Here is a 72,089-nt window from a genome sequence, read left to right as displayed (position 1 = left end):
AATTTGTACTTCTTAACTATACATTACATTTTTAAATGAGCTCCACAAATACAATACTTTTATGAAAAGAAAAATATACATATAACAAAATTGATCTTAAATATTTATCAATAAACCAAGATCTATACAATGCAAAGTTTCATCTATATAATAAATTTCCCACTGTCTCTTCTATCAAGTGCAGTATAACTGGGTTAATGTTGGAGTCTTTGATCTACTTGAATATGAGTATAGTACAGAGAAAAGATATGGCTCGATTTTCATTTTTCTACATGCTAACATCTAGTTATGTAAACATTGTTTGTTGAAGATTTCAAACATTTCAACTTTTTTTTAAACTTCAGATATTCGTAGGTGTGTGGATTTATAGCAGCGTCTTTGATTCGGTTCCATTAATGCACTTTCTGTTTTTATGCAGTACCATACTGTTTTTGTTATTGTATCTCTGTAGTAGAGTCTAAAGCCAGGGATGGTGAAGCTTCTTGAAATTCCTTTATTATACAGGATTACTTTAGCTGCCATGGGTTTTTGTTTTTCCCTGTAATGATGAGTATTGTTTCATCAAGATATGTAAAAGATTATTTTGGAATTTTGATAGGGATTGCATTGAACCTGTAGATTGCTTTAGGTATGATTGTCATTTTTCTCATGTTAATTTTACTGATCCATGAGTATGGGGGATCTTTCCATTTTCTGAAATCTTCTCCAGTGTCTTTCGATAACAAGTCTTTCCCTCATTATCTTGTATTACTGCAAGATATTTTGTATTGTTTGTGGCTATTTTAAAGGATCATTGTTCTCTGATTTATTTCTTACCCTACTATTCATTTGCATATACAAAAGCTACTGATTTATTTTAGTTAATTTTACATCCAGCCATGTTATTGAAGATGTTTATGGGATATAGGAGTTCTTTGAAAGAATATTTGGATTCACTTATGTATATGATATGATATATCATATCATCTTTGAGTAGTGAAAATTGAACTTCCACCTTCCCAATTTGTATCTCTTTAATCACCTTTTTTATTATATTAACTAGAACTTTGAGTATTATATTGAATAGATATTGAGAGAGTGGATTGCCAAGTTCTCTGGCAGAAAGAGCAGGGTCCATTGTCAGAACTGCCAGACTCTCCCGAGATGGTGAGTGTCTAACAATCCAGCCACCCTCCCCGCTTTGGTCACCAGGGACTGAGTAGAGGCAGGTCTAGGTAGGGGACCCAGAGACAGGTATCCAAACTCTAGATAGGCTCAGAAAGTTACACTAGGTCTCACACCAACTCATGTTAGGCTCAGGAAATTAAACTGGGCCTCACGGGGCCCAACAGTGAACAGCCATTACTTGTTCCTGATTTTAGTGGAATTGCTTTGAATTTCTCTCCATTTAATTTGATGTTGACTGTTGTCTTGATGTATATTGTTTTTGGTATACTTATGTATATTCATTGTATGGCTGAACTGTCCAAGACCTTTATCATGAAGAGGAATTGAATTTTGTTAAAGGATATTTCAGCATGTAATAAGATGATCACGTCATTTTTTCTTTCAATTTGTTAATATGATGGATTTCATTGACAGATTTTCATATGTTGAACTAGTCCTAGATTTCTGGGTTGAAACTTACTTGATTATAGTGGATGATTTTGTTTTGTGTTCTTGGATTTGGATTGTCAGTATTTTATTTAGTATTATTGCATAAATCTTCATGAGGAATATCGGTCTGTAATTCTATGTTTTTGCTTTACCTCATTGTGGTTTGGGTAACTTTAGCCTCATAAAAAGAAGTTGGCCATGTTCATTCTGTTTCTATTGTGTGGAACAACTGGAGAAGTATTGGTATTAGATTTTCTTTGGAATTCTCATAGAGTTCTTCACTGAAACCATCTGGCTATGAGCTTCTTTTGTCTGGGTGCCTTGACTGTTTCTATATCCTTAGGGCTTATAGGTCTATATAGATTGTTTATCTTGTTTTGATTTACTTTTGGTGTTTGGTAATTATCAAGGAAGTTGTCCATTCATTTTAGATTTTCCAATTTTGTGGAGTATAGGTTTTTGGTGTATGACCTAATGATTCTTTGTATTTTCACATTGTCTGTTGATAACTTCCCCTTTTCCATCCTGATTTTATTTTTATTTTTTTTTTTGGTTTTTTTCTTTCAGTTTATTTATATGCTGGATTACATTGATAGATTTTTGTATGTTTATTTTTATTTTTTTTATTTTTTTATATTTATTTATTAAGGATTTCTGCCTCGTCCCCACAACCGCTTCCCATTTCCCTCCCCCTCCCCCGATCAAGTCCCCCCCCCATCTGCTCGAAGAGCAATCAGGGTTTCCTGACCTGTGGGAAGCCCAAGGACTGCCCACCTCTATCCAGGTCTCGTAAGGTAATCATTCTAACTGCCTAGGCTCCCACAAAGCCAGTACGTGCAGTAGGATCAAAAACCCACTGCAATTGTTCTTGAATTCTCAGTATTCCTCATTGTCCGCTATGTTCAGCTAGTCCGGATTTATCCCATGCTTTTTCAGACCTAGGCCAGCTGGCCTTGGTGAGATCCCAATAGAACATCCCCATTGTCTTAGTGTGTGGGTGCACCCCTGGATCCAGCAATACCACTCTTGGGAATATACCCAAGAGAGGCCCTATCATACAACAAAAGTATATGCTCAACTATGTTCATGGCAGCATTGTTTGTAATAGCCAGAACCTGGAAACAACCTAGATGCCCTTCATCGGAAGAATGGATGAAGAAAGTATGGAATATATACATATTAGAGTATTACTCAGCAGTAAAAAACAAGGACTTCTTGAATTTTGCATACAAATGGATGGAAATAGAAAACACTATCCTGAGTGAGGTAAGCCAGACCCAAAAAGAGGAACATGGGATGTACTCACTCATATTTGGTTTCTAGCCATAAATAAAGGACATTGAGCCTATAATTCATGTTCCTAGAGAAGCTAAATAAGGTGAATCCAAAGACAAACACGTAGGCATCCTCAGGAATATTAACCTTCATCAGGCGATGAAAGGAGACAGAGACAGAGACCCACACGGGAGCACCGGACAGAAATCTCAAGGTCCAAATCAGGAGCAGAAGGAGACGGAGCACGAGCAAGGAACTCAGGACCATCCTGATTTTATTAATTTGGATATGCTCTCTCAGTCTTTCTCTTAGATTTGTCTATTTTGTTGATTTTCTCAAAGAACCCCCTCTTTGTTTCATTAATTCTAATTCTTAGCATTGTTCTCTTTGTTTCTTTTTTACTGATTTCTGTTCTGAGATTTATTATTTCCTGTCATTACTCTCATGGTTGAATTTGCTTCTCTTTGTTATAGAACTTTGAGGTTTGTGGTTATGTCATTAGAGATTTTTCCAAATTCCTTATGTAGACACTTAGTGCTATGAACTTTCATCTTAGCACTTCTTATATAATATTTCAAAAGTTTTGATATGATGTGGACTAATTTTCACTGAATCCTAGGAAGTTTTTAATTTCTTTCTTTATTTCTTCCTTGACCCAATGATAAGTCAATTAAGGTTTGTTCAGTTTTCATGAATTTGAAGGTTTTCTGTAGTTTGTGTTGTTATTGAATTGTTGTTGAAGCCTCACATTAACCCTTCATCATCTGATAAAATATGGTGGGGTATTACAAAAGTTTTGTATCTGTTGCAAATGTCTTTGTAATCAAGTGTGTGGTCAACTTTAGAGAAGGATTTATAAGGTGCTGAGAAGGTTTATTCTTTTGTGTTTGGGTAAAATATTCTACAGAATTCTATTGTCTATTTGAGTTATGTGTTAGTTTCCTTATTAATCTCTTAAGTTTTTGTCTGGCAAACCTGATTATTGGTAAGAGTGGGCAGTTGACATCTTTCACTATTACTGTGTGACTTAAGCTTTAGTAATATTTCTTTTAGTTATGTGTTTGTCCTTTTATTTGAGGCATAGATGTTCAGAATTGAGACTTCATCTTAATCAGTTTTTCCTTTGATGAATATGAAATGTCCTTTTCCATCTTTTTTGATGAATTTTTGTTTGAAATCTCTTTTGTAAGATATTAGAATAGCTACACCGGCTTGTTTCATATATCCATTTAGTTAGAAAATCTTTTCCCAATTCTTTACTCTGAGGTAATGCCTGTCTTTGAAGTTGAGGTGTGTTTACTATTTATTTATTTATTTATTTATTTATTTATAGTTTTTAGAGACAGGGCTTCTGTGTAGCTTTGGAGCCTGTCCTAGACCTAGCTCTTGTAGACTAGGTTAGCCTTGAACTTACAGAGATATACCTGTCTCTGCCTCCAGAATGCTGGGTTAAAGGTGGGCACCACCATTGCCTGGCTAGAAGAGAGCTTCTTGTATGCAACAGGAGGATGGATTCTGATTTTGTACCCATTCTGTTCTTCTGTCTTTTTATTGGCAAAATAAGTCCATTAATACTAATAGATATTAACGCCAGTGACTGTTAATGTATATTTTCTGCTTTGGCTGGTTATCGTGGTAGTATTTAAGTATGTATGTGCATGTATATGTGTGTGTGTGTGTGCATATGTGTGCATGTGCATGGTTGTGTGTGTGGTTTCTTTTCTTTGGGTTTTGCCTTTGTGCTGTTATCTATCATATGTGTTCATGGGTGCAGCTAACTTTTTTGTATTTGTGTTTTCCTTCTAGTACTTTTCATAGGGCTGATTTGTAGATAGGTAATTTTTAAATCTGGTTTTGTCTTGGAATATCTTGTTTTCTCCATCTATAATGACTGAAAATTTTGCTATGTATAGTAGTCTAGGCTGGCATCCATGATCTTTTAGTGTCTGCACATGTCTGTCTAGGAACGTCTAGATTCTAGATTCTCCATTGAGAAGTAGGGTATAATTCTGATAAGTCTGCCTTTATATGTGATTTGGCCTTTTTCCTTTGCTGTTTTTTTTTCTGTACCTTTAGTGTTTTGATTATTATGGTTTTTGTCCAGCCTTTTTTGTGTACTGTAAACTTCTTTATACATATGTCCTTCTTTAGGGAGGGAAAGTTTTCTTCCATAATTTTGTTAAATATATTTTCTGTGCCTTGGAGCTGGTATACTTCTACTTCTATCCCTATTATTCTTAAGTTTGTTCTTTTTATGGTGTTTCAGATGTTCTGGATGGTTTGTGTTAGTAATTAAATGGATTTCACATTTTCTTGGACCAATGAATCTATTTCCTCTATTGTATCTTCAATGACTGACATTCTTCTCTGGAGCCTCTACATTGTTTTGTAACCCTGCTCTCATTTGTCCCTTCTTACCCTCTTACTTCCTCTTCATTATACCAATATTCTATATTCCTTAATTTGAAATTTCCCCTGCTGTCACTGTACTAGTTACATGACTTCTATGGTTGCTATAAATTAAAGACATTTATCTAAAGATCAAAACTAACATCCATATATATGGTGCCTGTCTTTCTACTTCTGTGTCTACTCACTTGGAAGGATTATTTGAAGCTCTATTCTTCTCTATACAAATTCCATAATTTTGTATATCTTGCAGTTGTATAATATTCCATTATGTATATATATCACATTGTATTATCTACTCATCAGTTGATGGATATCTAGTATAATTTAATTTTCTGTCTATTGTGAGCAGAGTAAGAGTGAGTATGGAGAAGTGCTTATATCCATATTGTAATACGTAATCCTTTGGTTATATGCCAAGGAATGGCATAGCTGAGTCATAATAACTCTATTAGCACAGAGCTTTGTGAGGAAATTCCACACTGGTTTTCATAGTGCCTGAATAAGGCACATTCTCAGAGTGAGCAATTCTTTCCCTTTCTTCACATGCATAAATATCTCTAACAGCAGTATATCTTATTAGATAGCAATAAGAAAAATTGCAAATCACTAATTAGCATACTAAAATTGCAAATCATTAATTAATATACTAAAAACATATGAGGAGAACAAACAATACTTATAATTTAATAATATATCACTGAATGAATTAAATTATAAAATTTAAAAACAGGAAATTCTTATAATATTTGACAACAAAAAAACAACAGATATTCCTATTTAAGTTTGAGTTATAAAATTGTGAGTATTACTGATGCTCAGTTTAGCCAGAAGAAAAAGAGAAAATAACTTCACATTTTAATTGTCCTGAAACGTCACAGTAAAGCCATATCTTTGTCTCCTAGATTATCTCTAACCTCTTTTTCAACATTTTTTCTTATTTGAGCATTGGAAAATTAAAGTATACATTCCTACCTTTAGAAAGCAATCAAATCAGCCACTAGCCTCCTGATAATGGGCAGACTACTCAGAAAAATATGAGTCAACATCTTATGGAAAAATAAAAAGCCCAGTATATCTAAAACAATCCTATATAATAAAAGAATGTTTGAATATATCATCACCCCTGATTTAAAGCTGTAGTACAGAGCTGTAGTAAAAATACCCTGTGGTATGAGTGTACGACAGAAAAACTGATTATTAGAATCCAATTGAAAAACCAGAAAAGAATCCACCCAAATATGAACACTTACTTTTTGGTAAAGAATCTAGAAATGTACAATGGAAAAAGAAATCATCTTCAACAAATGGTGCTCTTATAATTGATTGTTGTCATGTAGAAAAATGCAAATCTAGCACCCTGGATAAAACTCAAGTCCAAGTGTTTCAAAGACTACAATGTACAATGAGATACACAGACCCTGATAGAAGAAACATTGGGGATAAGCTTTAAACACATTGACATAGGATACAACTTCATGTACATAACAGCAATAGTGTAGGCACTAACAACAACAACTAGTAAATGGGACCTCATGAAACTGAAAGTCTTCTGTAAGGCAAAAGACATTATCAATAGAACAAAATTGTAGCCTGAAGAATGAGAAAAGATATTACCCATCTCCAACAAAGGGCTCATTTCCAAAATATATAATGACTCAAAAAAGTAGACATCAACAACTAAATAATGTAATGAATATGGCATACAGATATCTTTATAGAGAAAACTCAAATGGCCAAGAAACACTTAAGGAATTCTTCAACATACTTAACTATCAGAGAAATGCAAATCAAATTGATTCTGGGATTTCATCTTATACTTGGCAGAATGACAAAGATCAAAAACACAAGTGACAGCTCAAGCTGACAAACATGTAGAGCAATTACATCTGAATTGCTAAAGGAAGTGCAAACTTATACAGCCACTTTGGAAATCAATATGGCAGTTTCTTAGAAAATTTAAGATCACTCTACCTCAGGCCATATCTATACCACTCCTGAGTATATAGCTAAAGGATTCTCAATCCTGTCACCAGGATTCTTGCTCCACTATGTTCATTACAGCTTTATTCTTAATAGCCAGAATCTGGAAATAAACTAGATATACCTCAATTGAAGAATGGATAAAGAAAATGTGGTATACAATGAACTGTTACTCAGCTGTTAAGAAACAAATGGATGAAACTAGAAAAAAATCATCCTGAGTGAGTACTATGGTTTGAAAGAAAATGCCCCCCCCCCCCCCAATGGAGTGTAACTATTAGTAAGTATGGCTTTGTTGGAGTAAGTATGGCCTTTTGGAGGAAGTGTCACTGTGGGTGTGGGCTTTGAGGTCTCCTATGCTCAAGTTACTCCCAGTGGCATAGATCTGTTCCTGATGCCTGTATAAGATGTAGAGCACTTAGTTCCTGGTTCAGTACCATGTCTCCCTATCTGATGGCATAGTGGTAATAAACTAATCTTCTGAAAAATAAGTGAGCTACCAAATAATGTTTTCCAGTCGCCATCATCATGGTGTCTTTTCACAGCAACTGAAAACGCAACTCAGACAGAGGGATTGGGGTACTGCTGTGATAGGCTGACCATATCTTTTTTCTTTTCTTTCTTTCTTTCTTTTTTTTTTTGAGGAATATGAACTTTGGTACTTTGGGTTAGGAAAGCAATGAAATGCTTTAAGTTCTGCTTAAAGAACCATCCAAGTAGGACCATTTGATAAACTGAAGAATATTGGCTCAAGAGGTTTCAATGGATAAGATATTAATAAGTAACCTAGAGATCATTTTTGTGATACTTTGGTGAAGAGTGTGGCTGCATTTTAACCTTGTTCAAAGAATCTGCCTGAGGCTAAAGTAAAGAGATTTGGATTAATTCCCTTGGCAGAGGAAATCTCAAAATTCTAGTACAGACTTGTTGTGTGGTTAGTTACAAGTGTTAATTTTAATAAAATATATAATGAAAAGGAGTAAAGTAAGTAAGGAGAAATATTTGAGAAGAAAATGAGCACTAAAGAGTAGAATGGAAAATGGTCCTATATTCAAGGAGAAGAACCGATTAAGAAATGGAATAAAGATAATTTCATAGCAAGATTCCACTCAGCTACATTTCCAACTTATGAATAGGTATTAAAGAAAGACTTAGAGCCACATGTGCACTTTTAATAACACTGAAAGAAGAGACTGGCAGATCTTTGAGATTGATGCCTGCCTTGTCCACACATTCAGTTTAAGATAAGCAGTGAACGGAAGCCTCAAAAACAGAAAGCTGGTGGCGGTGTAAATGAATGAGGGTCCATGTACCTGCTCCAGTAAACAGTATGTGTCATAGTTGACCCTGAATGGTGGTCTAGAAAGGCCACTGTCTAAAGCTCTGAAGTTGAAGCCTGAACTGCCTTGGAGATCACAAGATGTTGGAGATGCCAAAACCATGGCTTGTCTATCAAAGAAAGCTGATAACAGGGAGTGGAATCAACCTAAAAGAAAGAATTGAGCTGCAGTCAGCAAAGCTGAATGGAGTTGGAGAGCAACAGAGTGCTTTGACATTAGACATGGAAATGCAGAGCTTGGAGAGTGCCCAGCTGATTTTCAGACTTAATTTAGTCCAGTTTTTCCTCACTATGCTCCTTTACCTATGTTTTGGAATGTTAATATGTAAACTGTGCTATTTTGTGTTGGAAGTAGATCATCCGCTTTTTTATTTTAATTTTACACAATAAGAATTGCCATGAATCTCAGAAGAGACTTTGGACTTTGAAACAAGTTTGAGATTGTTGCATGGAGGCCACTTGTTGGTTTCCAGCTGCTCAGCACCGAAATATTCACACAGAAACTGCATTGTTTACATCACTGCTTGGCCCATTGGCACTAACTTCTTATTGTCTAACTCTTACATCACAATTTAAACCATTTCTAGTAATCTGTGCTACATCATGAGGTTGTGGCCTACCAGAAAATTTTCAGCTCCATCGTGTCTCTCCAACTCCGCCCTTCTTTCTCCCAACATGCAGCTTAGCTTTCTCCTGCTTACCTAACTTCTGCCTTGCTATAGGTACAAAGCAGTTGTTTTTTATTCATTAATGGTAATCACAACACACAGAAGGGACTCCCACATCATGAGACAGTTATAGACTATGGGTACTTTCGTAGTTCCACTGAGTATATTTTTTATTATGATATGGCTATAAATCTTTGGACACCAAAGAATATAATGTGGTTGTTTGAAAGAAAATGGCCTAAAAATGGAGTTGCACTGTTAGGACTTGTTACATTTTTGGAGTAGGTATGGTCTTATTGGAGGACGTATGCTACTTTGGGGTTGGGCTTTGAGGTCTCCTATGTTTGAGTTACTCCCCGTGTCACAAACCACTTCCTGTTGCCTCCTCAATATGTAGCACTCTCAGCTCCAGCTCCAGTAGCATGTCTCCCTTCATGTCACTATATCCCACTATGATAATGGACTGATCATCTGAAATGTAAGCGAGTCACCCAACTGGATGTTCTCCTTTATAAGTATTGCTGAGGCCATAGTGTCTCTTCATATCAATAGAAACCCTAACTATGACATCATGGGAGGTTACGCAGACATAGAAAAACAAAAATGGGATGTATACACTTATAAGTGGATATTAGCAGTAAAGTAAAAGGTAAGTAATAATGCTACTATTTACAGACCAGAGAGATAAGTAAGAAGGAGAGCTTGGAGAAGAGGCAAACATTTCCATGGGCAGGGGAAATAGAATTTATTTAACGGGTGGATAGGGGGTGGATGGGGTTGGGAACAGGAGGTATCAAGTGGCAGACAGGGAGACAATGCTGGGAGACACAACTGGAATGGGGGTTTATTTAGGGTTGAGGTGGAAACTACTTAGAAACTTTATAGGATCTATGAGCATAACCCTAGCAAAAACTCCTAGTAATGGGATACATGGAGCCTGAATTGGCCATCTTCTATAACCACATAAGGCCTCAAGTGGAGGTCTATAGACATCAACCCAGCCACAGAACTTTTGAGCATCAGTTTGTCCTGGTAGTAGAGCCCAAAAGAATCCTCATTTCAGTGACCAGAAACACTTCATGCAACAACAGATGGGAGCAGGTTCAGAGTCCCACAGAGAAACATTCCATGGAGCTCAGGGAGTGCTTCAGAGGAGCGGGAGGAAAGATCTGAAGTAACAGAGAGATCAGGGAGCACCAGCATAATGCTGTTCATAGAATCAATTGATTGGGACTCACAGGGTCTGACAGAGATCATGGAGCCTGTAGGGGTCTGAGCAAGGTCCTGTGTAATATATTATGGTTGAATAATGCAGTGACATTTTAATTGTATTTTAATAAATAAAGCTTGTCTGAAGATCAGAGAGTAAAACAGTCACACTAGTCAGCCTTACACCAGGCAATGTTAACACACACCTTAATCCCAGTGGTCCTATACATTTAATCCAAGTAGTGAATTCCTTTAATCCCAGCCCTAGAGAGGATTATAATATGGGAGGAGACAGCTCTCAGACACAGCCTCATTCTGAGATTCCTGGAGGCAGGATGACCATTTCAGACTGAGGAAGAGGTAAGAGCCAGTGCCTGGCTGCTTTGTTTTTCAGATATTTAGTTTGAACCCCAATGTCTCTGAGATTCTTATTAATTGTGCTTCAGAGTAACATGGTGTTCTTGTGGAATTTCAGAGTAACTTGGCCATTTTGCCCAATTATGGGATCCCTTTCCTTGTACTAGGTTGCCTCATGTAATATTATGTTGTTACATGAGTTCTGATTAGTTTTACTAACAAAAATCCAGAGCCAGATATTGGGATAAATGTTGAAATATCAGAGAGACTAAGGAGCAAGCCACTGCCAACTTTTTCCTTGCTAATTCCTCAGCCAAAAAAGGGTATTCTCTCTCTTCAAGTCCTCAGATTGAATTCTCTATTTATGAAACCTCAAACTGAATCCTGAGCTCCTGTCTTCTCCCTCCTTATGTTCCTGTACCTGCCCAGCTATATCACTGTCCATCTCTTCCACCAATAGTGCTAGAATTAAAGGTGTAAGCCACATCACTTGGCTCTGTTTCTCTTTTATACTGATTCATTCTCACGTAGCCCAGTATGGCTTTGAACTCACAGACATCTATCTGTCTCTGTCTCCCAAGTGTTAGGATAAAAGGGGTGTGCCACCATTGCCTGGTGTCTATGGTTAACTAGTGGCTAGTGCCACACTATGATCTTCAAGCAAACTTTATTTGTCAAAGCATGAACAAAATATTACCACAGTATATATCTGTTCTAATAGTAGCATATTATGCCCTATTTGGACAATGTCCCCGGGAGGCCTGATCTTTTCTAAGGGGAGATTAAGGAAGGGTGGATTTGGGAGAGAGTAGAGGTGAGGTGTAGGAGACTGTGGGGAGGAGAGAGAGGGGAAACAGTGGTTGGGATATAATACATGCAAGAACAAAAATAAATTTAAAAAAAAAACAAAACAAAAAGAAGCCAAAGGGGAAAATGTGTGTCAAGTAAATGTTAAATACATTCTTAGGCTATATGAGTTTGCATAAAGTCAGGTGAGCATAAGATAACCTGACCCCAGATTTTACTGTATTTCCCAATTTGTAATAGTTCCAAGATATCTGTTGATGCGTGACTTAAATGACTCAACTAATCTTAACCTGGATGACAGTCCCACATTTTCCCATTGAGTGAAAGGAAATGTCAAGATGATAAAACTGATCAAGTCTGCTTTACACCATTGAAATGTTAAAAATTCCATAAACCTAAAATTCAAAAAAAAAAAAACAGTAAGTGTCCTTACCAGGAGGACACCTAACACTGTCACTTTTACAGTTTTTCTGTCTCCTGAATAGTAATGATCTCATATCAGATGCCTATAATGATATAATTTTATTAGTTAGAAACAGGAAGACTGCCAAAAACCTATTAATAATTCAAATAACATTCATCACCAATAAACTTTTTCAAAAGCTGAACTTTCCATGCTAGTGAGTAGCCCCAATTATGAGTCTGAATGTCACACAATCACCAAACAGTTGAATGCAGTCAATATCCATAATTATTTCAGAAGTATATTGGACACCCATCACTAATTTAAATTTTTTCATTTACAAAGGGAAAATGTTTGTGAAGTTATTAGTCATTTGTGAGGCGGTAATGTCAGTTTTATGAAGCTTGAAATTTAAAGTAAGTCTGACTTGGCCATTCTTTCATTCTTTCAGTATGAGTAAAAATTAATCTTCAGGTACAAGAAGTCAGTCTATGGCAGTCTGTTATTTAAAGGCCTAGGTGGAACTATGTAAGTTGTGTATTTAATTATATTACTTTCCACTCAGAATTAAGAAAAACTGATTTAAAGAATTTTGATTTCAACTTCTTTGATTTTTGAGTTGAAGAAATATTGAGAAATATGTTTAATAAGCAAGCACAAGCATCTGGGCTAGTTTTCTAGAACTCATGTTCAAAAGCATCCAGCAGTATTCTAGAGCTGAGAGACATGGAAGACACTGCATGTTGCTTGCCATCCAGACTAATATACTTAGCCAGTTCCAGGACAGTAAGAAACTAAATTTCAAAAGATAAAATAAAATAAAAAGTTGGGAGCACAAACAGATCAACAATAACCCCTATCCTATGGCCTCTACATATGTATGCAATCATATACATTCACATACAGACATTAACTTGCACATATATCAACAGATACATGAAGCCTTACATATTATTGTTTCCTTTATTGTTTTATATATGACTATAGCAAATTAAAACTTTATACATGACTACATGATGAGAATAAGTAACACTTTATTGCATATTTGGATAGAAACATCATAAAACAGAGCTGAAAAGTACTGAGTCCATCAAAAGTTGTATAATAAAAGGGGCAGCCACAGTTTTCTTAGGAAGGAAATAGGAACAAAAATTTTTAAAAAAAAATTCAAAATTTTACCCAATAGTGTTTCAATATACTTACACACCCTCATATCTTTAACTCACAATTTTGATAACAATTGTTTCTTAATAAAACCACAAACTCATCTGTTGGTATACATGGTCTGATCATATGAGAGGTTTGTTATTTGATCATTTTCATTGATTTAGGAGGTGATATTTATTCCAGAAGGAAGTCATGGAGAGATTACATGTCTCTGACTCATGTTCTAAATACAATCATTTTATGAAAAATAAAAAATGGTAATATAAGAAAAAAAAAAGAAAATTAATACTAATTAATAGTTTTCCACCTCACGAACACCACTCTACTATGGAATCATCTTTAAAAACATCAAGACAAATTTTCTAAGATAAAAAATAAAAATATTGTAAATCCTTGTTTCTATGGAATATTGATGATAGACAGATGGATAGATGTAAATTATTAGAGTAACTTATGTGCTGTGGTCCAGCTGAACCAACAATGGTGTCCACCAATGGATGGTACAGGAATTCAATAATTGTTCATTTCTCAAGGTTAAATGTAGTTGGAATTTCTCTCCCATCTAATAGCTCCAATAATCACACGAAGGCTTAATATTACTTATAAACGCTTGGGAAAAAGTTTAGGCTTATTAGTAGTTATCTCTTCCACTTAAATTGACCCATAATTCTTATCTATGCTTTGCGACATGGTTCTAAGTTGGTTACCTCATTTTCTGTACACCCTTCTTCCTTGGCAGTTTGCTGCCATCTCTCTGATTTGGACTTTTTTTTTTTCAGGTCCTCAGTGTCTGGCTATCCTCCCTATTCTTCCTGCCTTGCTAACAGAAATCAGCATTTTGTTAATCAGTGTGAGTAGTATATATTCACAGTGTAAAGAGAGATTATTCCACGGCATTTTCCCTTTTTGATGAATAAAAAATGGAAGGCTTTTTTTTTTTAACGTAGTGAAACTATATAGAACAGTTATTAAGTATTACCATCATAAGATCCAGGAAATTTGTATTTTACAAAATTAGAGACTTTAATATTTGTCTTATTTTATTCTAAAGTTTTATACCTAAGTTATTTTCTATCATAACTAAAGAAAATTATAAGTTTAACTTTTTAGTCTTTAACTCTGTCAAAGGCCCCAGAATGAAGAAATATTACCTAATAACTGGGACATCATCTGTCTGGCAGTCCCCAAAGTTTCCCTGTAAGTTTGGGGCATCCATCTTTGGTCTACATGCCTTGTATATCTTACAGTCATTCCTGTGAAGCAGGGAATTTTCAGGACTATCGTACTTTATCTTGAAAAAGTTTGACAGTCATATCTCTTTTGTCTTACTGATCTATTCTGGACATTAACGATAAAAATAAAAGAGTAGATTATTGAATCTATTTTTTAAAAGCAACTATTAGTTTTAAATATTTTACATTGACTTTAATTTTGTATATTGTATACAAATTTGGTATATTGATAAATATTTGATATTAATTTTGTTAAAACATACTGTACATACATTTCTAATCCTGTATTATCCCAATAAAGTTCATTTAATAATGTAATGAAAATTTCTAGTCCTTGAAAATTATTATTACCAACTGTTTAGGATAATATAGAAATATAGGTTAGTAGTTAATTACCTACTACAGTAAAACTTTTAGTCACATTAGGCATGTTTTCAAGGTCAAACAAAGATAAAATTTAGATAGATAGGTCAACTTCCAACACTTCAGAGTCTACAGAATATGACATTTAAAATGTTTTAATAACCTAGTTTCTCAGTTTTATGACAATGATTCATGTTTTCTCCTGGCAGCAGCAATCTACTTCAGAGTAGCTAATGAGCACTGAAAAATCTTTTTTTTTCTTTTTGTTTTTTATTGAGAAAAGGAGAAAAAGAAAAAAAAAAAAACAAACAAGTTTCCACCTCCTCCCAGCCTCCCATTTCCCTCCTCCTCCTTCCACCCTTCTCCCCCTCCTCCCACCGTTCTCCCCCTCCCCCCACTCCTTTCCCCCTCCCTCTCCAGTCCAAAGAGCCATCAGGGTTTTCTGCCCTGTGATAAGTCCTAGGTCCTCCCACCTCCGTCCATATCTAGGAAGGTGAACATCCAAACTGGCTATGATCCCACAAAGCCAGCACATTAAGCAGGATCAAAACCCCGTGCCATTGTCCTTTGCGTCTCATCAGCCCTCATTGTTCGCCATGTTCAGAGAGTCCAGTTTTATCCCATGCTTTTTCAGTCACAGTCCAGCTGGCCTTGGTGAGCTCCCAATAGATCAGCTCCACTGTCTCAGTGGGTGAGTGCACCCCTCGTGGTCCCGACTTCTTTGCTCATGTTCTCCCTCCTTCTGCTCCTCATTGGGACCTTGGGAGCTCAGTCCAGTGCTCCAGTGTGGGTCTCTGTCTCTATCTCCATCCATCACCAGATGAAGGTTCTATGATGATATGCAAGATATTCGTCATTATTGCTATAGGATAGGGTCATTTCAGGTTCCCTATCCTCAGCTGTCCAAGGAACTAACTGGGGACGTCGGCTTGGGCACCTGGGAGCCCCTCTAGGGTCAGGTTTCTTGCCAACCCTAAAGTGGCTCTCTTAACTAAGAATTCTGGTTCCGTGCTCCCCTGTCCAACCTTCCTGTTTCCCAATCCTCCTGTTTCCCCAAGGCTCCCCCTCTCCTTCCCTTCTAACTTTTCTCTCCCCATCTCCTCTCACCCCCATCCCACCCCACCCCCAACATCCCAATTTTCTCCCCGGCAATTTTGTCTTCTTCCCTTAGCCAAGAGGATAACTATATGTTTTTCCTTGGGTTCACGTTCTTACTTAGCTTCTTTAGATTCACCTATTGTAGACTCCATGACCGTATTTATGGCTAGAAACCAATTATGAGTGAGTACATCCCATATTCATCTTTTTGGGTCTGGGATACCTCACTCAGGATAGTGTTTTCTATTTCCATCCATTTCCATGCAAAATTCGAGAAGTCATTTTTTTACCGCAGCGTAGTACTCTAATGTGTATATATTCCATACTTTCTTCATCCATTCTTCCATTGAAGGGCATATAGGTTGTTTCCAGGTTCTGGCTATTACAAATAATACTGCTATGAACATAGTTGAACAAATGCTTTTGTCATATGATAGGGCATCTCTTGGGTATATTCCCAAGCGTGGTATTGCTGGGTCCAGGGATAGGTTGATCCCGAATTTCCTGAGAAACCGAAACACTGATTTCCACAGTGGTTGCACAAGATTGCATTCCCACCAGCAATGGATGAGGGTACCCCTTCCTCCACAGCCTCTACAGCAAAGGCTATCCTTGGTGTTTTTGACTTTAGCCATTCTGACACGTGTAAGATGATATCTCAAAGTTGTTTTGATTTGCATTTCCCTGATTGCTAAGGAAGTTGAGCACGACCTTAAGTGTCTTTTTGGTCATTTGAACTTCTCCTGTTGAGAATTCTCTGTTCAGTTCAGTGCCCCATTTTTTATTGGGTTAATGAGCATTTTAAAGTCTAGTTTCTTGAGTTCTTTATATATTTTGGAGATCAGACCTTTGTCTGTTGCGGGGTTAGTGAAGATCTTCTCCCAGTCAGTAGGTTGCCTTTGTGTCTTAGTGACAGTGTCCTTTGCTTTCCAGAAGCTTCTAAGTTTTAGTAGGTCCCATTTATTCAATGTTGCCCTTAATGTCTGTGCTTCTGGGGTTATACATAGGAAGCGATCTCCTGTGCCCATCTGTTGTAGGGTATTTCCCACTTTCTCTTCTATCATTTTCAGTGTGTTTGGGCTGATATTGAGGTCTTTAATCCATTTGGACTTGAGTTTTGTGCACAGTGATAGATATGGGTCTATTTTCATTCTTCTACAGGTTGACATCCAGTTGTGCCAGCACCATTTGTTGAAGATGCTTTCTTTCTTCCATTGTATACTTTTAGCTCCTTTATCAAAAATGAGGTGTTCATAGGTTTGTGTGTTAAAATCTGGGTCTTCTATATGATTCCATTGGTCGACTTCTCTGTTTTTATGCCAGTACCACACTGTTGTCATTACTGTAGCTCTGTAATAGAGTTTGAAGTCAGGGATGGTAATGCCTCCAGAAGATCCTTTATTGTATAGGATTGTTTTGGCTATCCTGGGTTTTTTTTTTTTTTGTTTTTCCATATAAAGTTGATTATTGTCCTCTCCAGTTCTGTGAAGAATTTTGATGGTATCTTGATGGGGATTGCATTGAATCTATAAATTGCCTTTGGTAGAATTGCCATTTTTACTATGTTGATCCTCCCAATCCAACAGCAAGGGAGGTCCATCCATTTTTTGGTATCCTCTTCAATTTCTTTCTTCAATGCCTTAAAGTTCTTGTCAAATAGATCTTTCACTTCCTTGGTTAGATTTACCCCAAGATATTTTATGCTGTTATGGAGTTTACTTTATTTTTGACAAAAGTAAGCCATGAGACAAGAGAATGCTCCTGCGTTGACTGCTGGCATTATGCTGTCCTAATTAAACAAGCAGGACACAAAATATCCTACTTCACAAAACAATATGTTAAACATGCTAGGCCTGTAGGCCAAAGATGGATTCTCCAATGTTGCAGCTGAACTTTGGGTGACTGTCCAGGCAGCCAGCTGTGTCTGTCATTATATTTTTGAAAGTTGCTTGCTTGCACTTCCTGATTACTCAGTTAATATTGTTTCCTTTTTGGGTTTCTGAGGGAGTTGAAGATTATATAGCTATTGTTATAGTTAACCAGATAAAGAAAGCAAGTGGTGATAAAATATAAATTAGGTATAAAACTTTGGATTCACCAAGATAAGACAGATATGTAACATTTTCTCTTAATTTGTCAAATGCAAATGGACTAGACATTTTTGATGTATTTATTTTCTGTATATATTATATAAAGTCATTGTACTTATCATATATAGATTTTTATATTAGTTATAGCCTTCTCTCTTATTTTATATAAAAAGTGAACATGTAGTGACATTTCAACTGTATTTTAATAAATACAGACTGCCTGAAGATCTGAGATTAAAAGTCTCACTGGTCAGCCTTATAAACCAGGCAATGGTAACAAACACCTTTAATCCCAGTAGTCACAATGACAAGCATCTTTAATCTCAGTAGCCACACTAGTTGCCATAGAAACCAGGTGGTGCATGCCTTAAATCATGTCACATCTTTAATCCCAGCCCTAGAGAGGATTAAAAATAGGAGGAACTAGCTTTCAACATACAGTCTCGTCCTGACATTCCTGGAGGCAGGATCACCATTTCAGACTGAGATTGCATAAGAGCCAGTGGCTGGCTGTTTTATTTATTAAAGTAGAAGGGAAATGCTACTACAATAACTGTCTGTTATTGGGGCAAGGGGAGAATCAGTTTCTTTGTCCACGTGGTTAGCTTTTGCCATAAAGTAAACAAACTCCATACAGAGATTTTTTGATACCCATCATCTTTTCTGAAGTAGATTGGTGATGTCAGAAGCAGATGTATCTCACTGTGATTAAAAGATTAAGGTTACTAAACATATTAAATTTTGTTATCTGTAGGTCTTTGAAGAATCATATATCTATTTAAATATGTCTCTGTAAGACCTTGAAAACATACCTAATATAACTATCGGTTTGACTACTTAGATGAGTATTAAATTGTATTTCTTAATTATACATTACATTTTTAAATGAGCTGCAAAAACATAATAGCCCAACAAGAGTAAAAACATACATACAGTATAACAAAATTAAATTTGTATCAATATATGAAAATCCATACCAATATAAATATTTTGAGATTAACAGTTGTTTTGGGGATCAAAGTGGATTAAAAAATCTATCATTTTATCCTGTCATTTCTATCCCCCCATTTTCTTTATAGACCAAGATCCTTGGATATAATCTCTTTTGTTCAGTTGTTTTCCTAATCATTACCAATAACAACCGTTATTCAACCATCTTAAAAACATGCATAAACCATTTAATGTGAATATTGTTATAGTTCTCTAAGCTACTTTCTGTTGATTAGGGACACTGATAATCTTTCAAGGAAACTTAAGAAAATGGGGATAATTGTTAAGTCTTGGCTGTAATAGTCTATGAGACTGGATCATCTTAATCAACATCCTAAAATCTGGCATGTTCAATCATTTTTATTGGTGTTGATTCCCTTGTTCTGAAAAGTATATAAACTTTAAATGTGACATGTATATCATTACTAGTACAAGTATAGATTGTGGATTGCACACAAGTCTATTAAAAATGACATTCTGTTATGTGATTAAGCAGGTAAAATATACAAATGTGTCTTGTAGTTCTTCTGGTTATTATTATTATTTTTTAAATATTTATTCATCCATTATGTATACAATATTCATTATTATTTTTTTAATGCTTGTAGTCAGGATTTTCAAGAGGTCTTCCTTGACCAAACCTGATTTTTCTTTACCTCTCATTTCCTATGGGAAAAAAAAAATGCATAACCTCTAGTCCACCTTGCTGCCATCTACTCACATGTCACCCTCTGTTTATAAATGACATAAAAGTCTTATGTAGTAGGGACTTTTTCTGGGGTGACATTCAAGATGGTGTTTCTCAGTAGCTATGGATCCAGTCCTGGAATGCTCTCTGTACACCAGGCCATCCTTGAACTCACAGAGATCCACCTGACTCTGCCTCCCAATTGTTTGGATTTTATCTCCTGAATTCTAGGAATAAAGGTATGTGCCAGCACTAAGATTTGCCCAGTTTTGCTACTAGTACTGAGTCAGAATGACAGCTACTAATGGAACTGCATGTCTGATTGCTGCCACAGAACACAGCCCACCCAAAAGATGCAACTACCAAGAAGCTGGGCTTGCCTCCATTTTTGTGTATCTAGAAGCCTTTTTTTAAAGCTTTGTCATGATTTATGTGGAAATTTCAGCCCCACATTGGAACACCATATGTAGCTGGATGTTTATCTCCCACTTGCCAGTTCCCAAATAACAGAATCACAAGCCTAACCATTTTTATAAATGCTCAGCCTATAACTCAGGCTTGTTGCTTGATGGGGGAGAGTCTTCTGTTTTGTGTTGATTTCATTGGTTAAATAAAGAAAATTCCTTGGCCCTTTAATAGGACAGAAAATTAGGTAGGTGGAGTAGACTGAACAAGATTCTGGGATAAAGAAAGCTGAGTCAGGCAGTCACCATGATTCTCTTCTGATTCTCTTCTCTGAGGCAGACAAAGGTTAAGAATCTCCCTGGTAAGCCACCAGCTTGTGGTGCTAAACAGATTATTAGATATGGGTTAATCAAGATGTGAGAATTAGCCAATAAGAGGCTAGAACTATTGGGCCAGACAGTGTTTAAAAGAATACAGTTTCTGTGTAATTATTTCAGGTAACGCTAGCTGTGTGGAGCTGGGCAGGAAAGCAGTCCACTGCAGCTCCTTACTACAGTTGCTATCTAAACCTTACACTTAAATTTACCCATATTCCTTATCTATGCTTCATGGTATGGCTCATGTATTTTTTTATCATCTTCTTTATGTCCTACTTCCTTGGCAGGTAGCTGTAATTTCTCCTGACTCTGTCCATCATCATCCCAGAGTCCTCTTTGTCTGGCTCTCACATCTATACTGCCTGACCAGCCTCTGAACTCTCAGCTCTTTATTAACCAATGAGAGTAATACACACTCAAAATGGACAGAATGATTATTCCACAACAGCTGGATGTCACAGTTAGTCTTTCGTATAAACTGGAATTTTAAAGAAGACTTTAATGACCATGAAATAATGAACTTCTGAGAGAGAGAGAGAGAGAGAGAGAGAGAGAGAGAGAAAGAGAGAGAGATCAAGCCTGCAAAGAGACAGTGTCCTTCTCCCATGTTCTTTCTATAGGCTTCCAGCAGAAGGGAAGACATTGTCAAGAAGGGGACATCTTCCTACCTCAAAAGATCTGGATCATAAGTGGGTCACTTAGATGATGTAAGATAAGGCTCCCCTACAGATGTATGCAGACAATGGGGTTTTAATTAAGTTGAGAACAAAGAATAGCCATCACAATTGCATATAGATATGTGAAATTTCTAGAATGTATGCAGATGACTGAGAGAATGAAGATCTGTATTACAGAACTCACCATTCTTTCAGTGTTTCTGCTGATTTTAAGATTCAATCAATTAAGGTGCATGTAGAAAAACAAAACAAGTTGATTTGAAGAAATGTGTATTTCTAGACAAGAATATAGCTTTTGACAATGACATTACTGAACATGCTTCAGGAAACAGATCAAAATATATTCCTCATTTTTACAATTTAATGTAAAATCATCGACTTCACTAGAAATATTGCAATTATAATTTTAGCTCTGCAATACTGCACTTGAAGATATAAATTCAGCTCTTTGTACCAATGGTGAATCATAACATCCTGTAGTTCCATTTCCAATAATAACTGAACCCTCTGCTCTCTGTGATCGCCTACACTCACAGAGGCATACATATACATGCATCTGCATACAAACACACAAATAAAAAAAAGGAAAATAAATCATAAGTAATGAAATTTACCACTAAATAATAACAATATATTATCAAAATATTTTTGAGATGATTACAGTGTAATTTTTAGCTCAAAGAGTCATCCCCAAAACCAGAACAGCAAACATCAGTAACTGCCCTTCCATGATATAATAAATGCAACCCAGTGAGTACTTGATAATTAGTAGTTAGAAACCTGAATGAATTGCCATTGATTGGAAACTATTATGGAAATCTTCATTCAAGAAAATATTCACAATGTACTTGTCTGATCCATGGTGTCATGCTGTGTTGCTTGATTTTATGCCCTCAGTGACTTTTCTACTATTTTGACTCAGCTCATCTTGATAAAAACAAGTTTCTCTGGTCCAATTTTCTGACAGGATCATATGCTCTCTGCGTTCTAACATCACACTTTGCTTATGTCTGCCATTTAATTTTTAATGCCAAATTCATTATCTTTTGATATTTACCATATAAACAAGTCTTATGAATGCTCTTAGAATATATCTCCTTTGGCCTGCATATTTATTCTCTGTATTTTTCTGATATTACAATAAATTATATTGAAGCAGAAGTTAAAAAAAAGACAGAACTTCATTGTAACCCCAATGCTGTTTGATTTTATTTCAGGAAAAATTTTATCATATATCTGAATTACAGATTGTTTGTGTTAATAAAAATAATTAAATATAAGTTAATAAAAACCAGTAGGATAAAGCTAAGACTTTGTCCTGTGTAGTCTGGCAAAGTACAAAGGTCAATTAACATATAACTTCATCACTTATCAAAAATATTTTTACCCTTAGTCTTAATTTCTGGAATCTTGGTTCTTAATATTTATACTCACTTGTAAAAGGAAAATGACTCTAAACTATTATGTACCATTGTATAACTTAAGTGATAATCAAAAGGTTAAATTAGCATTAATTTTATTCTCCCTTTAAATCATGCTTAATTTCTTTGTTTTATTTGTTTTCTTTTTATTTTTGTTGTTTCTTAAATGAATGAATTATCTACATTTTAATGTCCTATTGAGAATAATTACTAAGAAATTACTTAAGAGTATTAATAGACTTCATTAGGAGATGTTCTTCATGCTGAGTCTCTCTTCTGCCTTCGTAACACCAAATTTAAACACCATGCTCTCTTAAAGCTTTCACCGACATATTTAATAACATATGCTCTGTCAGGTAGTCAGTTTTCCCTATGCTAAACTTTCTTACATGTTTAGTGTTTTATTTCTTATGCTTATTTTACTTTTTCTAAAAAAAGGATTTTCAAAATACAATTTTAATTAATATTATTGGTTTATTAAAATTTGATGATACAATATTTGTCAAACCATTAATAATTTTCCAAGTTAATTTATAGATACAATGCATTTGATTATATTCACTATTTACTTCTCCCTTTAAATTTTCCAAGATACATCCCCAAATCCTCACACCTTATTTTTTAGTATATCTCATAAATGTGAAGCTATTCATAATTAACAAGCTACTGGCAACATATAGAAGAATAGAAAATAGATTAATTTAAGTTATAAGTGACAAGCTTAAGCTATAGGCCAAGTTTTTATAACTAATAATAAATCTCTGTGTGGTTATATAGATGCTAGAAGGTGATAGAAAAAGTCAAGATAATATGCAACCCAGTATCAGGCATGTACATCAACATAAGGCCTGAAAAAGCTTTAAAAAGGTTCCAAACACTGAGTTAAAGGCAGTTTCTTGGTGTCTGTGATTTCTCAAGTATACTTGGTTGCATATAGAGATGTGGCTACCAGCCACTGCTTGTAGGCTGGATCAGTCATCAGTGCAATGCATCAGCACCATGTGCTAAGCTGAGCCACATGTGGCTGTTGTGGCATTTTATGATTTGTCTCATTTGTTCAGAAATTGCTACAGGTGCTCAGTAAAGACATATTCAGTTTGAATAAACCCTCTAAACAGGTTACAATGTGTTTAAAAATGTGTGTAAGCTTTAAAAAGAAAAGAAAATGGCTACAAACAGTCATAGAAAAATAAGTAGCTTATAATTATTAAAATATAGACTTTAAATAGAGAAGAAAGCAATATAAAAACGGTAAGACACATGAACATGAAAAATACTCAGGAAGTCTGAATCCTAAATAGTGCTGTGTTCACTTTGGATTTTTGAATGATAATGAGCATATGGCAGCTGCTGAGAGATATGGAATTTTCAAAGGGACTGCTGAATTAACCCAGCTTAGATACTTTAGGAATGTCTTAACATAAAATGGGGTTCAAAAATTGCATGGTAATGATGAAGAAGTTGTTTTTGTTGTTGTTGTTGTTGTTGTTTCCACAGGAAAAGAAAGGCCATGGATTCATTCACGGTTAGAAAGTATCAGGTACAATTGGCAGAGACCTTCTGAAAATCTTGAGTACAGATATAAGCAAATAAACTACAAGACAAGTGACATATATTTTATTTGCTTAAACATAAAACAAAAAACCCATATTTGGTGACTTATGTACAACGCACAATCCATATTTGTGCTAATAAGGTTATGTATGTTACCTTCAAAACTTTGTGTGTTTTCAGAACAAGAGGACAAGGCATTAATGAAAATAAGGCCAGGCAGTGGTGGCACACGCCTTTAATCCCAGCACTTGGGAGGCAGAGGCAGGTGGATCTCTGTGAGTTGGAGGCCAGCCTGGTCTAGAAGAGATAGTTCCAGGACAGGCACCAAAAATTACAGAGAATCTTTGTCTCAAAAATCCAAAAAAGAAAAAAGAAAATGAGGGGCCCAGGAGATCTAGCCTCTGAGTGCTTCTGCTACAGTTTACTCAGTGTTCTATATTCAGAACAGCTTCCACACTGCTTCCTGAGATGGTGCAGCCTCATAGTCTCTTCTAGCCTGCATTTCAGATAAACCTTGAACTTTCCCACTACAAAGAGTATGGACAACAAATATTTTGACTAGTTTTTCCAGTAGTTGACCATTATCTGAGATTTTTCAGGATTCCTTACAGATTCCATCACCCCCAAACAATAGGAAACAATCTAGAAAACATGACACCCACATTATCAATATGTGTGGTGGGTGATTTTTGATCATTCATTAGGTTATGGATGTTTTTCATCATTTATGGGGATTGACTACAAATATTTACCGGTCATAGTCAGGGAAACGTTAAGAAGGAATAGATCCAGGGATTGCATTCGGGGAGGGGAGGGTTATAGTATAGAAATGGGCTTAAAAAAAGAATTGTTGAGTCCACTTTTGAACAAACACTAGTCTCAATGAACCTTACATAGGTATGGACTTTTGTATATCGATACAAATTTAAGGTCATTTTCGTAATACCATATATATGTTTCTACTCTTGTTTAAGGTATTATACCTATGCCGCATGTTTAAACATGTAATATAAGGTTTTGGTCCTTGAAATCTATTTAGGATATTAAAAAAGGATAGTTGAGTAGTTAGTTATCTATACCAATAAAGCCTATAGTTATGTTAAGCATGGTTTCAAGGTCAAACAAATATATTTTAAATAGGTAAATGGTCTTTAAACACTTCAAGACCTACAGTATTTACTGTTTAAAATGTTTTTATTTATTTATTTATTAAAGATTTCTGCCTCCTCCCCACCACCGCCTCCCATTACCCTCCCCCTCCCCAATCAACTCCCCCTCCCTCATCAGCCCAAAGAGCAGTGAGGGTTCCCAGCCCTGTGGGAAATACAAAGACCTCCCACATCCTTCCAGGTCTATTAAGGTGAGCATCCAAACAGCCTAGGCTCCCACACAGCCAGTATGTGCATTAGGATCAAAACCCAGTGCCATTGTTCTTGACTTCTCAGCAGTCCTCATTGTCCGCTATGTTCAGCGAGTCTGGTTTTGTGCCATGCTTTTTCAGACCCAGTCCAGCTGGCTTTGGTGAGTTCCCAATAGAACATCCCCATTGTCCCAGTGTGTGGGTGCACCTCTCAGCGTCCTGAGTTCCCTGCTCTTGCTCTCTCTTCTTCTGTTCCTGATTTGAACCTTGGGATTTCAGTCCGGTGCTCCATTGTGGGACTCTGCCTCTGTCTCCTTTCATCGCCTGATGAAGTTTAATATCTAGGAGGATGCCTATATGTTTTTCTTTGGGTTCACCTTCTTATTTAGCTTCTCTAGGATCATGACTTATAGGCTCAATGTCCTTTATTTATGGCTAGAAGCCAATTATGAGTGAGTACATCCCATGTTCCTCTTTTTGGGTTTGGCTTACCTCACTCAGGGTAGTGTTTTCTATTTCCGTCCATTTGCATGCAAAATTCAAGAAGTCATTTTTTTTCTGCTGAGTAGTACTCTAATATGTATATATTCCATACTTTCTTAATCCATTCTTCCATTGAAGGGCAGCTAGGTTGTTTCCAGGTTCTGGCTATTACAAACAAATGCTAATCAACCCAATTATAAAATGGAGCACTGAGCTGAACAGAGAATTCTCAACAGAAGAAGTTCAAATGGCCAAAAGACACTAAAGGTCATGCTCAACTTCCTTAGCGATCAGGGAAATGCAAATCAAAACAACTTTGAGATATCATCGCCGGGCGGTGGTGGCGCATGCCTTTAATCCCAGCACTCGGGAGGCAGAGGCAGGCGGATCTCTGTGAGTTCGAGGCCAGCCTGGTCTACAAGAGCTAGTTCCAGGACAGGAACCAAAAGCTACGGAGAAACCCTGTCTCGAAAAAAAAAAAAAAAAAAAAAGAGATATCATCTTACACCTGTCAGAATGGCTAAAATCAAAAACACCAATGATAGTCTTTGCTGGAGAGGTTGTGGAGGAATGGGTACACTCATCCATTGCTGGTGGGAATACAAACTTGTGCAACCACTTTGGAAAGCAGTGTGGCAGTTTCTCAGGAAATTCGGGATCAACCTACCCCTGGTTCCAGCAATACCACTCTTGGGAATATGCCCAAGAGATGCCCTATCATACAACAAAAGTATATGCTCAACTATGTTCATAGCAGCATTGTTTGTTTAAAATGTTTTAAATAAAATAAGACTTTTCATGACAGTGAGACAGGTCTATTTCTGGCATCAATAAGTTACAAAAAAGGCTCATCAGCATCAACAAACCTCTATAGGGAGTTTGCCTTGTTTGTGACAAATGTTAGCCATTTGGGTTAGAAACTGCTCCAGCCTCAACTGCTGACAGTATTCTGTTCAAAATAGATAAGGAGGACATAAAAGAAGACACCGACAAAAATTTTCCAAGACAAAACAGGATAGTTCTCTGGAATTTTTTATTAAAAAAAACATCTATCTAATATTTTAGGTTTGTAAGCCAAGGATAGATGCCCCAATGTTACAGTTTGACCTTGGGGTGAATATCCAAGAATCCAGATGTCTCTGCTGTTTCTTAGTTTGGGAAGTGATTTTCTTTGTACTTCCTGTTTATTCAGGTAATATTATATCCTTCTGTGGTCTTTGATGAAGCTGAAGACTAGATATTTATCATTTTCTCTATTTATGACAGAAGGTAAATTAGGTATACCTTCAAGGGAACCAAGACAGGATTAATAATGGATGGTTTTCTCTAAATTTGGCCAATGCAAATAAACTGTACATTGTAGATATAATTCCTACCTGATCATTATTCTTCTTGTATATAGTTTTCCTTTGTTAGAGTTAACACTATTTCTTTATATTTAGAAAAAAATGTAAAAGTTGTAATGCATTTGATTATACTGTATAAAGATATGCCATTTTGATTGGTTTAACAAAAAAGCTAAACATCCAATCACTATGCAAGAGGTATAGCCTTGGCTTCTGGAGAGATCGAGTTCTGGGAAGAAAAAAGCAGGGTATTCAGCTGGACTCAGAAAGAGCAATACAAATGGGAAGAGAGGTAAAAGATATAAATCATGTGTCAACATGTAGGTGAATAGAAATGGGCTAAATTTAAGGTATAAGTGCTAGGGGTATAAGCCAAAGGTATAGGCCAAGTTTTTATAATTAATAAGCTTCCATGTGGTTATTAGGGAGCTGACATATGGGACAGAAAGAGGCTGCTACAGGTACAAAAATAATGCAATTAAATATATAACCATGATTCTGCCTACCTCCCGGCATCAACCGAATCACAAATTTTGTGCCACAAACAACTGCATTCAAAGAAACTATGGTTCTTTTTTGTAGGTAAGTTGTATACCTCATCTCTATAACACTTTAGACTCTCAGTAAAACTTGTATTAATAATTAAACAAATATGAATGAAACATAATATACATAGTGACAATTTTTTCTTGAAGACGTGAATTATGGAGTTTCTTTAGGTGAGCGATGCGCTGAAGGGTCTTGTCTTTTTGGACAAGATGCACAATAGCTGATGATCAGCAGGAAGTAATACTTTTTCCACATTGCAGTCTCAGGCAGTCAAGGAGCCAGGCTGTTCTGGCAGAATTGTTTTTTTTAAGTAGCATATGCTAGTTGAGTGGGACAGTGCTACACAATTCATGACCCAATGTCAAATGTTGCCACTAATATGTGGAGCTCCTCACAGATTTATTAAAGAGTTGAAAAATTAATTTTGATGCCTCATTCTATCAGGATACTAGGAAATACATACTGGTAGGAAGAGGTAGGAAATATTGTAAGGCAGTGTGTTAATAGAATTTAAGTGATACAAAATAAAAGGGGATGATAGGGAGATATTTTTATTGGGGAAATGTATATGGGGATAGAATAGAACACAGCATGTGGAGAGGAATAACAAACACTAAGGATATTTGAAGAAGCCATGTGCAAGCCTATTTTTATTTTATACATCCTATATTTTGTAAGTCCCCCTTCTATATTTTTTATATAAGAATTTAATTGGAATTACCTTATAGAAAGTTTGCCAAAAAAAAGCCCAGTGCCAGTAAAGGGATACTTCACTCAATTTGCTGATCATTGAAGTGAACAATAACGTCTATTGCCATAGTTTTTGGTTGCATTCCAGAACTTGATAGGAATATCCTATTCTGAAGATGCTACAAACTTTGATCAAAAGATATCAAGAAATCAATGGAGGTACATATCCAGATTGTTCATCCCTACTGACTATATTTCATGGTACAGGATTCAATCTGCTGAGAGGAATGTCTCATTGATGTTTTTATCCTATTGAATGAGAAAAGGCCTTCATCAACCCCCTATCAGAGGACTGACCTCAAAAATATATAAAGAACTCAAGAAATTACACATCAAAATTCCAAATAATCCAATTGAAAAATGGGAGTATAGATATAAACAGAGAAATCTTAACAACAACAACAACAACAAAAAAAAAACCTCAAATGACTGAAAGACACTTAAGGAAAGTGTTTAACATTCTTAGCCATTAGAGAAATGCAAATAAAAATGACTCTGAAATACCATCTTACACCAGTCAGAATGACTAAGATCAAAACACCAATGATAGCTTATGACAGAAAGGATGTGGAGGAAGTAGAACACTCCTTGATTGTTGGTGGGAATGCAAACTTGTACAACTACTCTGGAAATCAGTATGGTAGTTTCTCAGAAAACTGGGAGTCAATCTACCTTAGGACTCAGCAATAGCACTCTTGGACAGAAATTGAAAGGATGTTCAATCATACTATAAGGACATTTGTAAAACTATGTTCATAGCAGCATTATTTGTAATAGATAGAACCTGGAAACAACCTAGATGCCTCTCAACTGAAGAATGGATAACAATGATGTGGTACATTTACACAATGGAGTAATATTCAGAAGTAAAGAAAAAAATAACATTTTAAAATTTGCATATAAATGGATGGAACTAGAAAGAAAACATCCTGATTGAGGGAACCCAGACACAAAAAGATGAAAATTGTATGTACTTACTAATAAGTGGGTATTAGCTGTAAAGCAAAGGATAATAAGTCTATAGTCCATGACCTATGAGAAGCTAAGTAACAAGGTGGACAGTAAGAAAAATATATATAGATCCATCTGGAAAGGGGAAATTTACAACACCATCTGACAAATTTGGGAGGATGGGGTGGGAAAAGAAGAGAGGGCAGAAGGGGGAAAGGAGGGGAAAAAGAGAGTGTGAAGGAGAACTTGAGGGAACAGGAAAGTTGAGATGGAGGAAAGAGAGAGATGGAGAGCAAAGAAAGATTTATTTTGATTAAGGGAGTCAATATGGGGCTAGCAAGAAACCTGCCACTAGAGAAATTTCCAGGAATCCACAAGGATAGCCCCAGCTGAGACCCTAAGGAATAGAGGAGAGGGTGCCAGAACTGGCTGTGCACTGTAATCAGATTGGTGAATATCATAAATGTCATCAAAGCACCTTCATATAGCAACTCATGGAATCAGAGTAAGCAACCTACAACTTAGCACTGTGCTGAGCTCCCAAAGTCCAGTTGAAGAGTGGGAGGAGTGAGAATAGGAGCAAAGAAGTTAAGACCATGATGGGGACACTCACTGAAACAGCTTACCGGAGCTAATTGGAGCTCATCAACTTCAGAAAGACAGGGAAGGAACCAGCATAGGACCAAAATAGACCCTCTGAATGTGGGTGATAGTTGCATGACTGTGGCAGACTGTGGGGCCACTGGCAGTGGTACCAGGATTTATCTCTACTGATTGTACTGGCTTTTTGGGAACCAATTCTCTTTGCATGGATACTTTGCTCAGCCTAGATATAGTGGGAGAACCTTGGTCCTTCCTCAAATCAAAGTGCCCTACCTTCTCTGAGGAATAAATAAGGATTGGAGCAGGGAGAAGATGGAGGAAATGGGAAGAGGCAAGGGAGTGGGAAATGGGATTGGTCTGTAAAATGAAAGAAGCTAGCTTGTTTTCTTTAAAATAAATAAATAATTTCAAAAATTCTTAACACAAATTATTTCCATGATCTTTGCTTAGGAAAATTATTATTTAAAATGAATGAATGCAAACTCTCAATTTTAGAAAAATAAAATAGCAAGATTTATTGTTTTACTATAGTATCTGCAAATTTTGTTATTAATTTTCACATTCCCTAAAGAAATAAGTGTACAGTAAATGAAATCTTGATAGTTTTATTTTATTAAGTGTTATTTAGTCTAATTAAATTTGGTTTAAAATTGACCTAAGTATTGAAAACAGTGTCTTAATTTAGTGTGTGAACTATTACTTGAATACACAGTCAAGTGGCATTTAGGAAAGTGTAAACCAATTTCAGCTGCCAAGATATCTTTAAATAAGGCAAGTGTCAAAGTTCAGTGTATCAATATATTTCTGTATGGTGTTTCTGTTTCTCTTCAAGTAAATGTTGCCTTCGCTTGTGTTGCAACATTGAGTTTTGGTTCAGTATATTTCTTAGCTTATGATCTTTATTGTCTTTTTATCTTTTTCATGCTCAATAAAACTCTAAAATATTTAATGCACCCAAGATCATTTTTAACCATCTCTCTGAGTCACTTCTCTTATATGTACATCTAGGATAGTAGTATTTATTCTGTTTTTCCTGTGAACATGGAATGAAATAGTTCATTATAATCCTCATTATATTTAACATAGCTAAAAGATTAAACAAGGTAAGTATTATTAAGAGATCAGATACTAGATCTTGGAAGATAATGCTTAATTATAAACTTCTGTTCATTTCAATATTATTACTTAAAAGTTTTAAAAGATAAAAATATTTTAAAAACAAATACGTAATTATTGCTATGTGAAATATGATAGAGGTGTCAGCTTCCTGTGAAGCTGGAGTTACCGGCATTTTTAAACCCACAAATTGAGTTCTAAAAACAGACGTGGACATTCTGCAAGAATAAGGTACATTTGTAACTGCCAAGATATCTTTTTGGTTCAGAAACCACTTACTTAATACCAATGTTGTATCGTTGCTCAATATTCCATTTCATTTTAAAACATTAAGAATCTCCTACCCGTTTTTAAGAGGAGGGTATACTGCAGAGTTTTAAAGAATACAAACAGAATACACACAAACATTTCCACACACACAAACACACACACTCACATATATCTGCCTGCATAAAACAGGACTGTCATATCCTGCCAAGACAGGGTAAGATAGTTTTAAAAAGTTGCTTGCCTTTGAAAATGGTATGTCAGTTATGTTACGCCTTAGCCAAAGTTGGTTGCTTCAACGCTGCAAACGAGACTTTGGGTGATTGCCCAGGTAGCTAGTTGTCTCTCTGATTTGTTGCATGTTTTGGAAGTTGTTTGATTGCACTTCCTAATTACTCAGGTAACATTATTTCCCTTCTCAGGTCTTCAATGGGGTTGAAGACTATATAAATGTAGTTACTTTCCACTCATGACTTGGCCAAGCTATTTATTATACAAGACCTAAGCTAGTTAGAATAGGATATTTGTACTTATTGTATATAATTTCATAGTAGGTTTAAAACTCTCTTACTTAAACAAAAGGGGAAGGTGTTGCGGGAGGTCCTTCCACTCCTCTAGCCAATAGCCACTGAGATACCAGCCCACTGGGGCGTGGTCTCTCTCCCTTTAAAAAAGTGGCCACTTCCCTTATTGCTCTCTCTTACGTCCGGCCACTAGACTCTCTTCCTGATTGAGCAGAGGGCTGTTGTCTGGGATGGTGATCTGTAAGTTTTTTCCCCTTTTAATAAATAACCATTCTATTAATCATAATTCTAAACTGGTGTGAGATTGTTTTTGACTTACACCTTCGCCTTCAGTGTGGTACTGATCTAAACCAATTTCGTAGCATGATTATTGTTATTAATGCAGTGCCTAAGACTGGTTAAATGGACCATAGCTTTTGCCTTAGTTTATGACATCACGCAGAATAAATCAGTAAAAGTAGCATTAATTGAAATAGTAATTTTAATTATGGAGTCTTTATTAGTAAGAATCTATGAATAAATGCCTTGTTTTTGATATTGAAAGTAAAACTGATAGTGAAGTTGCAGAACCCAGATATCTAAATTTTTTAAATATTTTGTATTTAATAAATATATGATTAATGTGTGGCTTGCCTGCCAACTTATGCATTCTAAATGGGAGAACAATTCAATGAAAATATAGATTATATTAAAGTCATGACTAATTCTGAAAAATATGTGCTGTAAAAAACTTGTCATTGAAATTAAACACCTGGCACTCCAAAATCATACACACACACACACACAAACACACACACACACACATGTACTGCATATTAAATTTTATATTTGTTTTTTTTGTACTTACCAAAACGTCAAATTTCTTCTAGTTTTTTTTATTTATTAAAGATTTCTGCCTCCTCCCTGCCACCGCCTCCCATTTTCCTCCCCCTCCCCCAATCAAGTCCCCCTCCCTCATCAGCCCGAGGAGCAATCAGGGTTCCCTGCCCTGTGGGAAGTCCAAGGACCTGCCACCTCCTTCCAGGTCTAGTTAGGTGAGCATCCAAACACTGCCTAGGCTCCCACAAAGCCAATATGTGCATTAGGATCAAAACCCAGTGCCATTGTTCTTGAGTTCTCTGTAGTCCTCATTGTCTGCTATGTTCAGCGAGTCTGGTTTTATCCCATGCTTTTTCAGACCCAGGCCAGCTGGCCTTGGACATAGAAAACACTATCCTGAGTGAGGTAAGCCAGACCCAAAAATAGGAACATGGGATGTACTCACTCATAATTGGTTTCTAGCCATAAATAAAGGACATTGAGCCTATAATTCGTGATCCTAGAGAAGCTAAATAAGAAGGTGAACGCAAAGAAAAACATATAGGCATTCTCCTAGATATTAACCTTCATTAGGCGATGAAAGGAGACAGAGACAGAGACCCACATTGGAGCACCGGACTGAAATCCCAAGGTTCAAATCAGGAGCAGAAGGAGAGAGAGCAAGAGCAAAGAACTCAGGACCGCGAGGGGTGCACCCACACACTGAGACAATGGGGATGTTCTATAGGGAACTTAATTTTACATTTGTATAAATATTATTATAACTGAACTTTCAGGTATATAATAATTAAATGTTAGTTTGTAGCTAATTTGGAGTGGTACACTTGTATAAGGATTGGTATTAATTGCAGTTTGTCATTCATATTCTGAAAAATTTTGTTGCTGATGTCATAAGGTGACTTCTTGCCTTCAATGGATATTAAAATAGTCAATTGCTTTATAATTTTTATGATTTCTAACTTTGAGAACCAAGCAAATATTTATATTTTCTTAACTGTTTTTCTTGCTGAGAAAGTGAACTCCTGATGTCTAACAGCAGAAGCTACTATATGCTATGAAAATAAAGTCTTATCTTTCAAATTTCAGAGTCCTGCTGTGTGGTTTATTCTGGCATTGAACTCTGCTCCTCCTGCTTTAGCCTCTTGGTTCTCAGAGTCATTATTACACAAGGCTATTTGCAACTTGAAGCCTGACATTTATGAACTATTCAGTCATTATGAGTAGATAATCTATATACAATACATATAAGAAAAGTATAGAATTCTTTAAAAGTTTTGTTTACAAACTAAAAATATCTTCCAATGTTAATGTTAAAAATATTTTATTTCTCTAAATGACAAAATCACCAGAAGTGAAAACATGTAATTTGATATGTACTTTTATAAGTTGGCAAGAAATCAATCTAACAGTTGGTTAGGACGTGGTTATATCATACACTGTCATATTAATATGCCACTACCTCTCAAATTTTCAGGAGAGTGTTAACTTTTTCATCAATAATCAAAGGAGGATACGATAGTAATGAATGTACATAAATTGAAATTAATCCAACAAGGAACTCCACAGTTATTTAATATATTAATACCAGAGAAGGTCAAGGGTATGTGAAGAGCCAACTCAGAAGTCAGTCAAAGCCCCATATGCCTTCTCTGCAAGCACACTGGAGCTATCTCCATATGGGCCCTCTGTGTGCCAAGTGTGCCTCATAAGTGGTCACAGCAGTTAGGTTCTTCGCTCCAGATGAGAGAGAAAAGCACCAAAGGGAACTATTCTCCACCCTGCAATCAACAGGAAAATGCTGTGCCAAGAGAAATTGTAATTATGTAGACACTGATGTGTTAATGAGCTTTGAAATGTTTGGTTGGATAAGAGAAAAGTGCCTGAATTTTGCTATAACAACTATGTTTCTGGAAATGCAATACACATAATTAAGTGCAACTCAGCAGCACAGTGTATTTGCCTCTGCGCAGTAGACTAAATGTGTCACAACAGTGCATAGATCTTACTGGGCTTGCTTCAACATTTTGTTTATTAGTATGTGCATGTGTGTATATGTGCAAAACAGAGGTGATCATCAAGAATGCTCTCAATCACATTCTACTTTATATTTGAAACAATGAGTATCACTGAACCTGAAGCTTACTTCCTTAGACAGGCTAGTTGCCAATAGAGCTCTATGGTTCTATCTATTGTTGCCTTCTCCCAAGCTTAAATACAGGTATATGATATCAGACCCTGTTTTTAACATACATCTGGACATCCAAACTCAAGTCATGTTTGATCAGCAAACATTTTAGTAACTGAAGCATGTTCCACCCAGTTCATTTTTAAAACAATTTCTTCAGATTTAACTTTCCTTTAATTCCATTGTTTTAATTTATTTAATTTATACAAATTGTTCGAGGAAATGTAGCAATGACATCTGGATGGTCTTTGTTCATGGAACCCAACTGACTTATACCATTAGCATTTAATGTATACTAAATAAAAAACATAAACATGAAAATCTACTTTTCAAAGATAATTGCCAATGGACTTTAACTGGAAGGAGTAGTGCCTTTGCTTTCCTTAGGTAATTTCATACACTGGTATGTTCAGAATTAGCATCACATAGATGCTTGTGAAAATCATGAAAACACAGCATACATCATCAAGATCATTTGAATGTGTTTAACATTATACAGTAAGCTCAACAAACTGCTCCAATATTCAGGATCACTCAGGCTATTGAGCTCCAGAGTGTTCCTGTTTCTGCAATGGGCTACCTTTTGGTTTCTAACACACTAAATGTGTCCTAAGACCATGGCACAGACTTATAGTCAATTTTGTGGTTAGTAGTGGCTGGAGGGATTTTACAGTAAGAGTAGTTCCCAGATCAGTGATCCTCCAATTAAAATTGTAGTGCTCTTGGATCTGAGTCAAGATAGATTGATATTTTGGAAAAACTCCAAGAAGCTTCTTGTTTTCAGGCAAGTTGAAATACACATCTCATATATTTAGCCCATATTTTCAGTGGATGAGCTTAGTTTATTACAATGATATGGAAGACTGGTGAACATGTAAAAATGCAGATTCCAAACCTACCATCCTTGGTTTAAATATGTACAAGAATATTAAGACCCTGCTTTCATGATGGTCTTCTCAGCTCATTTAAACTGAGGTGACATGTTTTGCATGTACTGACTCATTTTGTTTCTGAGGTTTTATAATGAAACAAGAAGTGATTTTCAGGCATAGGGTGTTTGGACCTCAGTTTACTTATCAATAATTCCAACTTTGATAGTAAACAATATAATAGGATTGCCATGATGACAGACAATAGACTCACTATACAATAAGATTTGGAAATTGACTGCCTTCTATATGAGTTAAGTAAATATTAAAGACATGATTAGAGAAATTAATTTGAAAACCATTCTTTGACATGTAAACTTTATAATAAACAGTAGATTTAAAGTTTTAACAACTTAATCCATCAGAGTACTGATACCCCTGTGGAATAATTATTTATTAACATCAAGTCAGTTTTAGATAGTAAATATGGAGCTGAAGATAAGGCTGAAATGTCTCATTATATCTCTGATTATCTGACTCTGTCTGTGGCATGCTAAATCAACATCAAATAGCCATAGTCACATCCAGTAATTTTTGTAGATGCAAATTTTCAGCATAAAATGAAGACCTCACTGAATTAGAAGTTCTGGCTCCTCCTTGATTTATGAATGTATTAAGTATGAAAACCCTAGAAGTGTAATAAATATGTCCCTGGCTTGGAAAATAGATTCTTTATTCGATTTGTGTTACTGAGTGGTTTGAAATCCAATAGAAAGAATTCCCTCTCCTGTCTCTCTGTCTCTTTGTCTCTGTTTGTCTTTTGCAGGCAGTTTTGTTGAATGTATTCTAGGTGATTTTGACTTTATTAACTTGAGATTAATGCTCATGCTTTGTAAAAGAAGTTGTTTTTTCTCTGGCAGTTTAAAGCTAAAGATTATTCTCAAAGTCTTTTTCATATTGATTTTATAATCACTAATAATTAGGGTTTTTTTCTACCTTATTTGTCATTTTATAACATGGTTTCGTGGGCATATTTTATCATAAACACTTAAATAGAAGAAATTAAAATATTCATAATCTTAACATTGTTGCATTCCAGACAATGCAGAAATCAAGGTTTATTGCTTTGGGAAATTTGGCGCCAACTTAAAAGAAAAGGATTCTGAATCAGCATTGTCTAGTCTAAATTGTGTAATTTTTATTTTAAAATATAGAAAGTAGCACTGATTAAAATACAGTCTAAATTATGTTTATCATTTATTTTGCTGCAATCTAATATGTATATGCACTTGTAGTTTTGAAACGATATCAGAGTTATCAGTAATATATTTAATTAACATATATATACTCAATAAAAACCTTCTGTTTGCATTGGTGAAGCTTGGTAAGGACATAACTAGATTCAAATTTGTATTTGCCATAATGGGCATTTATGATAGATGAAGTTTGTATATCACAGAGAAATAAATAATTTTTCTTTGTAGGTGCCACATTTCTAATAATTTGCATTAAATTGGGAACTATAGAATTGTATAAATATTAATATGCTCATAGTAAATTTTGTATAGGGCAAATAATAAAATTATATGAGAAGTGCTCTCTCTTTAATAGGACATCTTTAATCAATAATGCTTGCAATTTCTTAAAATTTTGTATATAATAACTTTAGATATCCTATTAGTAAATTAATGTTAACTCATATACATATAGTTTAATGTAATTGTATGATTTTACGTATAACTTGTATTTAGATAGTATGTTTTTATTATGTATAAATCATGTATATATTCCAGTCCATGTCACATGTGTAAACATGCCAAGAACTATTCAAAATTATAACTGAAATAGGTTCATCAAAGATGATGCCAAATAATTACTTTAATTGTTTTATCTTAAATAATAATTACAGTCATATAATAGAACTAATTCTTGCAAATTACTTACTGCATCAAGTATTTTATATTCAAGTTGAATATCTAAAATCTATATAGAATACATATTATGTTACAAATATTAATTTTAATTCCTTTCAGTGAGGTACTATGCAGTATTGGTGAACCTACTATATTGAATGTGACTGAAAAAGCATGGGATAAAACTGGACTCTCTGAGCATGGAGAACAATGAGGGCTGATGAGAAGCCAAGGACAATGGCATGGGGTTTTGAACCAACGTAATGTGCTGGCTTTGTGGGAGCCTAGCCAGTTTGAATGTTCACCTTCCTAGGAATGGACGGAGGGGGGAGGACCTAGGAGTTACCACAGGGCAGGGAACCCTGACTGCTCTTTGGACTGGAGAGGGAGGGGGAGAGGAGTGGGGGGAGGGGGAGAAGGGTGGGAGGAGGGGGAGAAGGGTGGGAGGAGGGGGAGGGAAATGGGAGGCTGGGAGGAGGTGGAAACTTGTTTGTTTTTTTTTTCTCCTTTTCTCAATAAAAATAATGGAAAAAAAAAGAATCACAACTATCTAGTCTAGCATAGTCTAGCACACTATCCTGATCAATAAAAGAATTTAGTCCCCCTCAGCAGTTATACATTTTATTCTCACTGGAACACATTAATCTACTTTTTCATCTATGAGTTTTTACTTTCTAAATATTTCATATATGCAGAGCCTGACAGCAAGTCATCAATCTCACGTTTTCACTTACCTCATGTCTTCATAGTTTGTGCACATTTGGAGAAGGTATAAATACTTGATTATTTTATTTTATTATTTACATAATACCTTACCTGCCATAAATATCAATTTTACCATTCTTAATAAATTTGTGACATTGAAATTGCATAAACAATTTGTTGTTTATTGTGTTACTCATAGGCAAACTTTCAACCCCTGTTTTAATGTCTTGCAGGAATATAACTTTCGCTGGGATATCTCATTATGTGACAATTCTATGCTAATTTTGAGACAATATAAACTAGCTTTCCACTGAAATAGCAATGTCATCCTAACAGTATTTCTTACACTAGGTAGATGCCTCATTTTTTTTCCATATTGGCAAAAACAGTTGTTATTATCTCATAATTTATTTCTTTATGAGTGAGCGAAAAACCAAAAAAAAAAGACTACTTCATTACAATTGTGATTCACTTTTCTCTATGCTTGCAATATACAAATGTTCCTTGACAAACTATGCAGAACCTATTCTGATATGTTTGTCTCTTTGTCATTTATAAACCTTCTTGTATCCATAAACTTCCTATTGCGTTTTTACCAGTTATTAATAGCTTGAGTGAATTTCCCAAAGTCATGTAACTAGTGAGTAGCTAAGCTAGAATTACCAATTACATTAATCCATTATCACAATTAAAGTCAGTTAGACATGTACTGAGACTAGATAGCTGTTTGTGGGATTAGTTTCATGTGTTAATGTCATTAAGTAACAGACCTTCAGTGTGTGTGACTTCTTTGGAGTCATTTAAATCCCTCATTCCTAAACACATTTTTTTCCTTTTTTTTTAATTTAAAAAATTTAATTTTACATACTAACGCAAGTTCTCCCTCACTTCCCTTCTCCCATTCCCAACGTTCTCCCATCCAACTCCACATCCATTTCCCAGAGAAGGTAAGGTCTCCCTTAAGGAGTTAACAAATTCTGGTACACAAACTTGAGGGAAAACCAATGTCCTCTCCTACCCCCACACCCCGTATCAAGGCTGAGCAAAGTATTCCACCACAGGGAAGCACTTCAAGAAGCTAATTTGTGCACTTTAGATAAGTCCTGGTCCCACTTCCAGCAACCCCCAACAGATCAAGCCACATAACTGTCACCCACATTCAAGATCCTGAGCTGTTAGTCCAGAGTCCCTGAGTTCCCAATGATGATCTTGATCCCTACCTTGGTCATATGATCCCTCCTCTCTCTCTTCAGCCAAGCTCTAGGAGCTGAGAGGAAGATTTGAATCTTATTATTTACTTAGGTACAATAACGTCTGCCATTCAGGCTTTCAAGAAGGTGATAATACAAGTTTAGTTAGAAATCTTACATTAAATATTTAATATTATGTCTAAACTAATTTATGTCATAGAAATAATTAGTTTTAAAGTAAGAAGTTCATTTTTCTTCTAGAAATTCTTTTCTAGGAATCTTCTGGATTAACTTAATATCTAATCATCTAGCCAGGTGGATAATAAACATATAATGAATATGATGGGATGCCATTTACCTTACCACTAGAATGTAAGCACACTGAAGGCAATGGTCAGCATACTATTATATGATCAGCACCTAAACTAGTGCCTGAGAAATAAATAATTGATAAACTCTATCAAATGCATGCATATTATCACGTTCTAAACATTCTGATAATAGTATAACTAACTTTTTGATTAATATACATGAAGAAATCAAGGCTAACATAAGCAGAAAGGCATTTGAATTTTTAAAACTTTTAGTTCTGCCTTTCCCTAAAACTACAGTTGTATAGTCAGCATTAAATCCTGACCATAGAAGCTGCTTATAATTTGCTATTACTGAAAGAGGAAATAAAACATGTCTTTCAATGCTTAGCTTTGTTTTCAAGAACTTATATCCCTAACTCAGTTAGAGGACACCACACTATCACATAAAGGACGAATTCCTCTTTGGTGGTAAGTAACTTTGCACATTTAAATACATTAGAAGAAATAACAGATAGCTTTAGGATATATGTGACACGTTTATCAACTTAAAGGACTAACTGAATCTTTAAAGGAAATCCAAAAGTCTGCTAACTGACAATGCAACAGAGTTATACTCGTTTCACTAATTATCTTAGTAGAAAAGTTCAAGAATTATTGAGTGGGTAACATTGAAGGTGCTCCTGAGGTGGGAATGTTTTCAAGGAAGTTGGCTTTCATGTTGTATTGCTTAACCTTGCAAGACCTAGTCTTGTCAAATCTGATGGCAAGGGCATTGTCAATGATAGAGGTTTCCATTGTTGCCACTTTTTGTTTGTGAATTTGGAAACATTACTCAGCATCTATAAATCTTAGACTCTTCTCATTTATAAAGAAGACAGGAGGGTTTGCCATTTAAGAAATTAATCATCAGAAGTCATTTTTGAAAATTTCTCACATGCCTAATTGCGATAACCAGCAAAACACCATCTATAATAGGCACATCTTATATGACCACAGATAGTTTCTCATTGCCAGTGGGTGTTATTTGTTCTCACTGATTAATGTGTTCAATGATTTTTTTTTTTGTAGAGGAGAACAAGAAAGAACAATACTGCAATGGGAAAGATGTGTCATATGATGTAGTAAAATGGAATGTGGTCAGCTACATAAGAAAAAAAGGCAAGTATCAAATAAGTTTACCCAAACACTTGGATGTTCATGATTCGTGCTTGCAATTCATTCTTGATGCTAAATTTACACAGGTCAGCCTGGCCTGGTTGGTATAAGCACTTGAGAGGCAGAAACAGGTAAATTTCTGTGAATTCAAGACCAGCCTCATCCACAAGGCAAATTCCGGAAAGGCCATATCTGTTACACAAGAAAACCGTTTCTCTAAAAAAAAAAAAAATTAACAACACTCCCAAAATCCAAAACTCAATCAACCAACAAAAACAATAAACATATCACTGCACTTGTATAATGTGATTACTTATACAGCTTTTATTCTTGAATATTTTAAATAATTATTATATACAAATTAATCTGGAGAAATAAAAACAATATCAGTCATTTCTTTTGATTAATTTATATCAAAGTTTAGGATTTAGAAAATATATGCACACCTCCAGCTCAGAGATTAACAAGCATGTGAAAAATACTATTGATTTGATGAAAAGAATTGCAAAAATAGGGAAGGAATTTGATCTAAATATTATCAAATGTTTATATTATAAAATATGATTTTTAAATATGTATTTCATATAGTATTCTTGTCACAAAATAATATGTAAGAGATTCCACTTAGAAGATGAAATAGATCACATGTCTCTGAACTATTAGTGTGAGTACAAGCATAGTAGGTCAATATTAGGAAGCGAAGATTGATGAGTTGGTGAGCTAGGAGCCTATATGTGAGGATGTGTGAGTTTTCCAAGTTACAGAAAGCTCAACAGGGAGAAAAAGGAAGTAGACAATCTAAGAATAATTCTGCCAGTATAGATAGATATGGGGAAAAGGTGGGGAAGGAGTGGGGAATAATAAATAGCCTGAGTTTTATTTTAAAGTAAAATATTATTTTACATATCTTACAAAAATATTCTTATTTTATGTATATGGATATATTCTAGAAAGTATGCATAATGAATATGAATGGTGCATGTACAATAGCCATGGAAGCTAGAAGATGGTATTAGATACACCACAATTTTATTACAGATGATTATGAACTAAATATATATGTTGAGAATCAAACCTCGGTTCTTGGTAAGAGAAGCAAGTGTTCTTAAACAACCAGCCATCTGCCAGCTGTTTTTCTCAATATACTTATAGAGAAAAGAGTATAATGGAGAAGTAAGTAGTGACATTTGGAAAGAGAAACAAGCCACTAATCACATAAGCCAAGGTAAAGCCAAAAAAAAAAAAAAATCAAATTTGAAGAACAGAGTAAAAGAAGCTCTTGACAGAAATTCTGAGTCCATTATAATTATAGAGAAAAATAAATAGTGATTACCTGATTAACTTAGAGGGCGTGAGTGTATAAAGAAGAAATTTTCAGAAGGAGCTTCCTGAGCATCGCAGAGTTGATGGATTGTGATTTTGAAGTTTCCCTCTGCTTTCCATTGTGCCCAAGCATCCTTATATTTTCAATAGGCATCTGTGGTCATGGTTTCGATTTTATGGAACAATTGAATATTTACTATAATCCATGTTGTGTACTAAATGATTCTTTTTAAAATCAGGATTTAACTTCTCAATCTCCAATGTGAGGGTATCTTCAGGTGGGATCCCAAAAAAATCAAGTGAGTGCTACAGCCACAATGGCATTATTGTTTCTCGAAGAATGAGTACACATCCCCTGACTCCTCTCTTTTCAAATAGGAAGCTACCTCCCCAGACACTGACTTTTCTGGCATTTAAAAACTTGACTTTGCAAACTGCAGGCATTTGTGAAATAACTTGTATAACTCATCGACTTTATGAATTTTATTATAGTAGAAAAATATCTAAGACAGCAGTTGGCACCAGGAGAGAAAGCACTGCTAACAGATACTTAAACATGTGGAAGCCTTTGTGTAACTGTGAATGAGGGGTGACTGAAATTACAAAGTAAAATTTCTAGGGATATAAAGAAATGTCTAGACACTCCCCTCTACAGACTTCATGAACAATCTTGAGCCAAAATGGATAGATGTTTGGAGTAAGAATGCTGTGATGGATTTTTTTTTTTTTTTACAGGATGGAAAAAGAGAAACACTTTTGTAAACTAAACAGAAATGCTTGTTATATCTTTTCAAGAAACACTGAATTGCATTCTTGTTCTAGTGTCTGTCAAAGGTAGCACTCACAAGCAGTGCAGTTTGCAGTCAGAGATCTAGCTAGGGAAGACTGTAAGCAAAATGCTAAGAAATATCTTGGCTCCTTCTGACAGCATATGATAAAATGCTAAGACATCCATGAGATGAAATGGAGTTTTTTCTCCTATATTTGAGATTTTAATATAATTAAGTTATGTGGCCCTTCTCTTTCCTCTCTTTTTTTGTTTATTTATTTTTTTTATTGAGAAAGGGAAAAAAATTTCCCGCCTCCTCCCAGCCTCCCATTTCCCTCCCCCTCCTCCCACCCTTCTATCCCTCCCCCCTTCTCTCCCCCTCCCTCTCCAGTCCAAAGAGCAGTCAGTGTTCCCTGCCCTGTGCTTAGTCCAAGGTCCTCCCCCCTCAGTCCATGTCTAGGAAGGTGAACATCCAAACTGGCTAGGCTCCCACAAAGCCAGAACATGAAGTAGGATCAAAACCCCATGCCATTGTCCTTGGCTTCTCAGCAGCCCTCATTGTTCGCCATGTTCAGAGAGTCCGTTTTTATCCCATGCTTTTTCAGTCACAGTCCAGCTGGCCTTGGTGAGCTCCCAATAGATTAGCCCCACTGTCTCAGTGGGTGGGTGCACCCCTCGCGGCCCTGACATCCTTGCTCATGTTCTCCCCCCTTCCGCTCCTCATTGGGACCTTGGGAGCTCAGTCCAATGCTCCAGTGTGGGTCTCTGTCTCTATCTCCATCCATCACCAGATGAAGGTTTTATGGTGATATGCAAGATATTCGTCAGGTTCCCTATCCTCAGCTGCCCAGGGAACTAACTGGGGACTTTGCCTTGGGCTCCTGGGAGCCACTCTAGGTTCAAGTCTCTTGCCAACCCTAAGGTGGCTCCCTTAACTAAGAATTGTGCTTCCGTGCTTCCCTATCCAACCTTCCTTTATCCCAATCATCTTGTTTCCCCAAGTTCCCCTCATCCTCCCCTTCTCACTTTTCTCTCCTCATCTCTCCTTACCCCATAAGTTTATAGAGAATGTCATTATTCAGAGGTGTGGCCTTAGTGAATTAGGTGTAGTTTTCTTGGAAAAAGTGTGTCACTTTGGGGTGAGCTTTGAGGTCTCTTTTGCTCATGTTTCCCACAGTGAGTCTTTCAGATCATATTCTGTTGTAGGTACAAGATGTAGGACTCTCAGCTACATCTCCAACACTTTGTCTGTCTGTTCTCTGATATGCTCCCCACCACATAATGGACTGAACCTCTGAAAGTGTAAACAAAACCACGAAAATTAAATGTTTTCATTTATAAGAGTTGCCATAGTGTCTGCTCACTGCAATAGAAACCCTAACTAAGACATGTATACAGTGGGTTTTTGACAATTTCAAATCTGTAATACTTAATCATTTTCTCTTATTCATTATCCCTTCTTATGTCCCTCCCACTACAACATTAACACATCTTCTCAACAAGCCCTCTCCTGCTATCAGGTATGTTATATGTATGTGTGAACAATGGAATAAGTTAACAGTAGTAGGTTTGTATGAAATAAGTGAATGGGGAGCTGTTATTTATGAGCATGGACAACTTATCAGAGGCTACACCACAAAAGAAAATAAGAGCCCCTCTTCCAGAAGCCAGTAACACCAATAGTGAAGAACTAGGTCTCATGAAGCCATCCTCCAGCTATGATAGTAGGCCCATTCTTGTGTATGGGAACAGAGTGGTTGTGCGTTCATAGCTCTAATGTATCTGGTCCAGACACAGCATTTCATAGCAGTCCTTTCCACTCTCCTGCACTCTTTTCACAACCTTCTATATGTTGTTCTGTGATTTTCCAAAGGGGCAAAATGATTCTCCACTTAGAGCTGTGCCCTCAGTAGTTACTTATTCTCAGCACACAAATCAGTATTAAATATTACTGTTAGTTCTACAGCCACATTTTTTCTTACTGAATGTCAAAATTCATGCATGCTGTCAAATGATTTTGATTTGCTATCTCAGATACAGAGCCTAAGGGAACTAAAATATTAAGTATGCACAATCAATTTACTTAAAGTTAGGTCTTAATGAGCTTCTCAGATGAATATTTTTAAAGGCATTTTAATAAATGAAACTAATCAGAACAAAATAACATTTCAAGTCAATAAGTAGTGCTCCCTTATCATTAAATCATTTAGAAAGACTCTCAAAACACTCATAACACTACATATTAGCTCTTGCTATAAAGAGTCATGCAAGTACCCAGATTTTCATGTAGGGACTATATAACTGTCTGGCAGATAGTAGCAGTCCTCAGAGAGCAAACATTCTAGGCAATTCCAGTTAAAGTAAAACTTTTCTCTTTCAGATATGTATTAACTGGATTTGGTACTGTTTGGATTCTAGCAGTGAAACACAAAACCTTTGAAAATGAGGCGGAATTAATAATTTATTTTTCCTGTTTAATCTTTTACACTCACTTTCATTAAAAGGAATTTCAAAGATTTACTAGGCAGTTTAGTAAATCAATACAATCCAATCTCAGAAACACAAAACCTAATAAAAAAGAAAGAGAAAGAAAAAAGAAAGGAAGGGAGGAATGAAGAAAGAAAGAAAAGAATGAAGGAAGGAAGGATGAAAGGAAGGAAGGAAGGAAGGAAGGAAGGGAGGAAGGAAGGAAGGAAAATACTCTTTCCTTCTTTTTTCCTTCCTCAAGACGCAGCAATACCACTTTTGGGTATATACCCAAATGATGCTCAATCATAGCACAAGGACTTGTGCTCAACTATGTTAACAGCACCTTATTTGTCATAGCCAGCATTTGGAAACAATCTAAATGCCCCTTGACCAAAGAATGGATAGGAAAATGTAGTACATTTACACAATGTAGTACTATGTAGCAGAAAAAAATATAATTTTGAAATTTGCGGGAAAATTGATAGAGCTATAAAACATCATATTAAGTGAGGTAACCCAGTCCCAGAAAGACAACTATCATATGTACTCACTCATAAGTGGCTTTTAGACATAAAGCAAAGAAAAACCAGCCTACAGTTCACAATCCCAGAGAACCTAGACAACAAACAAGACCCTAAGAGACATGCATGGATCTAATCTACATGGGAAGTAGAAAAACACATGATCTCTTAAGTAAACTGGGAGCATGGAAACCGTGGGAAAGGGTGGAAGGAGAGGGAAGAGGAAATGCGCAGACAAGAGAAAAATATATAGTTCAATAAAAACAATTATAAATTATAAATAAATAAATATCAGCAAGAATCCAGACTATCCATCTTTATCACTCTTAAAGATCACTGCCTTCATTCTTACTTAGCTTTTCTACTCTGAAATCAAGTATGTGAATGGGCCCTTACCAGGCACCAAATATTCTATTCTCTTAGTTTTCAGCTTCATCTTCCTCAATGATGAGAAATAAATTTACACTGTGTGCAGATGTGCTTGGCTTGAATTATTTTTTTTTTTAAGGAACTAGGAAATTGAGACAGAACTCTTCCTGGCTCAATAGAAATATAGCATAGTTATTGCTACTGAACTGGATTCGAGAGAATTCTTTAGATCCTTATACAAAATCTTATTTTGCATAAATTTATCATCTCTTCAAGGAACGTTCTAATCCTCTGTGAGATTTCAAATATTAAAACAAATTAACAAAGCAAACCCACAGTGCTAAGGAACACAGCCCCAGAAAGAACAGCAACTGCAGACTACAGAGGTAGACTGGGAGAATAGTTTGAAACATTGCTTTTCAAATCAACAGTTTACATGGACAAACCCAAAATACAAACTGCAAGAATGGCACAAGAATACTCAAGGTAGTCCATTACCTCTTAAAGAGAGTAAAATATTTTCCGGAAACATATTCACAAAGAAAACTCAAGTTTCAAATGTGTTTACTGATAAATTCTAAGAAAAAATGAAATATACAGGTTAATTACGTTTATCTAATTTAATGAGGCAGAAGTAGAAATAAATGAGGTTAGAAAAAGAATATCTATGGCATATTTTAAGGCCATAATATAAGGATGTGCAATGCTGTAATTCTGCCTTTATAACAAAAATAATGCTTGCTTTTTATGTTTGTTTGGTTTTGGTTTTTCAAAACAGACTTTCTCTGTGTAACAAACTTGGCTGTCCTAGAAACTTGCTCTGTAGGAGAGGCTGTCCTGTAGCTCACAGAAAGCCACCTGCCTTTACCTCAACCACCACCTGGCACATGAATTTTTACAATAAAAACATAAAATTTAGAAGATAAAGACATTGTATCATTGTATATGGAATATAAAATACAATTTCAAAACATTTATAAAATTCTCTAATATTTTGGTGTTCTCATGGATTTAGAGTGATCCTATTCACTTTGCATATGGCAATCCATAAAGTTGGCTAATATTCATCATTGTAAGCTGTGACATTTCTGGATGTCATGGTGTAAATATGAGTAAATAATAATGTTATTATACCTTCAAATGAACATTCAAGGAACACAGATGTAACTCAGCTGTGAGATGTGCTTGCTTAGACTTCATTAAGTCTAGAATTTCATCACTAGCACTGTAAAAAATATTGAGCAACGACAAAGGAAAATCAGTGTGGATGTTCTTACAAAAGATAAAAATATATCTACAATATTTCCAGAAATAGTCACAAATAATCTGTGTCCCACCTACTACATAAATAATTAGATATCCATGTAAATTGATGCTCTGACTTTTAAAAGATTTTTTAAAAAAGAAAACAAACTTTTTTCATTAAGCATACAAATCACAAATCACAGTTCCCCCTCCCTCCCTCCCTCCCTCCCTCCCATTTCCTCCACCTTCCCCCCAACTCATGCCCATCTGTTCCTCAGACAGGGTAAGGCACATTGCTTTGGGGAAGTTCCAAAACCATTCCTTCAGTATCTAAGCTGAGCAAGGTATTCATCCAAAGATAATGGTTTCCCCAAAAGCCAGTACGAGCAGTAGGGATAAAACCTGGTACCACTGTGAATAGCCCCAAAGTTTGCCTCAACTATACAACTGTCACCCACATTCAGAGGTTCTAGTTTAGTTCTATGCTGGTTTCTTTCCTGGCCAGCCAGAGTTGGTGAGCGCCCATTAGCTCAGGTACTCTTTCAGTAGGTGTTTCCATTATGGTCTTGACATCTTTGTTCATATTCTCGTTCCTCCCACTGTTCAACTGGACTTTGGAAGCTCAGCCCAATGCTCTGCTGTGGGACTCTGCCTCTGTTTCCACCGGTTTCTGGATGTTCTACAGTGACATTTAAGATACTCAACCACTTTGGAAATCGGTGTTTCGGTTTCTCAGGAAATTCGGGATCAACTTACACCTGGACCCAACAATACCACTCCTGGGTATATACCCAAGAGATGCCCTATCATATGCCAAGAGCATTTGTTCCACTATGTTCATAGCAGTATTATTTGTAATAGCCAGAACCTGGAAACAACCTAGATGCCCTTCAAAGGAAGAATGGATGAAGAAAGTGTGGAATATCTACACATTAGAGTACTATGCTGCGGTAAAAAACAATGACTTCTCAAATTTTGCATGCAAATGGATGGAAATAGAAAACACTATCCTGAGTGGGGTAACCCAGACCCAAAAAGATGAATATGGGATGTACTCACTCATAATTGGTTTCTAGCCATAAACAAGGGTCACGGAGTCTACAATTGGTGATCCCAAAGAAGCTAAGTAAGAAGGTGAACCAAAAGAAAAGCATATAGTTGTCCTCTTGGCTATGGGAAGTAGACAAAATTGCCGGGGAGAAAATTGAGATCTTGGGGGTGGGGTGGGATGGGGGTAAGGGGAGATGGGGAGAGAAAAGGGAGAAGGGGAGAATGGGGGGAACTTGGGGAAAAAGGAGGATTGGGATAAAGGAAGGTTGGATAGGGGAGCACGGAAGCACAATTCTTAGTTAAGGGAGCCACCTTAGGGTTGGCAAGAGACTTGAACCTAGAGTGGCTCCCAGATGCCCAAGCCGAGGTCCCCAGTTAGTTCCTTGGGCAGCTGAGGATTGGGAACCTGAAATGACCCTATCCTAGAGCAATACTGACGAATATCTTGCATATCATCATAGAACCTTCATCTGGTGATGGATGGAGACAGAGACAGAGACCCACACTGGAGCACTGGACTGAGCTCCCAAGGTCCCAATGAGGAGCAGAAGGAGGGAGAACATGAGCAAAGAAGTCAGGACCACGAGGGGAGCACCCACCCACTGAGACAGTGGAGCTGATCTATTGGGAGCTCACCAAGGCCAGCTGGACTGTGACTGAAAAAGCATGGGATAAAACTGGACTCTCTGAACATGGCGAACAATGAGGGCTGATGAGAACCCAAGGACAATGGCACGGGGTTTTGAACCTATGTAATGTGCTGGCTTTGTGGGAGCCTAGCCAGTTTGGATGTTCACCTTCCTAGAAATGGACAGAGGGGGGAGGACCTAGGACTTACCACAGGGCAGGGAACCCTGACTGCTCTTTGGACTGGAGAGGGAGGGGGAGAGGAGTAGGGGGAGGGGGAGAAGGGTGGGAGGAGGGGGAGAAGGGTGGGAGGAGGGGGAGGGAAATGGGAGGCTGGGAGGAGGAGGAAATTTGTTTTTTTTTCCTTTTCTCAATAAAAAAAAAAGATACTCATCAATCTGACTACACGGTAAGGCAAGTTCAGGCACTCTCTCCTCTGTTGATTAGGGTTTTAACTGGCATCTTCCTTGTGGACTATTAGTAAGTTCTCTAGTTCCAGGTTTCTTGCTAGCACATGGCTCTCTCAATCAAAATATATCTTTAGATACTCTCATCTCTGTTCTTCCTCCATCTCACCTATCCTGTTCCCTCAAATTCTCCTACTCCCTTTCTCTTCTCCCCCCCTCCTTCCCTCCTGACCTGCCTTATACCCCCAACCCCATGCTCCCAAATTTGTTAGGAAATCTTGTCTTTGTACCCTGTCCAGGTTGACCTATATATGTTTTTCTCAGGGTTCACTTGTTACTAAGCTTCTCGAGGGTTATGGCTTGTTATCAGTTGCTTTACAACTAGTGTCCAGTTATGAGTGAGTACATACCAAGTTCTTCTTTCTGGCTCTGGGTTACTTCATACTAGGTGTGTTTTTCTAGTTCTATACATTGTCATGGAAATTTCAGAATGTCATTGTTTTTAACCTCTGACTAGTACTCCATTGTGTATATGTACCAAACTATTTTTTTTTACCCATTCTTTGGTTGAGCGACATCTAGGTTGTTTCTAGGTTTTGACAATTAACAAATAATGCTGCTGGGAACATAATTGAACAAATGTCCTTGTAGTGTGATTGAGCATCCTTTGAGTTTATGCCCAAGAGTGCTCTTGCTGAGTCCTAAGATAGGTTGATTCCCAATTTTGTGAGGAACTGCCATACTGATTTCCAAAGTGGTTGTACAAGTTTTCATTCTCACCAGCAATGGAAGAATACTCCACTTACTCCCAATCCTCTCCATCATAAACTATCATTAGTGATTTTGATCTTAGCCATCCTGACTGGTATAAGATGGTATCTCAGAATCATTTTGATTTGCATTTTTATGATGGCTAAGAATGTTAAACATTTCCTTAAGTGTTTTTCTACCATTCGCACTGGCTTTGTGGGAGCCTAGGCAGTTTGGATGCTCAACTTACTAGACCTGGATGGAGGTGGGGGTTCCTTGGACTTCCCACAGGACAGGGAACCCTGATTGCTTTTCGGGCTGAGTGGGCGGGAACTTAATTGGGGGAGGGGGAGGGAAATGGGAGGCGGTGGCGGGGAAGAGACAGAAATCTTTAATAAATAAATAAATTTAAATAAAAAGTAAAAAAAAAAGAAAAAAACAATTAAGAGTCGAGATAAAAAAAGATTTTTCTCTTGAGAATTCTCTGTTTAGTTCTGTGCCCCATTTTAATTGGATTATTTGGAATTTTAATCTCTAAATATTTGAGTTCTTTATATATTTTGGAGTTAAGTCCTTTATCTGATGTGGAGTTGGTGAAGATCTCTTCTCATCCAATAGACTCCAATAGACTGTCTTTTTGTCTTACTGTGTTATTTGCTTTACAGAAGCTTCTCAGTTTCATAAGGTCCCATTTACTTATTGTTGCTGTCAGTACCTGTGCTGCTGGTGTCATATTTAGGAAGTGTGCTCCTGTGTCCATGCAATGAAGGCTACGTCCCACTTTCTTTTCTATCAGGTCCAGTGTGGTTGGATTTATGTTGAGGTTTTTGATGCATTTAAACTTGAGTTTTGTGCATGGGGATAGATATGCATCTATTTGCATTCTTCTTATTATTTACATCCAGGTGTGCCAGCACATTCTGTAGATAATGCTTTCTTTTTTCCAACACCAAGCTGTTTTCATTACTGTTGCTCTATAATAGAGCTTGATGTCAGGGATGGTGATGCCTCCAGAAGTTTCTTTATTTTACAGGACTGTTTTAGTTATCCTGAAATATTATACTTCCATATGAATTTGAGTATTGTTCTTTCAAGGTCTGTGAAATTCTGTTGGTATTTTGATGGGGATTGAATTGAATCCACAGATAGCTTTTGGTAGGATTGCCATTTTTATTATGTTGATCCTGACTCTCCAAGAGCATGGGAGATCTTTCCAATTTTGGCATCTTTTTTATTTTCTTTCTTCAAAGACTTAAAGTTTTTGATGAACAGGTCTGTCACATCATTGGTTTGTGTTATTTCAAGATATTTTATGTTATTTGTGGCTTTTGTGAATAGTGATCATTCTTTCATTTCTTTTTTTGTGAATTAATTCTTTTTTAATAGATTTTTATTGAGTCTACGTTTTTCTCTGCCTCTTCCCTCTCCCCTTCAACTTTCCCCCAAGGATCCCATGCTCCCAATTTTCTCAGAAGATCTTGTCTTTTTCTACTTCCCATGTAGATTAGATTTATGTATGTCTCTCTTAGTTTCCTCATTGTTGTTTAAGTTCTCTGGGATTGTGATTTGAAGACTGGTTTTCTTCGCTTTATGCATATAAACCATTTATGAATGTATACATGTGATAATTGTATTTTTATGTCTGGGTTTCCTCACTCAAAAACTGTTTTCTAGCTCCATCCATTTTCCTGCAAAATTCAAGATGTTGTTATTTTTTTCTGCTGTGTAGTACTCCATTGGGTAAATGTACCAAATTTTCCTTATCCATTCTTCGGTCGAGGGGCATTTAGGTTGTTTCCAGGTTCTGGCTATGACAAACAATGCTGCTATGAACATAGTTGAGCACAAGTCTTTATGGCATGATTGAGCATCCTTTGAATATATATATATACCCCAAAGTGGTATGACTCGGTCTTGAGAAAGATTATTTCCTAATTTTCTGAGAAATTACCACACTGACATGCAAAGGGGCTGTACCAGCTCAGCTTATTTATCATTTAATTATAGAAGAGCTACTAAATTTTTTGAGTTGCTCTTGTTTTCTACCACATTAATAAAGGTATTTATCAGTTCTAGGAGTTCCCTGGTTGAATTTTAGGGACATTTTGTATACTATCATATCATCTGCAAAAAACAAATGTTTGACTTTTTCCTTTCCAAATTGAATCTTCTTGGTCTCCTTTTATTGTCTTATTGCTCTAGCCAGAATTTCAAAAACTATGTTGAACAGATATGGAGAGACTGGGCAGCTTTGTTTTGTTCCTGATTTTGGAATCACTTTGAGTTTCTCTCCATCAATTTGTTGTTGGCTGTCAGTTTGTTGTATATTGTTTTATTATGTGTAGATAAGTTCCTGGGTCGCTTATCTCTCTAAGACCTTTATCCTGAGGGGATGTTGGAATTTGAAAAATGCTATTTAAGCACCTAAATAGAGGATCATATGGATTTTATTTTCCTTCAGTTTATTTATATAGTGGATTACATTGTTAGAGTTTTGTATATTGACCATCCCTGTATCTCTGAGATGAAGCCTATTTCATTATGGTTGATGATATTTTTTTTGATGTGTTCTTGGATTCAGTTTGCCAGTAATTTACTGATGATACTTACATTGATGTTGATGAGTGGAATTGGTCTAATTCTCTTTCTTGTTTGACATGGCTTCAGTATCAGGGTACCTACTTCCTCACAAAAAGAGTTTAACACTGTTCCATTTGTTTCTATTATGTTGAAATGTAGTAATATGGGGCGGCAGGGCTGTGTCCCCAGCACCCCGGCTGCCTGGCTAGCTTATGCCCGAAATAACAACACACAAACTGTATTCATTTAATCACTGCTTGGCCCATTTCTATCTAGCCTCTTCTAGGCTAATTCTCACATATTAATTTAGCCCATTTCTAATCATCTGTGTAGCGCCCCTAGGTGCGCTTACCAGGAAGATTCTAGCCTATGTCCACCCTGGGTCGGAGCTTCATTGCATGCACCTGCCGGGGAGCTGGGAGCATGGCATCTCTCTGAGGTGTCTGTTCCCGAGAGGAGAGCTGTGGAGTCTGAGCTCACTTCCTCTTCCTCCAAGCGTTCTGTTCTGTTTACTCCTCCCACCTATCTTCTAACCAATGAGGGCCAAGCAGTTTCTTTTTATTTAACCAATGACCTTCCTCCATCATAGAAAACTTTAAGGAGTATAATTATTACCTCTCCTTTGAAGTTTTGGCAGAATTCTGTGCTGCAGTCATCTGGCCCTGATTTATTTTTTGGGAGGGGGATGTTTATGATGATTGCTTCTATTTCCTTTCAGATTATAGCTCTACTTAAATTGTTCACCAGGTCTTAATTTAATTTTGGTAAGTGTAACCTATCCAGAAAATTGGCCATACTGGGACAAATCCCTTGCCTCTCCCCTGTCTGCCTCAGCTTCTCTAGCCAGCCAGCAGGCAAGCCTCTCTTAGGTAGGGTGCTCCAGCAGCCACACCCCATTGATCAAACCCTGCAAATTGCAAGTCCCACTCAGCCCCCAAAGGAAATATTAAATCCAACAAATTCTTAAAACAAATTATCTAAGAAATCTGGGACACCTTGAAAAGATCCAACATAGAATAATATGGATAGAAGAAGGAGAATTCCACCTCAAAGTCACAGAAAATATATCCAACAAAATCATAAAAGAAAACTTTCCCAATCTGAAGAAGGATATTCCCATGAACATACAAGAAGATTACAAAAAAAAAAAAAAGACACTGGACCAAAAGAAAGTCCCCTCACCATATAATAATCACAATGCAGAACATGTGATATTAATAACCATGAACCATAAACAATTTATATATGTATCATAATATATAAAAGGTAATGCAAATGTGATATATTCTCACAATGCAATTCTACTGAAGTTTAACATAAGTGAAATTGTGACATTTACAGGTAAATTGATGCATATGGAAATAATCATTATGAGTGAGATAACTCAGACCCAGAAAGATAAACACCACATGCTCCTCTCAGATGTGATCTCTGTGTTCTGTAGAAGCATGTGAGTTTAAACTGGGGTACACATAGTAGTCAGGAAGCTATGGACAAAGATGACAGGTTCTGACTAAATTTTTACCATCATTTAATTTGTATTCCATCCACCTTACACTAGGCATTAGATAGGAAGGCTTCACCTTGGTTATTCTTTGGGAAGTTGCAATGTTATTTTGAAATCTATAACATGCAAAAGCAACACAGTGGAAGTGGTACTGCAGAACTCCACTACTTTTAGTTTCAGATATTATGGCATATGATATAGGGTTTTCTGATATTTAAATATAACATGACTTCTACTTTCCAATTACTCTTCTCAGAGTTTAAATTGTTCCTATAACCTAAAAGATGTTTCAGACATAGCACACATATCATAGGTAATTAGAATTCTATTGTGATTTGACAACTCTAGTGTTATATTCAAAACAAAATGTGTTCTTTTATTCACCCAAGAAACATGGAATTAAGTATTTGTGTTAAAATATAATTATCTTTACATAAAAAAATAAAATAGTAATAATATGTGGGATAGCATTTTTCAGATCACTATACCTTCTGAACATGAATCTTCCATATTCCTCCATGGCTCTTATTTCCATGCAATACTATGTGAAAAACAGTGGCACTCATATCTCATACTGTGCTATTGAAAGCTTAATGAGCTGAGGCTGCCAGCATTATACTGTCTTGTTGATGTCTACTGGGATTAAAGGGACAAGTGATTCTTGTTACATTCTAAGAGAAATAAAAGTTTTCCTGGTAGACATGGTTATTGTCTGGATAAATAAAATAGCTTTATTGTTATTCTTTGTGAATTTTGACCATGTTTACCTCCCCTTCTCTGGCTCATTTTCAATTCACAAGAAGAAGAATATCTGTACTCAGGAAACTAGTGAAGCACTAAATTATCATCTTAGTCTTATTTTTATCTAAAACAAAACTATATGTTTATAGGATTATTTTATATTTGAAGAAAATCATTGATATTATTACTGTCAAATTACTAAAGAAATAATAAATAAAATCCACAATATTGACATCTTCCCTGACTGTATCTGAGGCATTATGGACAGCTTATAGTTTCTGAGGGAGAGTAATTAAGTTGTCCTTAATAATGTGGCCCTAAGAAGGTTATCTGAGATACTGTGCATGGCTCCAAAACCATAAACATATCGTACACACAATCTGGACTGGAAAATTATAAAAGCAATTAGAAGAGAGCATATATTTGAGTGGGAGTGGACAAGTAGGGTTTAATCTAGGAGTTAGGATGAGGGGTAGGATCTAATAAGATCAAAATAAATCGTATGGAATTTTCAAAGAAATTAGCCATCACAATGCTGAGATAGCATCTTGCACCTGTCAGAATGGATAAGATCTAAAATACCAGTGATAGCTTATACTGGAAATGATGTGGAGTAAGGGGAATACTCCTCCATTGCTGGTGGGAATGCAAACTTGTACAACCACTCTGGAAATCAATATGTCAGTTTCTAAGAAAATTGGGAATCAACCTATCTCAAGCCCACAAAATTGCACTCCTGGGCATATACCCAAAGGTTTCTCAATCATACTACAACGACATTTGTTCAACTATGTTCATAGCAGCATTATTTGTAACAGCCAGACCTAGAAACAACCTAGATGCCCCTCAACTGAATAATGGATAAAGCAAATGGTGCATTTACACAACAGAGTATTACCCAGCAGTAAAAAAACAATGGCATCTTGAAATTTTCATAAATGGATGGAATTAGATTAAAACATCCTGAATGAAGTAACCCAGACCCATAAGACAAACGTGGCATATACTCACTCATACATGGGTATTACACATAAAGCAAAGGATAAACAGCCTATAGTTCACAGCTCCAGAGAAGCTAGGTAACAAGGAGAACCCTAAGAGAAGAAAAATATATAGATCCCCCTGGAAGGGAAAATAAACAACATCTCCTGAGAAATCAAGGAGCATGGAGGTGGGTGAAGAGGGGAGGGCAGGAGAAAAGGAGAAGGGAAGAAGGGGAGAAGTGATGAGAACTTAAGGGAACAAGATAGTCAAGATGGATTAATGCCAGAGATGAAGAGCAAGTAAAGAGATATATTGGTTGAGAGAGCCATTATGGTGTTAGCAAGAAACCTTGAACTAGAGAAATCTACAATGATGGCCACAGCTAAGACCCTAAATAAGAGAGAAGAGAGTGTCTGAATTTACCTTTCCCTGTAATCAGTTGATGACTGTCTTAGATGTGACCTTAGAACCTTCATTCAGTAACTGTTAGGAACAGAGACAGAGACCTGGAGTAGAGCACTGGACTCAGCTCCCAAAATGCAGTTGAAGAGTGGGAAGAGTAAGAATATGAGCAAAGAGGTCAAGACCATGACAGGGATATTAATTGAAACAGCTTACCTGAACTAATGGGAACTCACCAACTCCAGCCAGACTGGGAAGGAACCAGAAGAGGACCAAACTAGGCCCTCTACATGTGAGTGACAATTGTATGGCTGGGGCAGAATGTGATGCTCCTGGCAGTGTTACCAGGATTTATCCCTACTGCTTGTACTGGCTTATTGGAACCCATTCTCTTTGGATGAATACCTTATTCAAAGTAGATAGGGCCTTGGTCCTTCCTCATAGCAATGTCCCTTACCCTCTCTGAGGAGTGGATGGGGGGTAGACCGGAAGGTGGAGGGAATGGGAGGAGGGGAGGTAGTGGGAACTGGGACTGGTATGTAAAATGAAAAAGAAATTGCTTTTTAAAATAAAATAAAAATAAATAAATTGTATTGCTAAATTCTCAAATTGCTACTTGTATAAGCAAGCCGCTATTTTCCCACATTCTAGAGAGCAGAGTCGAGACAAAGTCTGATAGTAGTTTCTTTCTTCATCTCACTTATTTCTTTGATGTTATTACACCATAAAGAATCAGGAATTCAGCTACTCTACAGCTCTCTCCACAATAGTACACAATTTTGGACTCCGTGGTTATGTCAACTTTCTTGAGGTTATTAACAGCTGACAATGTCTGTTATATAAATAACAGATCATCCTCAAAGCTGTCCAGCAGTTGTGACATATTCTTGAAGGATTACTCAACTCTAGCCAGGAAAGACATCATATAACATGAAATTAAATTACTTCTTTTTCAATTATTTTCTGTTTCTGCTCTATGTTGTTTTGATAACTTTATTTTAATTCTCTTGAGCATGTATTTCAAGTTGAATGCAGTTTCATAATGTTCAAGGACTAATTTCATGAATTTTTACCAATTCACAGACCCAAAGAAACAACTAAAGCCTTTCCTTTAGCTGGAAAATTGTTTTCTTTTAAATAATGAAATTAACAGCTTTTGACTTTCAGTTTACTATCTCAATCTAACACCTCACATGACTTATGGTTATGTAGGCATATATTTGTATATAACTTGCATTTGTTGAAAAATTATATATGTGTGTGTGTATGTGTGTATGTATGTATGTATGTATGTGTTTGTGAAGTTCTGTTAAAAGTTATAACTGGTTGTGAGTATTATTCACTAGCTGGTTTTGTTGGCAGCAAAGAAGCAGTGATGGAGATCAGGTGTCAGTCACTGTCTAGGATTTTCTTATATGACTTTTTTCACATGTTTAATTTTTTTCTTTAGTTCTTTTATTATTTTAATTCTACAATAAAATAACATTGAATGTATTATATTCAGGAATATAGCATGGCATGTTTTATGGTATTCAAAATGTTTTTCAACAAAAAATACTTCTGTTTTTAACAGTGTTTACACACATATAATTTTAACAGAATCTGTAAACATTTCCAATAGTAATTACCTATACTTTTGTATCAGTTTGCTAATATTCAGCCCAACAAGTTTTCCCTGAAACAAATGTTACAGAAATGACTTCTAATGACTGCATTTGGATATTTTTAATGTAATTATTCTTAATTGGTTGAAAAAACCTTCTTTACATACACTTACTACTAATAAATTATTTTAGTCAGTTTTGAATGGCATTTGTAATCCATTTCTTTCTTTTTAGCAGGTATGTATCTTTAAAACTAGAGAGTAAAATGTACATAACAAACTTAGAAGATATGACAAACTGCTAGCACCTACAATAAATCTAATGAACTCTCACATAGAGTAGCTATGGCAAACAATGTCCAAGTTAATAGAATAGCATCAGAGTCAACACCACAGATGGGCAGATATTGCAAAAAGTTCAGATTACCAGGCATCAGAAAACTCAGGCACATCTGTAATGCTAGAACCAGGTGTCTTGATTCTCAGCCAGTCCAGCTAAGTTTTGAGTTCTTGTTTCAAAGCAAGGCCTTTCACAGAAAATAAGTGGCAGAGCAGTGGTGGAACACCCATCTATGGCCTGCAAGTCTATGTACACACAAGCACATGTATCATACAAACCATACACACATATACACACCCTCATTCACCTTTCTACATGTATACAAATGTACCAAGACATTGACAGCACACACAGACAAATACTTTAAAAAATTCGGAGAGTAGGATGGACATCAAGACAGAAGGAGAGGGGAGGATGAATGACTAGTTTCAATAAGGATGTTTAAAATGTTTAAGGAATCATGCTATTTTATATTTACCTAAAATTCCAATAGTACATTATTATATCCATGTACATAAATAAATATATTAAATGAAATTTGCCATTTAGATTGTTGATGTTCATCACAAGAGTGATAGACTGTTTAACAAAATCCCCAGTTCCAGGCTTATACACTTCCTTCTACACAAGCAACTCCATGTGACTCCCCCCAACAAAATAAAGACTATTGCTGTTTCTCCTGATTTCCTTTCAGAGGGTGAAGGGAAGTTGCTATTGCTAAAAAAAAATGCCACATATGTCAGAAACAGAACTTGATTCAAGCTGTTACTGATCTGAAAACTTTCATGCTGAGGTCAAGATTTCCTAGTCCAGAAAGTGCTGTGCCATCTGTCAAGGGAGGGAAGACATCAGTATTCCTATCCAGCTATAAAGCCTGTGAACCACAACAAACTCACATCTTTGCCTTAACTAACATCTGTCTAATTAAACTTAAAACCTCCTCAATAGGAAGAAAATCATGCCTGACACTGGAAACCTAGCTAACAACCAGAGATAGCGATGTCCTAGACCTGGAGGGGAACCTACTGCCATGACTTTAGTTGATCATCATGATGCTTAAATGCACACTAAAACTTTTTCTTATACTCATAGGTAAGTGAAACTTTCACCATCAAAGAAGCTTCTCTGTTAAGCAGGTATAAATCACTGTAGAACACTATAACTGGTCACAGTGCCAAGATAAAATAATTGTAGGATTTCTAGCCCAAAGAATACATCTGCAACACAACTGCACGTAAAGTGCAGCGAACATTCTGGAGAAAGGTGTGGGAAGATTGTAAGAGCTAACAGACTAGGAACCCTGCCAGGAGGTTATATTGCCTTAACATACAAAATTAAAAATATTATGCCTCAAGAATACGGATACCTAAATAAAACCTAAAGAATGATAGCAAAAGACATACTAATGTAGAAGAGAGAAATCTCACTGGGTCCAACCCATAAACAAAAAATTACAGACAGCTAATGATTGCAAAGAGAGGAAAAATTATTCTTTCTGAGAAGTGAATCCTCTAATTGGTGATGCAATACATATTAGTCTTCCCTGAAAACATAAACATCTCAGCAACATAAATGAACTCGGCAGGTTGCATTTATCTATTTTTGCATATGTCTCTAGTGGCGTGTGTGTGTGTGTGTGTGTGTGTGTGTGTGTGTGTGTGTGTGTAGCAATAATAAGCAAAGAAAAAGAGGCTATGAATTTAAGCGGGACTAAGGAGGGTACACGGGAGGGTTTGGAAGGAAGGAAAAAGGGAAGTTATAATGGAAATTACATAATTATATTTTAATTAAAGAAATGTGATGGAGGAATGTCATTGGTTAAATAAAAAGAAACTGCTTGGATCTCATTGGTTAGAGATAGGTGGGAGGAGTAAACAGAACAGAACGCTGGGAGGAAGAGGAAGTGAGCTCAGACTCCACAGCTCTCTCGGGAGCAGACACCTCAGAGAGATGCCATGCTCCGTTCTCATGGGCAGACGCGCACGATGAAGCAAGCCGCCAGGTTAGACATGCTGAATCTTTCCCGGTAAGACCGGTGCTCACAGATTATTAGAGATGGGTTGATCGGGATGTGAGAATTAGCCTGTAAGGGCTAGAGCTAAAGGGCCAAGCAGTGTTTAAATGAATACAGTTGGTGTGTTGTTATTTCGGAGCATAAGCTAGCCAGGCTGCCGGGGTGCTGGGGATGCAGCCCCGCCGCCCCTATTACTACAGAAATGTTTGTCTTGGCTTACAAATCAATGTGTAAAATTGAGACAAATACTTTATAATTCATGTAACAAAAATAGATTTTGTTTAATAAGACATTTTTCTTTAAGTCTTTCATAATATGAGCTTTAAACTTTGAAATAATTTTGATCAGTGAAAGGATTAAACATAATAAAATACTTACTTTTGTTAAGTGATTATCCATGATTACTTTATAGAATTTCTGATATACTGATGAAATACGTGTTTTAAAAGATTTTTTTTAATCTCTTGTTCATGAGGCAGAAAACCAACAACCTACATGATTACTGGATATTTTTAGAAACTGAAAGAGAATCTTGTGAAAAGTATATGTTATTGTGGTAAAGGACAGGGAAGGATAGCTTATGTCTATTTTATCTTCCCCATTTGAAAATAATCCGTCCTACTTGGCAGTAAAAGGATTTTGTGAGATCAGTTCTTTGAACCAATAGGGCACATTCCTCCCGAGGACCCTTTCAATTCCATTTTCAATCCTACAGGGAGGATTAGTGTAGCCTTATCCTCTGATGGACAGATATGCCCTTCAGGATGGGGAGGCTTATCATTGGCACCATTGGCTAGAGCTAAAATGCACTGTCTGCTGATTTAGTGTAGAAAGCAGAGTTTGTTCATTCCTGTTAATGAGAGGTCTATTAAGCACACTGTGTTATGTTTGCTTTGTGTGTTCATACTCCATGCATTCTGAGGCAGAATACTTCCTCAGTCATTGCAGTAGACTGCTTCTGATTAAAGTAACACATGTTTAAGTGAAAAAGCTGTGTGATTTTTAGCTGTGTCCTGTGACCTTTGTCCTATGAAAATGACACCCACTCTGCATCTTCCAAGGCAGCTAGGCAGACTTGGCCACTGTGCAATGGCCTTCAAATGAAAAGAATGCAACATGTGTTTTTGGAAAGTTGTGTGGTATGGAGACAATTCTTTCAGTAACTGTGCTTTAACTATTGAAATTAAGAATAGTTATAAACAGGTGATATTCAGAAGAAAATGACAGGGGCTGTCTCATATATAAGAAGAAAGCTAAAAGTACCGATTTTCATTGATGTCAACAATGCTGTTTGTAGTTAAAACAAAAAAATTGAAAATTATAAAAGCTGACTGTTTGATCTGGATGATTTTAGGAAAGGGAACAATTCTGTTGTTTCTCTTTTCATTTAAAAACAAAAACAATTCATATTTTGTCTCAGATCCTGAGAAAAAGTTAGGCTCAGAGATATTAAATTGATACACACTGTTTGGTATGGCACAAAATATGTAGACAAAATATTAATTATGAAAAAGGAGTTGAGGAGATGGCTTAACAGGTTAAGTGCTTGCTGTATTAACATGAGGCACAAAGTTTCAGCCCCTGCACCAACATAAGATGCCAAGATGCTGGCACAAGCCTCTAATCCCCATGCTGGGGAGTAGGTGGATCTCCTCAGATATTTGGAGTTTTCTAGCCAGCCAGCCCACTTGAAATATAATCATTGAAATACTATGTTTGAAGAAACAATAAGATATTTTCTGGTACCAAAGTATTGTGTAAAAACACACACACACACACACAAACAAACAAGCAAGCACATGTGTAGAATAAAAACACTGTGGAAGAACAAGCACATAGTGACATACATATTTTAATTATCTTTTCTTTATATATGGTGAGCGTATAATTCTTCACACACTAAAACCCCCATGGATATTTTCTTAGTCCTCACAATCAATTGAAATGACAGGAAAAGAAAAGTGAATATAATTTAAGATTGCTTTTAGTCTTAAATTATTCAATATGATTCTCTTTCTTATGAAAATTCAATTAATATTTAAAAAGCATAAAATTCACTTACTCTAACAGATTATGTAATTTTAGATATATGAGAATATGAAAGAATTTATCAAGTAAACTTAACCAATGCTCACTTTGTTCATATAAAATTTATTAAGTTACACAATAAATACGTGGTTCAGTTGCTTGGTGGGAAGTAACAGTGGCAGAGTATGAAGTATATCTGTAAAATTATGGTGAGGTTAATTCAGAATTATTTGACAATAAGAAGAAAGGCTTGGGAGAATCCGGGATGAACCTTAAATTCACGTTAGCAATTTAACAAAGAAATAACAGAAAACAAAAGAAATAATATAATTTTGAAAAAGGCAAATTGATTTAACTGACTTTCTTGTTTATAAAATGTTCATATGATGTGAAATACAAGAGAATGATGAGGCTATAACTCTTTTGTCGGTAAAGAATTGAAAAAATATTCCTCTATTGCCCTTCTGATAGAAAATAACAAAAATAACAATACTTGAGCAACTCTAGTAGACTTTATTACAACAAGTCAGAAGAACTGACATCTATAACTATTAGAGAGATGTGAACCTTCCTTTTATTAAAGCATGTCTCTCTACATATTACCTCACATTAAAAACAACACATAGGACTGTCTTAGGCTTTGCTTGTATTCTTAGAAATTTAAGTATAAGCTAATAGACTCCAGAGTTCTGAATATGTATCCAGCTTCTCTCAATTTTAATATATTTTGTTTAATATCTCTTGATACAATGGAGTGCTCAGAATCTATATCACATCCTTTCTCCAAAGTGTCAGAGCAAGAAATAGTGGATTCTGTCATGAAGCATTTGCTGAAGAAAAGCACAGTTGCACAAAGAAATTTGCAATGGCTTATGACTGCACATACAAGAGTTGCACAATGTCATGTCAGCCAAAATTAGAGATGGAGTGCTCAGGATCTTATGAAGTATTACCTCTAGCTGAATACCTACTGACAATTAATGGCTTCTGGGGAAGAGTGACAGCTTTCTGAAGAATATGGCCACTGGGAGTCTATTCACACTTCAGTAGATGATGCTGATACCCATGCACATACAGGCAGCAGGAAGTTAACTCAATTTAATCACCTTTTTACTTTTTAAAGAATTATTTTTAATTTTTAGAGACTATAATACAATTATATTTTACCCTTCCCTTTCTTTTCTTCATCTCTCCGAGTAGGGGATAGTTTCTTCATATTCAATTCCTCTTTTTTTCATTAAATGTTATTGCATGCCTTTATATACTCATTTTTACAAAGATTGTAAGTATCTAAACTTTACAAGGTGACGTCAGAACTTCTTCTTGTCAAAATACAGTCCAAGACTGAAGTCCTGTGAGAGGATTCCTGAGTGCTTATGAAACCAAGAAACTCAAGAAACCAAGACAAGAATCTTTTGACCTCAGTTTTCTTCAAAAGCATGAAATTGTTCCTGGATTATGCTTTCATGTTCCTACCTGCTGTACTGGATAGGAGTTAGTTTACTTTAGACTGTTCATTACAACTGGCTGTTGCTATCTTTTTTTATAGGACTTTAGGGGGAAAAAACATGTTTCTGCTGCACGTAGTTTGTCCACCATTTAAGACTTGCCTCTCATGTGTGGCATGCCCTTGTGATTGTACACACATTCAACTCCTCCTAACCCTCACAATAGAAATTGTGTGATGCTCCTGAATAAAAGTGAATATTACATGATTCTTTTGTTTCTCATCAATGCCTTTCTCCCAGGTCCCACTGCCTCTGGAGCACTGAGGCTTATAAAGATCAACATTGAAAGTTTAGTAATATTTCAAAAAGAAATTTATCAAAAATGTTTTTTAACAGAGGGCCATTGAAGCTGAAATGAAGAAATTGATCTGAATTTCACCCATAAGCTCAGTTTCCTGTTACTTACAGGAAACTTATATGGAAGATCTAATTATTCATAAATTTCTTTTATGTTATTCTATACTATAAACATTTATGGGGTAGCTTGAAAACCCTTCAATATCACATTGTATCTCAACATTTCACTTGAATTCAGGTGAAGTCTTCTTTACAAACCTTAACAATGCTTCAAATTGCTAATTTTCAATTATCCCCAGTTCTTCTGAATAAGCAAGTTTGCAAGAAATTTTACTGCTTCTAGATTAATGCCCTAATATGAGAACTATTGAAATTACTTTTTCCTGTGTTGAAATATCAAGTTCACTTGGGCAAATGTGATCTATAAAACTTTGTTCTTCAACATTAATTACAAATAATGGACTGTGATGGTAGAAACTAGTGTTTTTCAAGATAAGGAATTTGCTTAAATTTTCTTCCTTAGATTTCAACATCAGTCTGGAAATCTAGGATGCCTTGTTGGTGTGTTGGAACCATGTGGTGATAAAAACCAGGTTTTTATCAAATTCTGGTGTGTGGTTACAGGAAGGGAAAAAAACAAAAGGTAACCTTCAGAAGATTAAATGTCAAGATATAGCACTGATGAAAAATTTTTATATATTGAATGTTACATTTCACTAGCTCACATTTGTACTCCTAGAATTTTTATGTCATCATTAATATCCTCATCTTTCATATATCAAATAAATGTTAAGTAATTCTCTTAATGGATACTTTTCTAAATGGCATAAGAGACAATAAAACTTTTCTAAGAGTGTAAAATAGCCAGACACTTATTTACTTATAATTAATGCATTGATCTCTCTCTTTCCAAACAAAAACTAAATGGTCTTAAGTCCTTTGTGATTTACAGGACTTTATTATGACACTTTTGCGGAATTAATTGCACAATCCAAAACATCATCATACAAAATCTTAGTCTCCTTAAAGTTGAACAAAAATTCCAACAATTACAATTGGATAAAAAAAAAAAGAGTTTCTAGAAAACTGAAATTTCTTATATAGGAGTTGTCCTTAGTAATTGATCTAATCAAGATTAATACTTAACTCATCTAGAAAGTTCCACACTAGCTCAGAAGGGAGTATAATAAAGGGTTCTTTATTTAGAGGTAGACTCACAGATCAACATTCCTCTGCATGAGAGGGGAACAGGAACCGAATCTAGCAGCCCAAAGAGAGAGAGACTACGTGAGTGATTGTGCGAGCAAGCTTTATGTTTCTAAAGTACAAGACCTATAAGTACAAGATCCCTAAGTGGGATGGTATCTTAAAGGCTATTGACTGAAGGAGTTCCCACAGCACTTCTCCTTTTTTCTCTAAATAAGCAAATTCCAAACCCAATACAAAACTATATACAATAAGAACAAATATAAAATATAAAAATTAGAATTACAACCAGCATAAACAGTACAAAGCAAGAAACATACGTTAAATGTTTCAACCCCATCGAAGACCTAAGAAGGGAAATACTATTACTTGAGTAAACATGAAGTGCAATCAAGCAACTTCCAAAATGTTCAATAAATGACAGAGACAACTGACTACCTGAACAATCAGCTAAGGTCTCATTTGTAACATTCAAGCTAGCAACTTTGGCCAAGGTCTAGAGTAACTGACAGACCATTTTCAGAGGAAGGAAAGTTTTCAAAACTGTCTTACCCTGTCTTGGCAACGTTTGGGAGTCTTTTTTCTTGTATCCTGGTTGTCTTGTCTAGACACCAAGCATTTTGTCAGTGGTTGAGTCATGGGCAGTTTTTTGCCCAAAGGCCCACTGTGCCAGAAAAACACAAGCTCCAAATGGAGTGTTCAGTGCCCATCATTCTCTCAGAAATTGATCAGTGCTGCCAAGAGCAATTGTGTCTCACATCAACAGATCCCTAAGTTATTTAAATGCCATATTCTGCAGTTCCTTGAAGTGGTTGAAGATTACCTATCTATGCTGAATAAAATCTCTATGTACCTAAAAAACCTGATTAGTCTAACTATAAGTATGACAAACATGGATGACTATTGACCTATAATTCTTAATATCTATATAGCCTACAGACTAACACATCATATTAGAATATTAAACAAACTTTAAAACAACTGTGTAGCAAATGAGAACGATGACTTCAAAATGTAAACAATGTAGAAATATCTTTATCAGAGGTAGAAATGTATAATGCAGTATGATAAATATATCCTAAAATTGTATCAATATATAAAATGTCTTAAGCAGAAGTAGAAACATGCATGCATATAATATGACAAAGTAACTTTGCATAGTTGTACAAATATTATAAATAGAAACAGGAGTAAATTCAATGTAATGAATCTAATTTGAATTTGCATTAATATACAAACATCTATACCAATATAAATTGTCTATAAATAGTAGCTCACAAATATTCATCCTATTATTTTATATTATATTATTATTATTACTAGTGTGAGTAATCTCACATTAATCTACCCATTATCTCATTCAATTTCCTTTTTTTCTTTTTCTTTGTATTTATTTATTTGTTTTTATTTATTTATTTATTTGGAGGGGATGTATTCAACCTGAAGATCTGAAAAGCAAAATAGCCAACCACTGGATCTTACCTTGGCCTCAGTCTGAAATGGTGATCCTGCCTCCTGGAATCTCAGAATGGGACTGTGTTTAGAGCTGTTTCCTTCCATTTTATAATCCTCTCTAAGGCTGGGATTAAAGACCACTGTGATTAAAGGCCTGCACCAACCATTTTCTATGGCAACTAGTGTGGCTATTGGGATTAAGGGTGTGTGTTAACATAACCTAGTCTATAAGGCTGACTAGTGGGACTGTTTTACTCTCAGATCTTCAGGCAGTCTTTATGTATTAAAAGACAATAGAAATGCCACTACACTAGATGGAAACATGGTGGCTGTCATTAGGAATCACTTCTTTAAACAAAGCTTTTCAGAATTTGAACTGGGCATCAAATAATGGGCCAAATGATAGGCTTCTACCAATATAGCAGCACAAGATTGAAAGATACTAATAGATTTATAAACTGCTTATGAATTACTCCTGAAAAAGTCACCAAGGATGAGAGCTGAAAGCACTATAATTTTTAAGAAGTCAATACAATAATACTTTGGACAATATATTGAAAGAAATATTATAGTACAATATTTTTACATGCAATATAGTTCTAACTTACTTATTGCTTAAGTTATATTAATTATTGTAACACAGCAGGACTTCAAGAATTATACAGGGCTTTGTAATATTATCTGGAACATCTGACAATAAAAGCATTTGCAAAAATGTCAATGTATATGAACAAATTTTTGATTTGTCACTTCTGTAATCATTCAGCCAATATTTATTGTATGGAGGCTGCTTATTTGCTTCCGACTGCCCAGAGCTGAAATAATTACACAGAAACTGTATCATATGTACTCACTTATAAGTGGTATTTATTTATTTATTTTTTTTTTTTTTGGTTTTTTGAGACAGGGTTTCTCTGTGGCTTTGGAGCCTGTCCTGGAACTAGCTCTGTAGACCAGGCTGGTCTCGAACTCACAGAGATCCGCCTGCCTCTGCCTCCCGAGTGCTGGGATTAAAGGCGTGCGCCACCATCGCCCGGCTTATAAGTGGTATTTAAACATAAAGCAAAGAAAACCAGCCTACATTTCACAATCCCAGAGAACCTAGACAACAATGAGGATCCTAAGAGAGAATACATGTATCTAATCTACATGGGAAGTAGAAAAAGACAAGATTTCCTGAGTAAATTGGAAAGATGGGGACCATGGGAGAGGAATGAAGTGGAGGGGAGAAGAAGGGAATGGAGCAGAGAAAAATGTATAGCTCAATAAAATCAAAAAAAATAAAAAATAGGAAACTATTCATTATAACAGTTTGTCCTATTAGCTTATGCATATGTCTAGCCTACTCTTATCTCTTAAATTAACCCATTTCTATTATTTCATAATTTATCATGCATCTCATGGCCTACTGATAACGTTCCGGCTGGAGGCTCACATATTTTTCCTCTGGTGGCCCCATGATGTCTCTTGATTGCCTTCTTTCTGCCAGCACTCAGTTTAGTTTTCCCAAACTAGCTCTACTCTGCCCTATTAAAGACCAATGCAGATTCTTTATTAATCAATGGTAATCACAGCACACAGAGGGGAATCGCACATCAAATGTTAGACCAAAGTACCTGAAATGAAGAGAGGGTACAACAAGGAATTACAAATGCAAACAATAGGAGTATATTATTTGGTTTAGATACATATTTTATGAAATTTTGGCTAAGTTATAATTTTGTAATATCTAGACTAATCTGTAAATTTGATGATTTTCTTTTCATTTTTAATGTCTTAAGCAATGGAAATTTGTTTTCTTTTCCTAATACAATAAAATACACTGAGATAAAGCAAAACAATCATATCAAAGTTGGACAAGAAAAGACAACAGAAAATTGAAAGCATCAGAGATCCACTTGTTAACACATTCAGGAGTCTCATTTTAAGGACTTGAAATTTTTTTCAAACTTTGCAACATCAAGAGTTATATGGAAATAGGAACCTTTGCAAAAGTTCAAACCAACTGTCCCTAACAGCTAGCCACCTGTAGACTCCCAGTATTGTGGTCTAGACAAAAACAGACATAACTGTTTGGGGGAGGGCAGGGGGCATGCACAGAAGCCACTTAAAGGAGGAAGGGAGTATGCAGAAATGGTCCATACCCTGTGTTTAGCAAGACCAACTCTGTTGACCCTAAGTGAACCTGGCTTGCAGTTTTTGCCTATATATGTCAACCACAAATGAGAAACAGGAACTCTCCCCACTGTGCTGCGTTGTGAGTAGTGGCTCCCAGGTAGCTGGAAAGAATAAATCTTGCTTCTGCATTCTGGGACTTGACTGGATTCTGGTGGTGTATCTCTGCGGGGCGGGGGGGGGGTCTCAACTTGGCAACAACATCCTAAGAATTTTAACCAAAAGCTAAAGTATATATGCAGAAGATGCGATACAGACACAAGTAGACCTTGATCCTCCTGCTTCAGTCTCTAGGAGTTCTTATGTCTTAGTTTTTTCAGAGGTTCTTGTTCTCCTTTTGTTCTTGATACCTATGCTACCTCTTGATACCTATGATACCTCTTGCTGTCACAAGTTTCCTGAGCTTTGATGGGAGGGATTAGATGAAGACATCTTGATTAGAACTGTATGTACCAAAATTTTTCTCACTCTGCACAATGTCTGGATCTCTGTACTTGTTCTCATTTGCTGCAGGAAGAAGCCTCTCTGAAGACAACTGAATGAGGTACTAATCTATGAGTATGGCAGAATATCATTAGGAGTAATTTAATTTTAATTTATTACCAGTTTAGAGCAGTAATATTTCATTTTACTCTAGGTCTTTGGGCTATATTGTATCTAGTTCATGGTCACCCCTGTAGTGACAGGTATTTGTTCCTTTTTATGGTGTATGCCTTAAGTCAAATCAGGCATTGATTAGTTACACCCACAGGATTATGCCCTCATTTTTCTAGGATATTTGCAGGCATAACAGATTGTAGGTCAAATATTTTGTTTCTAGGTTGGTCTTTACATCTCTCTTTTGGCACACTGCAGAGATTATGTATTCTCTGTGCTTTTATGGGTATATTTAACATCCTTAGTTTGAAGTTTACCTTTTAGCATCCTCTGTAGGACGCTATTTGTAGATAACTGTTAAATTGGGCTTTATTGTGCACATCTTACTTTTCCCAAGAATGGTTAATAGTTTTGCTGGGTATAGTAGTCTGAACTGGCATCTGTTGTCTCAGAGTTTGTGGCACATCTGTCTAGACCCCCTGACTTTTAGAATTTCTATTGAGAAATCAGGAACAATACTAGTAGGTATGCCTTTGTATGTTACTTGATCTTTTTCCCATTCAGCTTTGTTTGTTTGTTTGTTTGTTACAGTGTTTCTCTGTAGCTTTGGAGCCTGTCCTTGTAATAGCTTTTGTAGACCAGGTTGGCCTTGAACTCACAGAGTTCCACCTGCACATGACTCCCAAGTGCTGGGAATAAAGACCTGTGCTACAACTGCTTGGCCCCCATTCAGCTTTTAAGGTACTTTCTTTGATATGTAAGTTTGGTACTTTTATTACTATGTGAAGATGGGATTTTTTTCTGGTCCAATCTATTTTGTCTTCTTTAAGTTTCTTTTATCTGTTATAGGCATCTCCTTATTTAGGTCATTTTTTTTCTCCTATGATTTTTTTCAAAATACTTCTTAAATTTTGACCTGGGTTTCTTCTCCTTCTATTCCTATTTTTCTTCGATTTGTTATTTGCTTAATGTTCCCAATTTCTTGGCTGTTTTGTTTCAATATTTTTTATTTAGCATATTCTTTGACTGATGTATGTAGTTTTGTAACATATCTTTAAAGTTTGAGATTCTTTCTTCCATTTCTTACATCCTTGTGGTGAAGCTTTCCTCCTCAATACCTCCTGTTCAGATTTCCAGATTTTTTTATTTCTATAGTTAATTCATTTTAGTTTTTCTTCATCAATTCTTTTTCTGTCTTCAGATCTTGATCAGTGTTATATATTTCCATGTACTGTTTATTTCTGTTTTCCTGAATTTCTTTTATGACTTTCTTCATTTTCTTGTACACTTTGCTAATCCTCGATTTCTTTAAGTAATTTAGCCGTTTCCTCTTTAAGAGCTTCTATCATCTTCATAGAGGCTATTTTCAGGTATGATGGTTTCTGCTATTTGTCTTTGTTGGGTAAATGCTTTGTTACATGCTTTCTGTTTCTTTCCTTGACTTTAGGAGAGTGTGATGGCTATGTGCTACCTGGTAGAAAATTTTCTGTGTACCTGCTTCCCTGGTCTTATCAGCTGGATGGGTGGTCAGAGAGAAAAGAGGGGACCATAGAATTTATGCTACAAAGCTGGAAATAGACTGGGGGTGGGGGGATTTTATCCAGAGAAGCAGAAGGAGAGGGGTGGATCTGCCATCAACCTACTTGTTGCCCGGGAGAAGTTGCCCTTTGTTTAGCAGGGGGTGGCTATTGGGCTTGGTGACTGTGAAAAAGCAATGATTAGGCAAGAAGAAAGGTAGAAACAGGAGAAGGGAACGGGGGCAAGAAAGGCCGCCATGCGGTGTCCTGTTGCAGAGCTAAAGATGATACAGAAGGATTAGATCTGAGGAAACGAAAGGAAAGAGAACTCCAGGCCATCAACCAGGTTTTCTGACAGACATATCCTATGGATTAGCAAGGGGTTTCTGCTAGAGTTG

Source organism: Microtus oregoni, unplaced genomic scaffold (assembly GCF_018167655.1).
Source record: "Microtus oregoni isolate MIOR12 unplaced genomic scaffold, Mior012 000031F_ref0000149, whole genome shotgun sequence".
In the NCBI taxonomy this organism is placed as follows: domain Eukaryota; kingdom Metazoa; phylum Chordata; class Mammalia; order Rodentia; family Cricetidae; genus Microtus; species Microtus oregoni.
This window is presented reverse-complemented; position numbering follows the sequence as displayed.